Genomic DNA, 72,089 nt, shown 5'->3' on the forward strand with positions numbered 1-72,089 from the left:
GCCTGCTTCTCTCTCTCTCCCTCTGTTGCTCCCCTTGCTTGTGATCATGCTCTCTCTCTCTATCAAATAAATAAATAAATAAATCTTAAAAAAACCCCCTCACATTAGGTTTCTAGGCCTCCATACTTGAAAAATCAGTTTCAGTATTTGTGGGTGGAGTCCAAGAATCTCTCCCCTTTGTCCAAGTTCAGCCACTCCCCCACCACAAGCTCCCATCCTGTGTGCGCTGTAGTCCCTAAACATGCTTCCTCTGGACAATTACTCTCCTGCAGAGCATCACCTTAATCTAATGCCCACTCATCTCCCCGGAAACCCACAGCCCTAGCCCATGAGGGTTGTCTTATCCCCAGATTGATCCTCTTCCCACAGTATTTCCTTCCTGAGGCTCAGTTACTCAGTGTGGAAAACCAGTGCTAGAGAGAAAGGGCTGCCCAGTCAGGCGTGGGGGAGAGATGGGGGGGGTTCTTTGCTGTCCAGGTTCCATATAAGAGGCTAGGGCTTGAGTGGGTTCAGTCTCCTTTGAAATTTCCCCCTTGGTAGGAATCCTCATTAGCATGCCCCTTATTGTTCTGATAATCCAGAACATTACTGTTGGAACAAACACGTTTCCACAACATAATCCCACCTCAGTGATTGAATTGCCTAACCCCATAAGGACCTTCCTCCCATAGGAACCTCTTCCTGTTCCTATAATTTGCAAGACTGCCTCTTTTCACATTACTAGATGGAGCATCCTTCCTTTGTACTCTCTCTCTCAGATTGGTTCCACAGGCCTAACAGGAATAAGAAAATAGGTTCATTGCTGAGTCATGTTTACAGGGTTTTATAAGATAAACTGAGGCATATTAAAATTTTTTATGAGTTTATTTGAGCAAAAATTGATTCCAACAGGGAAGTGCCAAACCGGAAATGGTTAGGTGCACTCTGCCAACAAGAGCCAGAGGAAGACTTGGTGTAGAGAAGGTGTGCGAGCAGAGAAAGGACATTATTTGATTGGCTGTAGCTTCAAGCCTAGTTGGCTGTTTGTGATTGGCTGTCCTTAAGTTTTGATTTCTTAACCTTGAGGCATTTACAGGCTTAGATTTTGTTTGTTTGCAGATCCACCAGGCCTTAGAGCCACCTCTAAGGTTAGATCTCCTGTTATTTAATTAATTTAACAAAGGCTAGAATTCAGCCCATTGAATTCTAGAGCAGAGGTGTGAGGGTGATTGTTAAATGCCTTTTAAGAGACTGGACAAGTCATTTGAGTTTCTGCCTTTGGCTCAGGTCATTATCCCAGGGTCCTGGGATTGAGCCCCATGTCGGGCTCTCTGCTCCGTGGGGAGCCTGCCGCTCCCCCTGCTTGTGCTCTCTCTCTCTCATTCTCTCTGTCAAATAAATAAATTAAAAAATATATATATACTGGCCAGATGTCTGAACTTCACTTATTGCATGGATGGCCTTCCTTCTCCTCATCAATGGAACAGCAGGTGGGAATGAGAAGAGTGGTTTGCTCTTCTAGATTCACTGACCAGAAAAAAAAAGGAGTAAAAAGATCAAAATACTAAAAACAGAATGATTCCTGTTTTCTGTAAAAATTGAATAAAGTATTGTTTTTTGTTTTTAAAGATTTTATTTATTTATTTGAGAGAGAGAGAATGAGAGAGAGCACATGAGAGTGGGGAGGGTCAGAGGGAGAAGCAGACTCCCCGCTGAGCAGGGAGCCCGATGCGGGACTTGATCCAGGGACTCCAGGATCATGACCTGAGCCGAAGGCAGTTGCTTAACCAACTGAGCCACCCAGGCGCCCTGTGTTACGAATAGTCTTAGAGATGAAATCCCCTAAGTTTTTCTGCTTGGAGATGAAGTGCCTAAGTGGTCAAGGAAGCCGTGGGGAAGGTGGTATATTTGTGTTTTGGTGGCAAGTGACAGAGATGCAACTCAAACCAGCAAAAATGGAGAATGTGTTGGATCTTGAAACTGGAAATTCTAAGGGGACAAAGTGTTTCAGGGGTACATGGAGGTTCAAACAACATCATCAAGACACTGATGTTTTCCACCTCTCAACTCAGCTACCCACCACACCCTCTCTAAAAAAAAAAGTGTGGGGGGCGTGGAGCCTGGGTGGCTCAGTTGGTTAAGCATCTGCCTTTGGCTCAGGTGATGATCTCGGGGGGTCCTGGGATCGATCCCCCATCGGGCTCCTTGCTCAGCGGGGAGCCTGCTTTTCCCTCTGCCCCTCCCCTTGCTCGTGCTCTCTCTTTCTCTCTCTCTCTCTCAAATAAATAAATAAATAAAATCTTAAAAAATTTTTTTTAAGGATCTCCTTTAACCAGGAGATCCTTTCACACCCACAGTGAAAATAGTCGCCCAGTGCAACAATGACAAACACTGGGATCCAGATAGCAGGGAGCTGGAGAAAGCCCAAGGCTGTAGCTTCAAGGTTTAGGAAAATCAGGATTTTCAAATTCCAGGGTGGAAAAAAAGATGATTTATTTGAAAATGAAAACCCGATATTAGAAAATGATAAACATGAAGAAGTTAAGGTTGGTAAAAACAGGCAGCGATTGAAATGAAGAAAGGCAAATCGTGAGCACTGAAAGAAAACGTGGTCCTTCTATTATATATTGATTAGAAGTGTATTACTTTTAAGCACACAAGTTGAGAGTCATCTTCTCTTAGTTTAAGATGGTGATTTCAAATAAGAGGACGATCTGGCTTGGGGAAGAACAGAGAAGGGCATGGCTGTTCTGCACAGAACTCTTCTGCAGGTCTTCATTGCTGTTTCCCCTAAATGCCCCTGAAGGGTCTCTGGACTCCAAGAGCCACCTCAATAGTGGGATTTGAGGAAGGTGGAAAGAAGGACTGCTTCTCTCTCTCATGCCCCAGGTAGGCCACAAAGCCTTGGTGTTTGAAAGGCAAAGCTAAATGCAAGTGTAATGACTCATAGATCAATATCTTTCACAGACATTAATTAGGAAGATACAGAAGGAAGTCACCAGTTTGCTAATGATTCTTAGTTTAGAAATGGCAGATGAGTCTAGCTGCCTCCCAGGGAAGGCTTTAAAGAAGATTTCCCTTGGGGCACCTGGGTGGCTCAGTCGTTAAGCATCTGCCTTTGGCTCAGGTCATGATCCTAGGTTTCTGGGATCGAGCCCGCATCGGGCTCCCTGCTTGGCCGGGAGCCTGCTTCTCCCTCTCCCACTCCCCCTGCTTGTGTTCTCTCTCTAGCTATCTCTCTCTGTCAAATAAATAAATTAAAAAAAAAAAAGATTTCCCTTAAATCAGGTCAGTTAACAATGGCAAGACTATAGTGTGTTGTCATGCTATCAGAAACAGCGAAATAACTGGAACTGCAACAGTATAGTATAACAATTCAGCATTAATGGATTTTTAATCTCCCTATGTTCATTTCCCTAATAAATTTGATCTCTTTCTATGAGCTTGGAATTGCTCATATGATAAAGATGCTTACTTTCAAATAATCTCTGTTTTGGCATCTGAGGTTTTTAAAAAAGTATTTATAAATACCAATTATAATCCTTCTTCATTTTGGATTACAAGTTTCATATATGTATATTGATAGAAAAATGCTAAAATAAACTTGGTAGCTGTATCGGTTGGATACCAGCTGCCATCATTCATTCGCCTCAGGTCCCATCTATGTACTGACTTTTTTCTGTATGTGCTCGAAAACACACACACACACACATTCCAAGATTTACTATGTGAAGTTAAGATACTACACATGTTTATCACTGGTATTCATGTTGAAGGCAGGAAGATAGGTGCCTATGTCAGTAATGAGCTCTATTCATAGCCAATAGGTAAACTGTCTTGAATGTAGGGAATATTCAGAGCCCATAGGCTGTCCTGTGGGAAGACTGCCTAGAGGTTCTTGTGAAACTGAAAACTCCTCTGTTTTTAATTAAAAGCAATAAACTGATTTTTAATTCTTAGGATTCTTCTATCCTTTATTGACTTGCTCCAATATGAGCTCTTGATAACCCTAGTTTATCCTCTTGGATGGAGATTAGATGCTTTTTCCACAGTCCAAGTGAAGCATGTCCAAATGGCCCCTCTCCAGGAGGAATAGGACTTGAGCTGACCAGCAAGGGAATAGGGAGTTCCTCAAGGTCAAGGGCTGAGAGTAGAGGTCCCTCTTGTCTCAGGCAGCAGAAGTGACTACACAGGTGAAAAGGAAGCACTGAGAATGGGACCCAAGAAACCAGGAGGGGACCACAGAAGTTGCCTCAACCAAAGAGGTGGTCGATGGGTGTAGAAGTCAGAATCTGGTTACTGGGCATGGAGACAAGGTGGGCTCAGGTGAGATGACATGCAGAAGGTGTGAGAAGTGGAGGAGGTGGTCACTGGTGAATGCGGCAGAGGTGCAATGCAGAGTTGGGTCCCCTTGACTTCAAGAGCCATGGTGAGAAGGGACAAGATCTTAGCATGTGAGTGCCACCCTAGCAATACACTTACTATGTCTCTTCCAAGTAGATCACTGGGTCACAGCAGAAGTCTAAAATCATATTGCTTATGAAATTTATAGGAACAGTGACCAGATTATGTTTACCAATCTCACTAAGTTAGGTGAGTTAGGTAATAGGATGGGTATCCAAAAAGTCTATCTGAAATATGGGATATTTAACCCCATAATGGGTTTGCTATCCCTTGATAAAAGACAAAACAAAGTTTATTAATGTGTGGGAAAACAAATTGGCAGTTTGGGGTCCTTGACCTGTGGGGTAAGAGCTATCATAGTGGGAAAGACTAGGAATGAGCCTATAAAACTGCCCCCATTCCTCAGGTCAGAATAGTAAATCAGCGCGATATTGCATCACAGAGACTTGTGCCTCTGTTAAAACCAGAGAGGATACAGGCTAGTGGTCCCTCCTATCACATCTTCATTTGAATAGCCAGTCTGGCACCTGCAGAAAACAGATGGTAGAATACCACAAGCTAAGCCAAGCTGCAGTTCCTTTGCAGTTGCCGGACAGAGCAGTATTGTTGCTAAAGCACATTAATAAGGCTTCAGGTCGTATTATGTGGCCGGTGATTTGGCAAATATGTTCTTTTCCATTCTGAAAAAAAAACCAATTTGTATTCACGTGGCACAGACAACAATGTTTGTTTACTGTTTTGCTCCAGGGTATTTTGAAATTTTCCATCCTTTGTCATCACATAGTATGAAGAAATAGGAACTGTCTGGACATCCTCTATAACAGTGATCTGTTACTTGATGACACCATGTGATGGAGCAGGCCTTGGCAAGATAGTGTAAATTCAGGGACTTGCCATTCAGGAAAGTTTTCAGGGGTCCAGTGATCAGATGTGTGCTGAGATACCTTCTCCAAATTAAAAGATGAATTCTTGCTTTTGTATCCCCTACCACAAGGAAAGAAACACAGTGCCTGGTATGTCTCTTTGGTTTCTGGTATAGATAGATATAGATATATAGATAGGGTATAGAAATATAGATAGGGTATAGAAATATCTAAATATCTATATCTATCTATCTATATATATATGAATGATTATTCACTGAAACCTTAGTTGCTTATTGCAAAATATTTATTCAGGACTATTCAGAGTACTATTCAGCTGTAAAAAAAGAGTGAGGAAGCACTCTATGAACCGATATGGAGTAATTTCCAGGATATATTAAGTGAAAAAAAGCAAAGTACAAAAAAGAATATAATATTTAACCCTTCAGGTAAAAATGAGGGTGATCTAAGAAAGTACACATGTATCTGTTCATTATGCCAAGGAAGGAAAAAGAATGTTTTTGACTCTAAGAACCATATCAATGATTCACATACCCCTAACATAAATAAATAAAGCAAAGAGGAGGGGCAAAATGGAATACAAACAGTAAAAAATGAATTTGATTGTATCTGAGTGAATAATATAACCATAGTGAAGGGAGTGGGAAAGGAACACACTTAGGTAAGTAACCTTGTGAATCAGTATTTTGACTGTATACTGTAAAGTAAGAGACAAAAGGAACTGTACACAAATATTCCACTCTAGTCAGTAAATCTGTTTTTCACAGAGGTATGGGTTAGCAATTCTGAGATTACTCTATATGCATTGTAGGATTGAGCAAATAAGTAAATTTATTGTGGGTAATGAGAGTAAGGTTGCCTACTGTCCTATGAGAAAGAAGTTACAAATAAGGGGGAAGAAGGCTAGAATGAACTCTGTGATGTTAGATTGGGATGGCAGGTATCAGTATGAACTCATTGTTTTTAAGATAGATAGATAGATAGATGATAGATAGATAGATAGATGATAGAAAAATGATAGAAACTAAATACACATGCCCTATATTTAAGTATATGGATTTCATAGCTTTGTTCATGAAAGGGCCTGGAGACAATGACACTCCAAGTAGCATGAGCACCTCTAGGGGCCAATCTTGGTTTCTAACTACCGTCATCCAATAAAGGAGATCAGGATTCTCAGGGACTTAGCAAAGGAAGTGTAGGATGATCCTGAAACATCTTGGAGTACTATAAAGTAAAGAAGTGCTCAGAAAATGATGATGGCATGTTGAAAGACACAGGAGCCAATGTGAAGGAGCTCCCAATGGCCAAATGTGGGAGAAGGTGAGAAACAACATAAATAATGGTAATAGTGGGTTACAATAAAATAAATTTCTATGAGCCCATTCTTACATAAATAGATGAAGAAATAAAGGAATGATGGAGAAAGGACAGCTGTTCCTTGAAGTAGATTCCAATGAATAAATGTAGAAGGAATCGGGGCGCCTGGGTGGCTCAGTCGTTAAGCGCCTGCCTTCGGCTCAGGTCATGATCCCAGGGTCCTGGGATCGAGCCCTGCATCGGGCTCCCTGCTTGGCGGGAAGCCTGCTTCTCTCTCTCCTGCTCCCCCTGCTGGTGTTCCCTCTCTCGCTGTGTCTCTCTCTCTGTGTCAAATAAATAAATAAAATCTTTAAAAAAAAATGTAGAAGGAATGATGGAAACAGATAATCAATTGTTCCAGGCAAGAATCATTGATGTATACTAAAATGAGTGAGTGAAAGTTTGATTAGAAACAGGGCATCTGCAGCGTCTCAAAGCACCTCGTTACAAGATAGTAACTTTACCTAGCAGACACCACCTTAATCACGTGAGCAAAGCTACCCAAACCAGAAATAAATTGGCATTGTGTACATCTGATAGAATGCATTGAGAAGAACCAGACATCACTACTGTGGTATCCTTCCTAAAAATGCAGAACCTCAATCCAATCAGGAGAAAACATCAGACAAACACCAAATGTTGGGCATTGTAATATAACTGGCCAATACCCTTCAAAAATATCAAGGTCATGAAAGACAAAAAAGACTGAGAAACTGTTCCAGATGAGGGAGAGATCACAACTAAATCCAAGCTGGGGACCTGAGTTGTATCCTGGACAAGTCAGAGGACATTAGTGGGGAAATTGGAGAAATTCTAAGAAGGTCTATGGGCTAGTTAATATTGAATCAATATCGTTTTCCTGTTTTGGGTAATTGTTCTAGGGTTATGTAAGATACTAACTTTAGGGGAAGCTGGGGGAGGGCAAGGCGTAAATGGAACTCTCTGAACTCTTTTTGCAACTTTTCTATGGGTCTAAAATTATTTCTAAGTAAAAATTAGAAAACAATAAATGTAGACATAGTACCTTCTGGATCCCAGGCCCTCTTCCAGATGCTGGAGATACAGCAGTGAACAACCTGAGGTCCCTGATCTTAGGGGGCTTACATTGAGTGATAGACCTCATGTTAATCACTGACCATTTGTAGTAGAGATTATAAGAATACAATTCTTTAGAGATGGAATTATTCCGACTCAAGGTTTACATAATTTATAGTGACTCTCAGCTTCCATCTCAATGGTTTCATAAAAGCGAATGTACAATCAAGGACCAAGCATTGTTTACCACATTGCCAAACAGTTCTGGAATTTATATATTCCTTTCCAAAATTGCATGGTTACTAAGTCTTCTTGGTGAGCACAGCCTAATTTCAGCCTAATGTATTTCTTCTGAAATTGAATCATTCTGGTAAGATTGATGTGTGGTAAACCACACATTATCTGGATTGTACTTTCTATGTCACTATAGAAACATCAAGAACAATTCATACACAGTAAAATCCCTGGCTTGCACCTAAATTTCGACTTCATTTCCATTCTTTGGCTTTACAGTTCTTCAAAATCTGTGATTCTACTGATTTTCGACCAGATTAAAAACAGGATAAATTATATCCCAGTTGCTTTGTGCTGAATTTATTTGTCCGAGGTATGTCAAATCACCTTCCCTTGGTGAGGAGACTGGGCAAGGGACAGCCTGGTGGGTCCGTTCTAATGCTGACTCCTATCCCTGACCACAGAGTGCAATTGTGGGGATATTAAAGGAAGCCCATAAAGTGAAACTGGCCAGAAATGAGGATGGAGTCAGAGCTCTGATATTTATGTGACTTATTCTTTGCCAGTATGTGCCAGCACTGGTGGGTCAGTCATGTAAAGGGAGCCGAGAGGAGAGAAATAGAATATGAAAAAAAAATTTGGCGTTGTGTGTGTTTTTCCAAGGGTTCGAGCATTTTTATCACATCTGGAAGAAAGTAAAATCATGTGAACCGCCTTTAATTCTAAATAGAGTGCTCAATGTGAGGAAGCAGCTCAATGAATTTCTTCAACAAGTTTCCGTGGCCATGTAATTGCATCTAAATAAAATTAAATCTACATACTTGGCTTCAACTTCTTTCAAACATGTTACAAACTGACAATGGCTCCTGAGTAAACCACAAAACAAAAATAGGTGAGGTACCTAGAATATTTACAGTGTGGAACACTTCCCCTACAACGTCGTGCTCTCTGCTTGACTGACATATTTCTTGGTACTAACTGTCTAAATGAATGAATCGGTGAAGTCCAGGCACACCTCTGAACTGACTTGAATGAACTGTTTACTCCGTGCCTGCCAACCCCTCTCCACATCACACGAGCAATGGTTGTGCTCAGTGAACGCCACCTTGATACTGAACTTTTCAGATTCCTGACCGGCAACTGGTGAGGTCTCAGGTACGGTATCTATTTAATCACTGGGTCCCCATCCTCCATTCGGCCCCTAGGCTTAAACCACTGGTTTTCCTTAACCTCTGCAACCAGAAAAGTGATCCCCAAATAGATTAATATTTCTATTTTGTAATGTAATGATTAAGAACTTACTTAATATAATCCAGACTTATGTGACAGCACCAGCAGCAAGCTCAATGGGATGCCTAAAGAGAATTTTGGGGGAAGTATTTGTCAGATTGTTCCATTGAGTTTCCAGTGGGACAATTCAATTGCTTGATTTATTATTTTCTTCCCATAAGTTTATGATCCTAGTTATCCCAACCTATGTAACTTCTAAAAAAGGAGCCAAAAATGGATACTCATGCCTGTCTAGGAATGAGCAATGATGAAGTAAATGACAGTAATAGTAAAATTTATTATTTTTTTATTAAAGATTTTATTTATTTATTTGAGAGAGTGAGTGGGAGAGAGCATGAGCGGTGGGGGGAGGGGAGAGGAGTAGAGGGAGAGGGAGAAGCAGACTGCCTGCTGAGCAGGGAGCCCCATGTGGGGCTCCATCCCAGGACCCTGGGACCATGACCCAAGCCAAAGGCAGACGCTTAACTGACAGAGCCACACAGGTGCACCCAGGTGCCCCATAATGGTAAAATTTATTGAGCACTTACATGTGCCAGGTGTTGTGTTCAGGTATTTATCAGTATTATCTCATTTAGTTTTCACAACAATCTTGTGAGGCAAATGGCTTTATTATCCCCACGTAAATGACTGATACAGAAATTGAGCCCAGATTTGAGTAAGCCGGAGCTCTGATCCCTGAGCTAGTGCTTAAAATGGCCAGACAAGTAAGGTCAGAAAAGCTATTGAAATGCAAGGAGACAGCAAGAACTCAGTGATGGAATGAAATGAGCAACCATTTGTGCTAAACAAAAATGTTTTTATTCTTTTATTTTATTGTAGTAAAATATACCTCACATAAGATTTGCCAGTTGAACCATTTTTAAGTGTCTAGTTCAGGGGCATTAAGCACATTCACACGATTTTGCAGCGGTCACCACCATCCATCCACAGAACTTTCTCATCTTCCTGAACGGAAACTCTGTACCCATCAAACACGAACTCCCCATTCCCCCTCCCTCAGCCCCGGCCACCACAGTTCTATGTTTTGTCTCTGTGATTTTCACCACTTAATGAAATGGGACCTCAAAGAAGTGGAATCACACTGTATTTGTTCTTTTGTGTTTGGCTTATTTCACTTAGCAAAATGCCTTCAAGACTTATTCGTATTGTAGCATGTGTCAGAATTTCCTTTTGAAGGCTGAATAATATTCTGCTGTATGTATCTACCCCAAAACAAAAAATACCCTTCAGAAAAAATAAATATTGGGGTGCCTGGGTGGCTCAGCCGGTTAAGTGGCTGCCTTCAGCTCAGGTCATGATCCCAGGGTCCTGGGATCAAGCCTCGTGTTCTGCTTCTCCCTCTCCCTCTGCTCCCTGCCTCCCTGCTCATGCTCTCTCTCTCTCAAATAAGTAAATAAAATCTTTAAAAAAAAAGAAAAAAGAAATGTTTTAGTAGAAAATCTTAGAAAGGTGTGACTGTGTGTATGTGTGTATGTGTGTGTGTGTTTAAATGTACCTGGACATAAAAAAATGCCATGATCTTGAAATGGCCAGGTATCTGCAAAGCATTTCCGGACTCTCTAGCACTTAATCACTCCTGTTAAAATTCTTCCCTGATTCCTTTCAGTTCGTTCTCTGAAAGCACATCACTTGGATTATGTTTGAGTCCACTTAGACTGTCAACTTCTTCAGGACTGAAGTTGAGTAGCAGTCTTCTTTGTGTCTGCCCTAGCCTACACCACAGAACTTGGCCCCAAGCAAGCCGTCAGCCCACACCTGGAATAAAGGGAAACAAAAAATTATTTCCAGTTTAAGTTTAAAGTTTCTCCTTAAGAAGATAACATTTGGCTGTGGGTTTAAATGCCCAATAATTTACATATCTATGGTTTATAGTTCAAAGGAGATATCAAATTTTGTGAACAATCATATAACAATCAATAAATGCCCAACACTATGCTAAGCACTTTACACAGATTATACCATTTAGTACGCATAGACAATATTAAATATAGGATATATTGTTGCCATTTTATAGACAAGGCCATAGTGTTTAATTGCATAGCCGGGCAAAAAGTGATGGAGTCTGAATTCCAGTCTGTCTGATGTCCAAATCTGTGTTCTTTACCCCACATCTACTCTAGGTTTTGTTAGGGCTATGCAAAGAAGCCTGTGTGTTCAGAGACTATGAGAAGTCGGGCAAGGTGTCAAATGTGGATTTTATGTTCACAGGCATCTTTTAATTTCTACTTGTGTGGTTGCCTTTAAGGATAACTGTATTTGTGGGAGAAAACACATTAAGAACTGCTGAGAATCTGGTTGCTTACAGGTGCTCTAATCTTTGCAATCTAGAGAAGGAAAATGAAATGAGCAAGAGAAGAAAACGGTTCAGTAAGAAAGAATGGGTTCAGTGAAAATGTACAACTTTGGAGGCCCAACTATTGATCCAAACAGTCCAAAGATATTTAAATATGCCCCTTCTTCAGCTGCTGACATGGAGTGGGATCTCGTGCCTGACAACAATGAGGGAGACAGATATCCTCAATATATTCCTGATGGAGGTGTGAATTGTTACAACCCTTTGGATAAAAAGTATGCAATATAGCGGTGCTTGGCTGGCTCAGTCGGTTAAGCGTCTGCCTTTGGCTGAGGTCATAATCCCGGGTCCTGGGATCGAGCCCTGCATCGGGCTCCCTGCTCAGCGGGGAACCTGCTTCTCCTTCTGCTCGTGCTCTCCCTCTCTCTCTGACAAATAAATAAATACAATCTTTAAAAATAAATAACTAAATACCTTACAACTAACAAAAAAGTATGCAATATATATTGAAGTAAGAAATATCTTTGATCCAGTGGTCCCACTACTAGAAATCTCCCTGTGGAAATAAAAGCATTCTATGATTAAAAAAAATGCATATAAGGATGTTTATTGTAGTGCTATTGGTTGTGATAAAAGCCTAGATCAATTTACATGTTCATCAATAAGGGAACAAATGGTTCTATAGTAGAGTCATTTATTCTATGGATTAGCTGTTAAAAGACTGAGTTAGGGGGTGCCTGGGTGGCTCAGTCGTTAAGCATCTGCCTTCAGTTCAGGTCATGATCCCAGGACCCTGGGATTGAGCCCCATGTCGGGGTCCCCGCTCAGTGGGAAGCCTGCTTCTCCCTCTCCCACTCCCCCTGCTTGTGTTCTCTCTCTCGCTGTGTCGCTCTAGGTCAAATAAATTAAAAAAATCTTAAAAAGAAAAGACTGAGATCTTTGCCAATTGGGGGCCAAAGACCGGGCCAGATATTGTTAATACACTGTAAAGTGAATCAAGCAATGGTCTGGTAATATGTTAGAATTCATGTTAAAACAAACAAACAAACAAACAACAATAGCGAAAAGCCAATTAGCTCTGTTTTTATAAGTATGGATAAGGTTAGAAGGTGATACACAACTCAGGCAGTTAAACTGGTTACCCGAAGTGGAGTAGAAATTGGGAGGTGTAGGAAGAAACTTTTTGTCCATATGCTTTTTTTGGATTATGTCATTTGTTATAATGGCACAGATTGCTTTTACAGTATAAAAGATTAATTGAGAAAACACATATTCTTCAAATGATTCTTCATAAACAAAGATGATTAATTTTACAGTTTTAACTGCTTTAAATGGTTATAAAAAGAAAAATCCCCAGGATAAGTCTGTTTTTTCTAACTCTTCTTCCAGCCTTGATTTTTTCTGGTGAAGCTCCCATCTGCCTTCTGTTGGAATCTATATTTCTCACTGAAGTCTTACAAATGTGCTACAGTAAGCACCACCAACAAATTCCCATTTACATGATCTTGCATCCCCGTGATGTTGCCTGGTCTCGTACAACTTTTAGTTAGTTATCAGTCTCTGTCATGTCTCTCTGTTTTACACAGATCCCTTTGTGTGCAGTGACTCTGCTTCATTCCTGTTTGACCCCCAGCATCCTTGTTACTCGGTCAGGAGAATGGTTTGCAGTCCTTGCCTTCTAGAACAGCTCAGCAGATTTCCACCCTATCCACTTGCTTCCTGATCCACTCTTGGCTTCCCTGATGCCTCACTCTGCAGTACTCTAACATCATAAGTTGAAAGAACATAATGAAGGGAATTAGGTGCTTATAACATTGTGGGGAGGGCTGGAGGAGCAGGCTCTAGACTAGGCTCCCCAGGAATGACTCCAGGGCGGGACTGACCTGCCCCACCTAGCCAGCTGCTGCCTCTGAGGCTGCACCTCTTGCTTCTGACCCAGGGATCAGGAAGCTGGACCCAAGAAGGGACCACTGCTTCTGCTGACCCCCAACAACTGACTATCTCTTGATATCCAGGAAGCTAGTAAATGGATGCTGGAATGCTGGTGCAGAAAACTTGAAGTCTCAGGGGTTTTGCCTCAACAGAAAAACAGCCAGAAGGGGCAGAAAGCTGGCCTCGGTCTCATGTCTAACTTTTAAGTCTTGTCTGAGTGTATCTCACTACTCAAACTTATTTCAAGAACAGAATCCTAGCTGCAAAGGAGATACTTCGTTTGTCTCTCCTGCTTGAATGTAGCCCTATGGGAGCAGAGACCATGTCTATTGGTTCACCACTATACCACCAGCAGCTACCACAGTACCAGGCACACAGTAATGTATAAGGTAACAATGCTGGATCCAGGCACCACCCTAAGCTCTTTGTGTGCATTAACTCATTTAATTCTCACAACAAACCTCAGATGTAGGTATCATTATTCTCCCCAGTTTACAGATGTAGAACAGGCACAGAGAGGTGAAGTAAGTTTGCTAAGACCGTACAGTAGTAAAGAGGACTGAACCCAGCAGTTCAGACCCAAGGCCTGTACTTATTCAATATGTTTTACTGCCTCAATGTTTATTGCAAGTATGCCCATTTAAATGTTTACTGAGTTGTATTACACAGATAATTGATCCTATGCAAATTCATAATTACAGAGTACTTTTATAAAGTAAAATCTAACATGTTTAACTATGGAGATGGTTATACTTTGTTACCATTTATACTGGTAACTTTTTTTTTTAACCTTGCCAAACCTATGAGATAATCTGTCCAAAGGTGAATACCATTAGTGATTCAAGTGGGCTGAAGTAATATTCAAGTACTTCATACATCTTAGACTCATAAAAACTTCTTAGTAGCTAGAGAAATATGCTTGAGTATATATATATATATATGTATGCATATATATGTATAGATGTACTCTATATATTTGCTAATACTTTAAGAGAACTTTATGTGCTGCATTAATCAACATAAGAAGAGCAAACAATGACCATTAGGCTCCATGTTTGTCCATTCCTAATTTAAATGTTAAACAATACATAAGTCAATTATAATTTAAATTGTCTTAATCACTTTCAGTTGTCATTTCATTGTGGCTTTGGGAAAAGCAAAAATGCACAGGATGGAAGATTGGGCAACTTTTCCCCAAAGTTTAGCTCTGTTACTGCCATGAGATGCTCTTATTCCCATATTTAACAACAAAAGTAAAACTTGCTGTTATTTGGTAGTTCTGAGAAGGGTGTGATGATGTTTATAAAGATCTTTGAACTGCTAGAAGAAAGGTAGTAATACCAAGCATAAGCCTCTTAAATAGTGCACTATTTAATGAGGGATAGATGATTCAGGAGGACTCTGAGTCATTATTAAGGCGATGCTCTAAAATAGTAATAGAGGAATTATTCCAAAGATGTTTCATGTATTCTTAGACTACCAGAGATTTAAATTCTCATATAGTTCTAAGACTATATATTTGAAGCAATACTGAGAAGACAAAAACAGTCGATTTCAAAGGTAATGACTTAAAATGGGCAGAGGTTTCTTCATTATATAGATTGGAAAACTGGGATACAGCCAGTTCATACTTCCCATTGAATTCATGGTGAATGGGTAGCCATTGTCCCATATGGGAGTGACAGGGAACTTCCTCAGCATGCTGTACTTGCTAATTGCTGTTTGCACACTGGAGATTCCCAAATGCTTTCTGGTAAGAGAAATGTCCATCTAGCTGTGGAGGAGCCAGTTCAGCCAAGGCTAATTTGCCCATGGATAACAGTTCTTAGGCAAGCAAAAAAATTGCAGTTTTTGACAGCTTTAGGGCTGTCAGTTCACAGCTAAAGATGTGTGAGACACCATCCCGTGGAGTGTTTGTCAACCTCAACTTTTTTTTTTTTAACCTTAAGCCATCTCTTGACAAACACAGTTTTTATATTCTCCTTTAAGGATGACTGAAATTTCAAAATAAATTTCGTGAATAAAAATTAATCAAAGGAAAGGTAAATTTAGAATATACTTTTCCAACTATTTAAGCACTCCCATCCTCCTAGGTTTTTCACGGCTTAAGATACATGCTTCTTGTGTGGTACAATCTTCTGCGGATGCTAGGTTAGCTATTCTGGAGAGCTATCCCCAGATGGGCCCCGATACGTGCATGGATTGCGCTTGAGAACTTGGACTTTGTGCCTACGCTTAGATTACTGTTCATTTGCTCATTTATTTTCAGGACAAACTGCACTGCTCCTTCATGGCAGCAGCCTCAGTATGTCCTTTCTTTTGTGGTGCTCCCTAGGGACTTAAATTCACGTAGTACCGTACAGGCTTACTTACAGCACCTTCATTTGTTTCATTTGATATTCCTGTCCCCGATTACCCTGGCAATCAGTTAAAGATTTGTCAGCACCTTTGCTCACAGGATTTTCCTCATTTGGTTCGGTTTACTACACGCTAACCATAAATGATGCAGATGGAATTCATTTCCAACACCGGAACGTGACAACTGTCTATCCTTAATAAAACCGAAGAACAGACGCCCGCAACTGAACGCTGTAGATTTTGACTTCTATTTCTAGCTTGGTAAGTGTGCCTTGTCAGATTTCCCCAACGGCGGGTTTGCTTCCTAAAGGAGGGGTGTTTCCTCATCTGCTTTTGCATCACTGGATTGAATTCAGGAAGCAGTAGACGTTGGATTGGAATACGACAGAGAATGTTGCCCTACCAATAGAGAGATGGGTAGATTTAGAGAACAAATTGACAAATCCCGTCCTGTTTTCCACAGGGTATATTTTATATTTCTAGGCGGGCGACCTCAGATCAGATTTTCAAAAGTTTTTTTTTTTTTTTCTTTTCAGCGCAGACGAGACGCTCTCTGAGAGCCAAAAATGAGTGTCAGCGTGCCCCACCCCATTCGCCTCCAACGGACCTCATTATCCTTCCCGCCCACAAACAGCCACTACTACAATTCCCAGCAAATATCGCGCAGCGCCGCAGAGGACCAGGCCCCACTGGCAGGCTGGGAGTTGTAGTGAGTGAGCCTGACTCCTCTTTCCTTCTATTAGGCATTCCCACTTGGAAGACGGTGATGCGCTGCTACAGCAGGCTCTCCAGTTTCGCAGTCGGAGCCAAACGTGACCGAAGATTGCGCCCTTCTGCCTTGCAGTGCGCACCGCATCGGTGCCACGGAGTTTCGCTCCGCCCTCTGTCCACGCCCGTTCCCTTGACAGCTTGAGTTCCGAGCGGCCGCGAGGCCCGGAACGCGCAGGCGCAGCAGCCGGCGCAGCGCAGGGCAGGACTCGAGGGCGGGACGAGCGCTAGGGGCTCCCGGCCGCCGGGGCGCGCACGTAGGCACGCAGAGGCCGTCACGTGGGGTGCCGAGGATCGCAGTGCGCGTGGCCGCGGCGGCTGGTGTGGGGTTGAGTCAGTTGTGAGTCCCAGAGCTGCTGACCCAGCGAGCGGCCCAGTGGCCCGGCCACAGAGCGGCAGGCGTCGGGGGTTCGGGAGCCGTGAGCTGGCCCCATCATAGAGCTCGGCCGAGCCGGCGCCGCCGTCGTCCCCCGTCCCCAGCCAGCAAACCGCCGCCGCGGGCGCGCCCCCGCTCTGCGCTGTCTCTCCGATGGCGTCCGCCTCCGGGGCCATGGCGAAGCACGAGCAGATCCTGGTCCTCGACCCGCCCACAGACCTCAAATTCAAAGGTAGGCAGGCAGAGGGCAGCTGCCGGGGGGGGGGGGGCGGACGGGGTGTTTTGGGGGGGGGGGGGGGGTCGAGGGAAGGTCGGCGGCGGGCCGCGAGTGAGCGTCCCCTCCCCCACGCCCCGGCACTTTCCATTCTCCGGCGGCGCCCCGCTCCGGCCCTCGGCCTGCCTGTCCCGCGCCCGGCCCGCTCCCTCCCTCCCTCGCCCGCTCGCGGCTCGATGCGCGCGCCGGCCGGGGCGAGGCGGAGGGGCCCGGCCCTGGCGCCGCCGCCGCGGCCGCCATCTTGCGGTCCCGCGGGGGCGCCTCCCGGGTGCTGCCCGCGCTGCTGCCCGCGCCTGGCAGTCGTCCTTGGCCCCCGAGGGCCGTCGGGCGTTGTCTGGGAGGGTGTGGGTGGGCGGTGACCTTACAGAGTGCGCTCGGGTCTGCGGCGGGAAGGGGGGTCTGGGGGTGGCGCAAGTGCGTCGGTCGCCGGAGTCGGCTGTCAGCGGCGGTGGGAGGCAAGGCGAGGCGGTTGTGCGGAGGCCCTGGACTCGGGTCCGAGAGAGAACCACCCCTCGGCCTTGAGCAGGGGCTGGGTGGAGCCGGCCCTCGCAGAGGGGGTTGCTGTCTACCTTTTTACCTTGTTTAGAATTTGGCTGTCAGGTCTGAGGAGCGCTAGGGAGGCGGAGAAGCCCATGAAGTCCTCTGGTTATGACTTACCCGGTTGTGTTGGCAGAGACCCAAGCGCGTGCGGGCAGGAAAGCTATGCGTCAGCCCGGGAATTGATAGTAGTAGGTTAATAGTCGACGTCTTCCTGGTCCTCCAGTATGACATTTCAGCTCACCTTTCGCGTAGGGCGGACCTGGCGTTTGCTCTTGTTTCGTCTTTGGCTTAGCTCTTTGGCTGCGGAATCTTCAGCGTTGGGGACTTTTTGCCTTTACGTTTGCGGGTTATGAGAAGGCTGACGAGGTGTCACTCCGCTCTGGAGCGCCCTTGGTATACTTACACTTCGTAGCAATGCTTGTGATAAATTATTAGTCCGATTTGGTGATTCCTCAGGAATACTGAAGGGCTCTTTGGCTCATTTGGTTGTCATTATGTAGGGTACTTTAGGGAAGAGAGTTAAACTGGCTTTTTAGGAATACCGAAAACGTGTGGAGATCCAAAATGGAAAGCAGATTCCTTCCTGTCTTCATTTAAAGTGTAAAGTGAATCGCCTTTTGGAAGGTTCATTATCTTGTATTTCAATTTCAGCAGTTATGATGAGAGCAGTTTTTGTGAAATGTGTAACTATTTCAGTGCTTAAAACAAATTAAATCCTTTATTGTTGTACAAGATCGAGTCCAAAGGAAAAAACAATTGTTTTCCATAGGCAACGTTTTAAATAGTTTTAGGAATTTTAAAATATTGTTTTCTGGTATTGTGAGAGTAATACTGTATAGCTCCTTTGTTTTGCAAGCTTTTTAGTACATTTGCAAATTTCTTTGGAGTGAGCTGCTTGTTCAGTAAGGATTTGGTTTTAAGACAACTCAAATATTTTGAGGGGCACTAAGTGTATTTTATTGTAACAAGTTTATGTGTGTGGCATTTCACATAGTTTTACCTGAAAGAAAACAAAAACACCTTTGGGGAATCATGAAATTGCCTTAGATAGCCATTATCTTTGGTCGGAGGAATTTAATGTAACCCCTATAATGGGGTGTGTTCTCTTGAGAAGTTAAAAGAACTTTTGCTTTTACTTTTTGACAGGTTGAGTTTACAGAGGAAATTTCCTCTACTGGATAACCGTATTGCCGTTAGGGACTTAGAAGCCTTTAAAACCAGTTTTAGGCCAGGATATGTCCGCAGAATTTGAAGCTTTCTCCCTAGAAAAGTTGTAACGTTGCCATAGTAAGAGACTAATAATAGTGGAGAACCAAGCTAAAAAAACAACTCAACCCTACACAGTAACATTCCTATGTTTCACTTATTTTAGGTATTGAAGAGTTATTAGTCATGATTATAGAACAGGTTTTTCTTGTGTTATACATGAAAGTAATTCACAAGGACCATTTTTAAAAGTTTGGATATCAATAACCACTTTTTAAAATTGACTTCAAAAAAAAGTATTTCATTGAAAAATTTATAGAGACATATTCAGTTCACTTATTTAGTGAACACTTATTGAAAGCTTTGTGCCATCCCTATATTTAATTAAGATTATTCAGCTGAGTAATTTAGCAGTAATCAATTTATATTTGGGGATTCAGTGCTAAACAAGGTGGAGGAAAAGATTTACAGTTTGTAGTTTCATGGGGAAAGCACCCAGTAAAACAGTGAAACATGTTAGGTTTTATCTTTGCCCTCAAGGAACTCAAAGACTAGTGAGGGAGACCTAAAAGGCATGTAGGTGCTATAATAGAGGCAGAACGGGTATGAAGAAAGAACCCCCACGCCCAAGTTTCTTGGAAGAGGCTAATTTTCATTTGGGGGGTGAGGGAAAAGGATTGGGCAAGGGAATGGTGGTTTACTCAACCACTGATGTAAAAGAACATGTGGCTTATAACTTAATGGTTTGCTGTGTGCTTCTGTTCTAGGGTGGGATAATAGGGAGGATTGGGAAACAGGAGGGGTAGGATGAATTAGGAGAGGTGACCTTTGGTGTCATTTGATTCCTTCCTTAATGTTATTTTTCTAGTCAAAGGTAAATAATTTGCTTTGATGGAAACCTCTCTGTATTCCAACGCACAGTTCACCACTAAGTGAGGAGACTCATTTCAAATCCACAATCTCCTTATGCTTAGTTTGATGATGATGATAATGATATAAAGTCATTTCATTCTGACTTGCCCTAAATCACCTGTAATTTTTAGTTTAAATCTGTTAAAGGATAGTTTTCAAAATTCTCTTATCTTTCAGTAGGCTTATTTAAATTCTTTTGAACTCAACATTTGACTAAGATGGTTTCTCCAAGAGTGACTCATTTAATCATTCTGAGAATAGGTAGTGAATTTTTCTGTCATATGCATAACAATCATCTTGATAGAATTATCAGCACTTTGCATAATTATGGAGAAACATACCAGTTTAATACATTTTTATAAATACCTGTTTTACTAAAAATTTTTGTTTTATATAATTGTCAACATACGAAGATTCTTTTATAATGGTGTAATGAATTCTAAGGTAGTTCTTCTGTTGCTTTAGTAAAGAAAAAGAGGTAGATCTTTTCAAATTCTGTTTAAGCCATGGCAGTAATTTGACCTAGAATTCAGATTTGGAATTTGATATTATATCTGAGAGATGATTTTTTTGTCCTATTATATTTTATTATTATTAATTTTTTCCAATTGTATTATACAATTTATTTGTATTATACAATTTGTTTTTCCTTCCTATTAGTAGTTTTGGAGAATAGTTGGAAGAAATTTAGAAAATGCTTAAATTGTGAACGTATTCTTCCTCCTAATAATCAGAGAAAGGAGAGTAGACTAAAACCATTGTGTTGAAGGTGGCCCATAACAGTATCAAGCCAATAAAGAAAATTAAGCTCTCTGAGGAACCAAGAAACTGTGATGTGTCCGCCAGAGCATCTTTGAATAGCAGCATGTTACTAAGAAGTACAAGTGAGGATGTGGAGTTCTTCTACTCTTGGCACATTTTTAGGTCTTTCAGATCAGCTCCTGTTTCACAGTGGCTTCATCAGATTCCTGGGGCGGTTCCCCCCCCCCCCCCCGCCTTTCCTGGGCCACAGACATCTTATTCATTCCTTAAAAGCTTTGGAGTAGCTCTTGATTGTCCCCTGGATAAAAGTCCGATTTTATTTATTTATATATTTTTTAGTATGGCATTTAAGCCCTTCCATGATGTGCTGTCTCCTCTTGTAACACCTCTTTATCTGCACACATGCATACTTTCCCCCTGCGAAAGAAAAACCTTTCTCATATCCAAGCTTGTTCTGTTTTGTTGTTTAAGGTAAAATCCCTGACTCATACTTAGACCATGTTGCCTCAGGTATTTTCCCTTTCATGTTTTCAACCACTGGCTTCTTCCTTTAAACATATAAATACACATAAGTCTTTCATTTTAAAAACAAATAAGCAAACAGAATACTCTTTGACTCCCAACTCCTTCTGGTATATGTCCCTCTCTGTCCCTCATTTCCTTTGCAGTTAGACTTCTTAGAAAAATTGTCCCTGTTCACTGTCCAGTTTCTCACTGCTTATTGATTGCTGATTGAATCGGTCATTTCCAATTCTTATCTCTTTGGCACTTGACATTATTAACAATTTCTCTTTTTAAAAATTCAGTTCTTTTGATTTCTGTGTTATTGTCTTCTAATTCTCTTCTTTGCTCTCTTTATTGTCTCATTTGTGGGCTTTTTGTTAATTGCTAATGTTTCTGAGATTCTGATTTGGTTTTATCTCAATTTTCCTTGTTCAGTCTCATTGTTTTGATGATTTTCTCTTTGCTCTCTCTTTGCACATGTTGGTTCACATCCAGATTTGTATTTTAATTGAGACTTTAGTCAGTTCTAGAATTGCTTATTGATTGTCTGGATTTGAATTTTAACTTAGGCTTTTTGGGGACGAGGGCAGAGGGAGAGAGAGAATCTTAAGCAGGCTAGGAGCCCTACACAGTGCTTGATTTCACAACCCTGAGATGATGACCTGAGCCAAAATCAGGAGTCGGACGCTTAACTGTTTGAGCCACCCAGGCACTCCTTATCTCAGAGTTAGGAATGGTGGTGCTGTCAGACTCAGTATATCCCACATGGTTTTTTACAACCCAAGCCTACTTGTCTTCCCATATTTTTAATTTTCTGGTGGCATCGTGATTACTTATACCAGAAATATTCTGTATATCTACTAATTAAAATCTGTTTTTCTACATCCCAGAGATAACTCTTGAATCTCTTTTAAAACAACTGTACTTTTAAATTTATTCATTTTAATTCATTTAATTATACAATAAAGATTTGAGTTTCTGCTATATGTAACAAGTGTTGAATAAATGTTAGAACTACAGTTTTGAATAAAACAGAATCTTTTATTCATGAGGCAATTCTAATGGGAGAGATAGACACCAATCAGGTAATCAGAAGAAGGAACTGTAGCTATGAAAAGGTGTGTAGTGCTATGAAAATGTAAAATAGGAGACTTTGATCCGGACAGGGAAGACACAATTGGACTAAGATTTTCTAAGAATGAGAAGTTTTCCTGGGTGAAGAAAGGAAAATGCAGTAGGAGCTGCATGTATTTGTAAAGATCCTGTGGCAGAAGGAAACATGAAACATTTAAATGTTGCTAAACATGTTAAAGTAACATCTCCTGAGTGTGGTGCTGGTTTGTAGGTTGGGTAAGGAGTTTTGTTTTTATTCTAACCCATTGAGGGATTTAAAGTGGGGGGAATGGTAGAGGAAGAGGGAATGGAGTGATAATCACATATGTATTTAAAAAAAAAACATAATTCTGGTAACAACATGAGGTAATATAGGGGGTAGATAGAGATGAATTAGGCAGTTGTTTTGGTCCAGGCAAGAAGTGACAACTTGGTCTGAGGTATTGGAGATGTATGTAGAGGGTCAAGCCAGTGAGACTTGGTGGTCTATTAGATATGCTTATGCAGAGTAGAGGTATCTTGGATGTCTCTAACATTTCTGGCTTACATAACTGGAGGAATGGTGGTGCTGTGCGCTGAGCTAAAAAAAAGAAACACTGGGTATTTGAATGAGGACCACATGTGTTTTACTTGGGGTGTGTGGGAGTGGTAGGAGGAGGATCCTGATCTCACTAGGTATGTTACATGTGTTTAGGTCCTTTCAAGATAATGAATGAAAAGGTAACTAGTAGGTTTTGGTTTTATGGATGTGTTACTGAGGGAGGGGTCTGGACTTTGGATAATTACTTTATTTCGGGTGATTATCTCTTGTCTTTTTTCTACTAGTCTATAGACAGGCCTGCGTTTCACTAGTGCCCCTCTCTCTCAAGCCTGTCTTCCAAACTGCTGCTAGAACTTCCCTTTGTAAAATGCAAACCTGATATTATTTAAAGAACCTGGCACGTTTTCCCATTATGTAGATGAAAAAGTCCAAAATCCAATGCCTACCTCTTCATTTCTCTTCATAGCTCTGGTTACATGAAACCATTTTCCCAAACACTTTAAGCTGTTGCAAGACTTTGCACAGGCTCTGTCCAGAATAATGTTCTCCCTCATATCTGTCAAGCAGTCTCCAGTTCAAGAATCCCTTCATTTGTGAATCTTTGACTTTTGCAGTCCACGTTGGTCACCACCTTCCTTCTTAAGGCCATTATTGAAGCTTGTGCTTATCTGTAATATCATATCAGCACTTAACCACATTACATAGTATTTATGCTTATATATTTTTTCTCTCCCAAACTGTAGGGTTAGCTACTTGAGGATATACTTGTTTATTTTTACGTCCATGGTAACAAGATCTGGCATGGATGATTGCCCAATAAACGTTGATTGCGTTGATAGGACTCCGATGATTTCTCCTATAATTCCATGGTTTTCATCTTGGATCTCTTTTCAGTGGGGTTTTTCATCTTTCTTTGCAGGTAGTTGTGTTTTCAAATTTTTTTTTTAGTTCCAAAAAAGGGATAGTAGGGTATTTTGTTAAAAGCTGCCTAACCATAGATAAATTTTTTTCATCTTTGTGCTTCACCTTTTTTCCTTTGTGAAGTGTGAAGCAGGACTAGGTGATTTCCTGGATGTTGTTCTGGCCCTAAAGGTTTTGAATATGTGTGACAGCTGAGAACAAAAAGAAAACAGGATATTTCTGTAAGTGGGCAAATATATATAAAGAATTGGGAAAACTGGGTTTGTTCTTGGAGTTTGGTATTTTGTGATTGTTAGTATTGGTAATTTTTTTTGTTGGTTTCTTGTATTAGTTACCTTTTAGTTTCCTTTATGTAAGACCTTCCTTCATCATGCAGAGGTGTTCTGTGAGGAGAGTCTGTTAGCAAGCACCCTTTTATTTTTTCAGAGGCACTTCCTGCCCTCTCTTTTTCTTGTGCTTTTGGATCTTAATCTTAGCGGACTGCCTGTCAGAGGAGAAGGTGGTTAATGTTAATATAGGATGAATCTTACTTTTTTCTTCAACCTTAAAAAGTTGTTTTCAAAGAAGATTAAATGTAAGAGGAGCGCTATTATTTGCAAAAGCTTGTTTTTTTTTTAACTGAAATGTGACTCATTACTAGATAAAAGGTTTAAAACTTCTTATGAAAGATTTCAAATATTCATAAAAGTATTGTAATGAACCTTTGTACTTAAATCTAATAACTTCATATACTTAAATTTAATAATTATAGCATTTTATCATGTTTGTTTATATTTTCTATGTTTGCTGCTGTTTTAAAATAGATTCTGGATATCAAACATTTCAAACCTAAATCCTTGAGCTTGCTTTTCTAATAAACAAAGGGACATTTTCTTTACATAATTATAATGTCATTATCTTAAAACCAAAAATAATTATTTAATATCATCTAATACTTAATCTATTGAAATTTTCCTAATTATACTTCTGTTTTTAGCTGTTCAGTCTTCTGTGTATTGCATTTGGTTGTCATGTATCCAAGTCTTAATTTTAAACACTGCCTCTCCCACCTCTTTTTTTTTTTCTTTTTACCATACTATTTACTTGTTAGGAAGATCAGATTGTTGTTCTAATATTCTAGATATTCTGAAATGTGTTTCCTGTAAATTTGGATTTAGATTTGAAGGCTTGATTAGATTTAGGTTTCAGTATTTATTGGTAAAAATACTTCATGGATGGAATTCTGTCACATCAGGTATAGACTGTCTGGTTATCCCAGTTTTAGTGATGCTGATTTGTGGTAACAGCCTTCATCGAAAAGTTGCATAGATATGAGCCTGTTTCTGGTAATATGTGCAAGAAAAAAGGTTGGAAAGAAAATGTTAACAGTTAGCTCTGCTTTAGGGTTTGGGTGTCTTTTGTTTTTATATTTTTACTTTTCTGTGTTTTCCAGGACTCCACATTGAACATGCGTTGCTTTTTATAAGAGAGGAAAACTTACTTTGTTATTAGTCTTGATACCTTTGGAAGATTAGATCCCAAAGTCTTCATTTGTTCTTCCTGTATTACTTCCTTTTATTTATTTATTTATTTTTTTTTAAAGATTTTATTTATTTATTTGAGACAGAGAGAATGAGAGAGACAGCACATGAGAGGGGGGAGGGTCAGAGGGAGAAGCAGGCTCCCTGCCGAGCAGGGAGCCCGATGCGGGACTCGATCCAGGGACTCCAGGATCATGACCTGAGCCGAAGGCAGTCGCTTAACCAACTGAGCCACCCAGGCGCCCACTTCCTTTTATTTTTAATTAGTAATTTAAGTCTTTTGCAGTCTGAGGTCTTATTTTTTTAAATAATTGGTCAAGTTATAGGACGGTGAATAGAAAACAGGTCTAATGTTTGCAACCTTCCAGTAACAGTTCACAAATCAAGTTACATAAAGACAAACAGAAGACCATGTGCATGTGAAAGTAAATCTAATTTATAGCCTCCCACAATAATTTACAAATTGTAACTGTATAAATGTGTGGTTTCTTTGAGCTCTTACTATGGGCATCAGTTGATGTTCTCTTGTGAGAAGTGTGAGAAGTGAGACTGCTAACATTTTATTTCTCTGAGAATGGCTCCTGCAGATAAATTTTTAGGATCCCTCTTCCCCCAGTGTTGATTGGTTCAGTGGTGAGCACCTAACCCAAGGCCAGCCAATATATATATATGCTGATGACTGACCAGCCAGAATTTGGATGCCACCCCTTTAAAAAGCACATTTATAGGTAGATGATAGGTTAGATCTTTAAAGTAGGCTGATTTTTGCCATGTGTAAGCAGAAGCAACTAGTTGTGAGAGAAGAGGGGGAGAAAAGCTGGCTAGAGATCTTGTAGTCCCAGGAATTACTTTCTCTTGAATGAAGCCTCTTTTTTTTTTTTAAAGATTTATTTTATTTATTTATTTATTTTTAAGATTTCATTTATTTGACAGAGAATGAGAGAGAGAGAGAGAGAAGCGCGTGTGCACAAGTAGGCAGAGCGGCAGGCAGAGGGAGAGGGAGAAGCAGGCTCCCCGCTGAGCAGGGAGCCCAATGCAAGGGATCGATTCCAGGCCCCTGGGATCATGACCTGAGCTGAAGGCAGCCGCTTCACTGACTGAGCCACCCAGGCGCCCCTTATTTATTTTAGAGAGCGAGCGAGAGAGCATGTGTGTGAGTTGGGGGAGGGTCAGAGGGAGAGAATCTCAAGCAGACTCCCTGCTGAGTGGGGCATCAACGCTGCCAGGCTTGATCCCTCCATCCATGAGATATGACCTAAGCCGAAACCAAGAGTCGGACAGCTCAACCTAACCACCCAGGCGCCCTGCAGCCTCTTGTTTTAAGGCCAGCTATACCTCATTTCCTGTGTCATTGAGACTCCTTATATCTTTATAATAAATTCTTAAGTATGGTTTTGCTCTTCATAATAAATTCGTTGCTTAAACAAGATTGGACTTCATAATTTGTGAAAATATATTCAACTTTGTCACAAATTTCACCTTATGAAAGTAATCTAGATTAATGTCTTAAATTTTTATGGAAAAAAATCCACATAGATATTTTTGATCACTTACTCGTCATTAATATACCATAGTTTGCTTAGCTGCTTTTTGCTGGCATTTGGAATGTTCTCTATAACTAGAGTAATCATGAACATTTTGTACTATTTTCAAAATCCAGATTTAAATGAATGAGTTTAGTTAATGTGTATTTTAGCTTTTTAAGGATTCAGTTACTATTTTAAAAAATAGAGATGTTAATTAAAAAAAATTAACATGAGAGGACTTTAAAATACTTAGCTTGCAGTATAATTTGATAGGTTTCTTATGGGCCTACATTTTGACAGCTTTTATTTTGTAGCTGTGTACTTCCATATGTATCCATCCACACACATATATCCATTTATACGTATTTACTTTAGTACTTCGATAATCTGATGTGAATTGGAGTGACTGCCATACCTTTAAAGGTATAGGGTATCTTTGTTCCTGTTTAGTTTTTTTCTCTCTAAAACCAAATTTACTTTTATAACATTGGGGAAGATGAATCACTTGATCTTGTTTTCTGAGTACTGTTCCCACTGCCAAAAACTTCACTGACAATAAAATCCTCAGAAGATGTGTTTTTCTGAATTTCTTTAGTTCCCCCCCCCAGCATTTTGCAAATAAAAGGCTTTATGAACAAATTAAGCTAATAGGTATACATGTTTAAAAGTCTTTCTGATCATAAAATTCTCGACACTTAAGCATGGAATGCTTAATGTAGTGAATTTAAAAAAGGTGGAAAAGTGTAAAGCAAATAAAATTACTCAATGTTACCATCTAGAAATAGCGACTGCTAACATTTGATGTATTTTTATGTTTTCTGTGTATAATTCTACACACTTATTTCCTGTATTTTTGTTAATATTATTGTGATCATTTTCTCATGTTATGAATATTTTGCTTCTGATCTAACAAGTTTTAGATCTGTAAATGGTGCTAAAAACTTTTATTTCCATTTCTCCCCAAATATCCATTTTCCGTTTATTTCCTACCATCCTACTTACTTAGATTTTAAAAAGTTATCTAAACTCTTAAGATTTGGAGCACCTCTATTTTAATAAAGATGTTAAGTATCAGGCATCCTTCATGTTTAGCCTTGAATGGAAATGTTCTCTTTCAAATAGTTTTTTAAGTGTGTGTACGTCTTATTTTTCTTTAGTAGAAGGTTACACAATGGAATGATGTAATTTATATAAAGTTACAAATCAAAATGTTCTATTTCTCTGAAAAGACAATTTATTGTTCATTCTCTCCCTCATGTTTTCAACACTGTCACTGGGATTGTTTAGGTCAGAGTGAGCAGCCTGTGCATCAAAAGGTCTGAAAAAGCACTTTTAAAATGTTTACAATAACTTTATACAAAATGTTAATAAAGCTGTGGAAATTTAGGATTGAATTATCTGCCATCTTGTCATAGAATAGAAGATATTCTTTAATTAAAGCCATAAGCAAGTGAAGTTGATCATAATGTCACCTAATTTTAGAGCCCAAAGGAGCTTTGGAGGTCATTCTGTCTATTGCCCCTAAAATGCATGGGGTTAGACTGCCCCGGAGAAGTCAAGTGATTTGCTCAGGGTCACTCACCTAGCTAATGGTTTTAGATTTGAAGCCTCTAATTCAGCAAACTACTTTATAGTTTTTACAAAAGTCGTAGGACACCATCAGTAACAGAAACTAGCTCCCCCCTCCACCCCGCCCCAGGCTTCCAAAGGAATGAAGAAAATAGATGTTTTGACTTTTGACTTAGGTGCTTTTCCAGGTGAAGGTAATGGATGAGTATTTATATGATCAAACCACTACATTATTTGAAAGCGGTACGGAAGAAATAAGACAGGGTTCCTGCCTATCGGTAACTTTTAACTATGACTTTAAGCCCCATTCTAGATGGGAAAAACTGTGTTTGGTTTTTTTTGAATGACTACACACTACTGTATTAAGGGGATTTTGGTGATTTTTCTTCTACATTTTCATCTACATTCATCATATTTTCATAATTAATGTTAGTGAAATTTTATAACAAGATATGTTTAGTATTTTTAAAACCTTGAATAGAATTGACTATTTTTCAGAAAGTAGTACTCTATTTGTACAGATATATTTACACAATATAGTAGTTATTCACTACCTGCTTTGCCAGGGATTTTTATAGTTGCTGGGGTACAGTAGAAAACAGAACAAAGACCCAGTCTTCATGGACCTTACATTCAAGTCTGAGATTTCAGTGTATTTGGAAAAAATAAAAATAAAAAACACAAATAAATAAAGTGACTTCATTTTTAAAAATTCTAATGAAAATGTTTTAGGGCTTTTTTGGATGTAAAACATTTTCTACTGTTTATGATACTTATTTCAGGAAATACTCAGTTGGCCTGTGTATGGGACCAAGGGAAATACAATATCCATTTAAAAGTCTTTTTCATATATTAATGATTTATTGCACTTTCATGGCTTATTGCTGTAGAAATCTACCTGGAATGCTTATGAATTAGGAAACAACTGTAGCTAGGTAGTTTGCATAAAATACATACAGAATTTATGAGAATTCAAGCTCTGGAGTCACACTCATTTGACTTCCCCACTTTCCACTACATGGTAGTTTATGACCTAGGACAAGTGTTTTAACTTCTGAGTCTGAGTTGACTTATCTGTAAAAAGGGATAATAAAGTGTCTACCTCATAGGCTTGTTATGAGGGACATAATTCATGCAAAGTTCTTGATACACAGTGCCCAGTAAAAGCTAGCTGTTAAGAAAACTTGTTTTAGCACTATTTTTACTATTACTATTACTGCCTTGCTACTATTATTGTGGAGAATCTTAGTAGATATTCTGTATACTATATTGTGTATACTCCACGTGCTTAATTGTTTTAACATGACTTGTATTCAGCAGTGTAATCTTCATGTAACTGGAGAACTGTATAATCAGTGATAAAGCTGTTAATTTGCTAAAACTTGTGGAAACATTGAAGTGTAGTCATCACCTGCTTTGCTACAGCTGCATTATTTATGTATTTGAGCTGAGCATCCAGTCTTCCTCTTTAGGATTTTTACTGTTCTGTTTCAATAAAGGTAGGATGAAGGAGTAAAAATGTAATCACCTAAATGACTTAAGACCCTAGAGTTATAGTATTTGAAACAAAGCATGCATATTTCTGATATTTTTTATTTTGTTACATGTTAATTAAAAAGAATCCACGTGACTCTTCAATCATACTTCCAGTGCTGTTTAGCCAGCAAATAGTATTAAGCAGCTACTGTGACTTACAGTCTGTGTTAATTACTCCAGTTCATTCAGGAGTGAATTGGCTGCTGCTTCTTAGGGAGCTTATAGTTTAGTTGGATGAGACAAGACATGTACATAATAAAGTAAGTGAGAAGTGCAATGAGAGAGATATAGATTATGTGCTTTGTGAATTGTGTGGCCAGCTATGTTTCTCCTCCAGTGCTTTGGTTCATTGCGCTGTCTGCTTTTAATTAAATTACTCAGAGGTCACTAACTGAGTCTGTTCCTCATAGCCAAGAACTCAGAAAGACGTTGTTAAGAACTGAAGGGCCTGAAAATTGAGCATACTACAATTTTATGAATATTGGTAGAAGATATGAGATTCCTGGGTATAGAGACAAAGAACTTTATTATTCATGACAGTGCGTGTAACATGAGCTTCATATTTGTATTGACTTCCTTTGCCCCCTCAAAAGGCAACATACAGGGTTTCAGTTCGGGCAGATGCTACTCACATAGTGGGTTTGCATCATAGCTGAGAAGCCCTTGAGTGTAGGGAATCTGAGTCTTTGCTAATGTGCTGCTTGGAAACTTATCTGACGTTTTTTTCCTAGAGGAAGACCTTATCTTTATTATACAGGACAGTAAAAAGCCTGCTCTCTCTCAGGAGGGAGGCATTGTTTTCCAAGACTGTTCACTCTTTAAATACATCCTTGACAAGATAATCTGGATGAAAGCCCCAGTGCCTCCACACTGAAAACATGCAGAAATGCTAGAGACCTGTAGAGAACTATCTCCCAATTGGCCTGGGAGTAGCTAGCCTAAATGGATGTCTCAGAGTTCATGAATTAATGTTCATGTACATTGCCTGTTTACTCTTAAGCTGCATCTCAGAGGCCTTTTTTATTTCTTAAATGCTCTATGCTATATACTACTGCTTATCCTGAATTAAAATTTGATTCTCTTTAGAGTAAGCAAATATTGAACTCAAATTGAGGTGTTTAGGAGTGGGTGTACTGATGTCTTCAACTTACTTTGCATCAAAAATAAGATGGATGGACAGAGAGATGGATAAATAGGTTGATAGTCTCAAATACAACAAAATGTTAATTGTCAAATCTAGGTGATGGATAGATGATTGTTTACAATGATTTCAATTTCTTTGTATGAAAATTTGCAATAAAATGTTGGGGGAAAAGCCAAGCCAATTGCTCTCTTCTGTTCTCTCCCCCAACTCAGTTTTCTTTGCAACTAAACTCACCTTGGCATTTTCAAGAAAACTTCATTGGCAATTCTTATCAAAATGTAGATGGTTGACAACATTTAAAAAATTTGTTTAGTCAGAGTGTCTATTTTGGCCGTTTTAAGCATAATGGGCTTCTTTTTAAAATTGGGGATTTGGAGAATAAGGGTCCCACTTGTAAAAGGAAATCATTGTTCTGCATGCTAGCATTTTAGGTATACAGCCTGAGTATAAAGGGCATTTCATGCAGGAAAAATATTTTTAGGTAAAGGAGGCAGACCAGTTCCACTTGACACATCCTTCTTGGTGAGCTGCCCTAAACTTTTACTACCTTTTTGACATTTTAGGTTGCAGGTCTTTTCAAATTTAATGTCCAGACTTTTTTTTTTTACAAGGCCATATTTGTGTCTGTTACATTTCTGATTTTTAGAATTTGGGGCAGGGCATAGGATTTTGGCTTACTGGCAATAGCAATGGTAGTTGGAATTAGGACACAATACTTAATGACAGGAAATGTTATGGCTGCTTAAAAGTGAGACTAAAGGAGGAAACAACCCATGTAATTATAAAAGGTAGGGTTATTTTGGTAACAGGTTTTTTTTTTTTCCAGTTGATGACTACAAGTAAGTGTAACCTGTATCATATGGAATTTTGTTTTATATGGAATACTATTATATATAAACAGTGAAATTTCATCTCTAACCTAGGAAGTATGTATGAAATGGTAGCTGTGATTGGTGACTAGTATACTATTAGGTAATCTTAAAATGGATATTTTCAGTGATTGTTTCTAAATGTTAAACCAAGCATTTACATTAGACAACTGACAGGATTTTCCTCAACTAGAGGGATTAAGTTTTAGAAGTCCTCAGAAAGTACATTTTTTATGTGAATTGCTTCAGATGTTTACTTTCTCCTCAAAATTGCTTTTCACTTTTTTTTTTCAGGTTTTTTTTTAAGCATATATCAGGAATCAGCTTTTCTAAAAAAATTGTTTTGTATAAATGAAAAATATGTACGGTTTATAGAATTACCAAAAAGTTAAATACCCATGTAATCACTGCCTAGGACAAGAACTAGAACTTGGCTAATCATTCTGAAAACCTTCTTTGTACCCTCCCAGTTACTATCTTTCCTCACATAGTTGATCCCTATACTGTATGGTAATCTTTCACTTGTTTTTCTTAATGGTTTAACAACCAGGGCTTTGCAAAGGGTAAGTTTTCAGTTAGTCAAGCAGGAGATTACAGATATAATGCAGTGGTTTTTAACTGTATTGTACAGGATACCCCATTTTTATATTTTGTATTCTTTAATGCCCACTTTATCATATCAAAATAAAATTCATGTATAATATTGCCTACCAGCATACAAATTTAAAATTTTAATATACTGTCCTAATTATAACATAAAGGAGAAGAAAAAAGGAAATTTATAATGAAATAAGCATTTCAGTGTAAATATTTGGGCATGACTGTGACAAGAGGGAATGAAGTAGCCAGATATTTGTAACCTTCCTAATGACAAGTAAGTTTGGATTTAGGAGAACACAAGTTATCTGAATAGGGCTGACTGGTTTTCTTTAACATTTTGAAATAAGAGCAAAATAAGAAAATTTATGCGTATGGGTAGAATTGTGTGTGTCACCTACAAATGTCTGCTGGTAACAAGTGTGTTGGGTGATTCAAGTATCATGAGTGGCATTGCTGTTGATAATTGTAATGATAAACTTAACCTTTTCAAGTTTTGGAGGAAAGAAAACAGATTTTTCCTTTTTACACACTAGATATATTTCTGGAAAAGAGATTTTCACCAGTATGAATTTCTGGGAGGGGTATTTGAAAATTCCATAGGATGAGGGCATGATACTTCTTTGTATGGGACTGCCCAGGCATTGCAGAATGTCTTAACACCTTGTTCATTCTTCTTCTCTCCCCCCCCCCATCCCCCCCAATAGCATCACTCACTCAATCCTAATGTCAGGCAGAAATACCTGTGAGGGGTTACACCCTTGGATTTAGGATTTGGTTGTGGTGCTTTTCAATAAATTATATAACTTTTCCTCTATTTTTGAGGGTCTGTAAAGGTAGATTTCACTGGGTCTTTTTAACCTGGAGGATTCAGAGATCTATGATACGGTAGCCTTTTTTGTTGTTGTTGTTAGAATTTATTATTACTTATTCTTATTAAGCGCTAGCTTAATACTGCAGAAAATTTCAAATCACCTTTGACAACCCATTCTTCCCTTTCCCACCCAGATTCTTGATAAAGAGCTCTTAAAGTGAAGACACATTCTTTTCTCTCTTCTGTATATAACTTCGTCAAATAGAGGCAAAGAACTATGTACATCTTGCTGTAAAATGCTGCCCATGGCTATGGAAACAGTGTTTGCCCAGGTTCCTTTTATTGTCCAGGTCCTGAAAGACTCTTGTTTATGAATTTTCTCTTCACAAAGCCTGCACCCCCCCCCACCTGCCCTAACCTCTCTATCTCACCCTTACCCCCCCCCAAATTCCATGTAAATTTTTTGTGAATATTTGTGTGTTATTTTGCGGTATGGTATATAGCTTTCATCAGATTCTCAAGGGGTTCTCTGACCGCAAAAGTGGATCAGATGTTTCTCTCCCTGATTTCTTATAACAATTAAATCTGGTTATTCTTATTTTTTTTTTTTTAATCTGGTTATTCTTATGCTAGCGTTCATCATTACGTGCTGAGTTTCCATTTTAACCTGGAAAATGGGCTCAGACTCTGAGCTGTCTGCTGGGAGAGGAACCCTTGCTGAGATGCTCAGGTAGAGGGACACAGTGGAGCAGAAAATTTCAAATTCAAATGTTAGTCGGGCTTATTTATTTGTTAGGTGGGTAATTTCACATTTTACTGATAAGGTTAATATATTCAGTTAACAACTTTGCTTTAAATTGTTGGGCTTTTTTCTTTAGACCTATTACCTTCATCTTTAGATAGTTTGCATTTTTGTGTCACAACCACAATCTATTATTAAAGATATATAAGCTCTCTCAGGCAATATACATTTTAAGTACTGTTTTAGAATTCATATGTTGATGGAATTTGACACATGATCGTTTTCTAAATCACTTAAAAGTCTGTTATTTTACCTTATCTTGGAAAATTAGTATTTTCCTCTAAAATTGAGGTGATTTAAAAAATTGAATTTAAAAAATCTTACATAAGTATGTTATAAAAAGGATTGTTCAAAATTAAAGTTTTGTGAAAAGTTTCTTTTGTCATGTTACTAAGAAATTTTTTTTTTTTTAAAGATTTTATTTATTTATTTGATAGAGCGAGAGGGAACAGTAGAGAGAGAGGGAGAAGCAGGTTCCCTGCCAAGCAGGGAGCCCGATGCGGGGCTTGATCCCAGGACCCTGGGATCATGACCTGAGCCGAAGGCAGACGCTTAACACACTCAGGCGCCCCACTAAGAAATTGTTTTTATCCATGCTTGCTGCTAATGTTAGAGTCCTAGTTGAAATAGTCCTATAAAAATTTACACATTCTCAGATATCTGTAGTAATTTATGAATTTTGAGAATGTTAAGAAATGGAATCTTTTAAGACTCCCAGTTTCATCAGTAGTTTAAAATATGTCTGTAGCCAATGATATTGTGGGTTCAAGTGCAAAATGGACAGATTGCAATATTCCTCTTTACCTTATGGTGGAGTTGTTAATTAGCTGCTTGTTGAAAAATGGAAGCATTTGGTATTTGAAGTAGAGGGGGTAAAATAATACACAAATTGAGTGAGTAATATTACCATATAATTAAAGCAATCTGTTCAGAAGATTATACTTTGTATATATACTTAAAAAAAACCACATGCATACCTGTTGATTTAAATAGCTATTTTTCATTAATTTTTTTGTAGCTGTTTCACTGTCTTTGTTTTCTACTGATGTTTTCTCATTTCTGTCTTCTCCCTCTTAAGAGTTCCAAATTTTGTTAGAAAATATTTTACAACTTAAATTTTAAGTGTAAGGTAAGATCATTTCATTCCTTAGGACTTGAAATAATGACCTCTTAATGGCCTTAACTTTGAAGTCTGTTTTCCTCTGGTTGCATTAGGCAGATCTGTTTGTTTTCATCTCCTGCACTCTTCCTAATGCCTCTCTTCATTTGGCTGTATTTGTTGTTCCCCTTCAAATCTTTGTCTTAGATGATTTTCCAATATTCAACTAAATGGGAAACTATCTGGTAGAGTTGAATTTTCTCAGTCTGGGCTCTATACTATAAGGTTTGCTTATAGACATGCTTATTTTTATTTATTTAAATAGTCTCTATAGTGGTTGTCTTTGATTTCACCCTTTTTGCTTTTTAAAAAATACAACTTTTCGACTGATTGCTTTGAAAGCCATCTAAAACTGCTTTTGGGTTAGTTAGGAGTGTGTAGTTAATGCTTCCTCTTGGGACATACTTTTTATCTTTTGTGCCCAAAGTAAAAGGTATTCATTTTATTGTCTAAATTAATTTACATAATGTCTTACAGGCTTCTCTTCAGCCAAGATAAAAAATGGCTATAATCTTTCTTTTATCCTCTTTTTAAAAAAATGAGGTTATACTAGTTTAGGACTAACTTAATTCAGGTAGGAGTAGATTACCTTTCTGGATTCTTTGTTCTGTAATCTCACCTTTGGGTGTATCACCAAAGTTTAGAAACTTTGTATCTAGAGCATTTGAGGTAGTGCTCTTAATAAACACTTAACAAATATGTGAGTGAATGAACGAATGAGTGAATGAATCAAACCTAATTGAGGTGTGAAGCAGGAACACTATTGTGTAGTATCTTTAGATGTAGAGATTTTTGCAGTTTGGTTGGTAAAATGGATTTGAAGACTGGCACTGGTTTGCAGACCACTGGACAAAATCTAATCTTTTCAATAATGTGGTAAGAGTACACTATAAGAATATAATTGTGGGCTTATTTCATAAATCAGAACTTTCAAAATACTTTTTATTTGATAGAAATAATACATGTTCATATAGAAATTTTGTAAAATAGAGTAAGGAATGAAGAAGAAAATAAATTTGTAAGTCTACCACCTGGAAAAAAGTACTGTTAGTTTTTTGATACAGTTAGGTGCACAGACTTCAATATAGACTTTAAATAAAAGGGTATATACATTCAGTTTTGAATTTTGCTTTATATGTGTGAATCCAATTAACATTTTTTTCTGTTTTTGTTTTTTAAACCTTACAGGCCCCTTCACAGATGTAGTCACTACAAATCTTAAGTTGCGAAATCCATCTGATAGGAAAGTGTGTTTCAAAGTGAAGACTACAGCACCTCGTCGGTACTGTGTGAGGCCCAACAGTGGAATTATTGACCCGGGGTTGACTGTGACTGTTTCAGGTAGCAAATCATGTTCTGAATTGGAACAGTATTGAATTCTGACCTTTTTATGGTTATGTTGAATTTGGTTTTAATTAACAGGGTTTCATTTGGAGGGAGGGAAATAGTTTTTAAGTTATTCTGGCTTGCCTTTAGTCATGTCCTTCTGTTATCTTTTACTATATGCAGCTGTTGCAGAACATTTCTTACCCTTATCTTGTGGTTGAGGGTGTCTGTGGTCAATTTATAAACGATAATTGTCATTTTAAAATTTTTATATCCTTTATTTCTACCGCTCAGTACCACATTCTCTGCCCTTATTTATCTTTGAAATATTACATCATTTTTGTGATTGATCATTCTTTTCAGATCTCTAGCTATTGTTACATATTACGTTACATATTGTATAGCATAAAGCTATACAAGTATTATTCTAAGTCTTGCTTAAAAATGTGCAATGCCTCTTTTTTGTTGATTTTATCAAATTAGATGAGTGTTTCTGCCTTTCATTATAAATGCCAAAGTTTAGTTTTTTGGCTCCCTTTTGTGTTTACTTGTAGTCCAAGGAGTATCCTTGGTTCCCTCCATATATGGATTGCTTACTCCTGCTGTGGAGTCTGTGCCGTTGCCATAGTTAATGCCCTCTGTAAACTTCCTTTCTTCTGTCAGACTTCCCAAGTCAGTACTCCTTAACAATATTATCTGACATAGCTAAGAAATAGGAAGTAAGTATGAGAACATATCTTAATTGTGGGAGAACTTCTTAGGCTTTGCACAGAGACCATTTACTCTTACTTTGTAGCAGTAGTTCTCACCTCCCACTCACTCTGTGTCCTAATAACAGGTGGGGCAGGAACACGCATGGACCTCTCTCAGCTCAGAATCTCTAGGGGCATGGCCTAGCCATGTATGTGTTTTAAAAAACAAAACATGCTTGGGTGATCCTGATAAGTATTCCTAAGATATTAATTCTGTATCAGTTTCCTGGTTTTTAAATCTACAGCAGATTTAAAACACCAAATTATACAAAGGGTGAAAGCCTACAGCAAGCCCATGGAGAGTACTTAGAAGTAGAACTTGACTGCAAAGGTAGCGAAGGACTTATTGTAGAGTTCTGCGACACTGAATCCTCCTTCAGTAGGTATAGCCAAAAACTCAGAGCTAGTAGGCCCTAGAAGAGATGTTTTTGGTGAGACTTGTGATATGGTGGCCTGGGAGGAATGTGTTTGTGTTTGTCCAAGTTCATGGAAAAGATGGATGGGAAAGAAGATAAAGCAATGAGTACACGCATTCTGGAAGTTGCTCTCTAAATCTTTAAGCCTTTTAGCTCAGTTGGAAGAAAATAGAATTATTTCTATCCGTGTGGTTAAAAATAGTTTCTTGGTGCATCTAGTTTTATCCTTAGGAATCTGTATAACTATTCAGAATAACTTTTTCTTGGAGGATTCTAAATTGCTGAAGTTTTATTGTATTATTATTTCTTAAGAAAAGTTTGAATTGCACAGGTTCACTTACATGTGGGTTTTTTCCGATATAAAGACAGTATAGTACTGTAAGTGTATTTTCTCTTATGATTTTTTCAATTTTCATTTATTTTTTAAAGATTTTATTTATTAGAGACAGAGTGTGCACATGAGCGGGGGTGGGAGAGGGGTAGAGGGAGAGGGAAAAGCAGACTCCCCACTGAGCAGGGAACTCGACCGGGATCATGACCTGAGCTGAAAGCAGACACTTAACTGGATTGAGCCACTCAGGCGCCTCTCTCTCTCTCTCACTTTTTAAAAGATTTATTTATTGGAGAGAGAGTGCCTGAGCAGGGGAAGGAGAGAATCTCAAGCAGACTCCCTGCTGAATGCAGAGCCTGATGCAGGGCTTGATCTCAAGACCCTGAGATCATGACCTGAGCTGAAACCAAGATGCTCAACCAACTGAGCCACCCTCTTACGATTTTTTTTTTTTTTTTAAAGATTTATTTGAGAGGGTGTGCGTGTGAGTGGGGAGAGGGGCAGAGGGAGAGGGAGAGAAGCAGACTCCCTGCTGAGCCTGGAGCCCAACACGGGGCTCGATCTCATGACCCTCAGATCACACTTGAGCCAAAATCAAAAGAGTTGGACAGCCAACCGAGTGAGTCACCCAGATGCCCCTCTTAATGATTTTCTTAATAACATTTTCTTTTCCCTAGCTTACTTTATTGTAAGAATACAGTACATAATACATACAGTATAGGAAATATGTGTTAATCCATGGTTTATGTTATCGGTAAGGCTTCTGGTCAGCAATAGGCTATTAGTACTTAAGTTTTGGGGAAGCCAAAAGTTATAGTGGATTTTCAACTGCATGGGGGCTTGGCATCCCAAGTCCCTATGTCATTCAGGGGTCAACCCGTACTTATCAAAACACTTTGTCTTCCATAAATCCCTTTTGTTGAGCATCTGACGTATTAAAAACTTCAGATACACTACTGTTTATATAGCATGCCCTCAGATTCTTCTCCAATTAGAATTTAGCTCTTCAATTTTTAGTGTATTGCCTTTCCTTATAAGGAGCCACTCAAACTGTACTTCCTTCTTCTAGCAACTTTTCCTTGATTGACTCTGTATTACATACTCATTTCTTTTTTCCTTTCTCTCTTTAGCACTTAGTTTTGTGGGTTCCTTCAATTTGACATTTATATATATATTTAAGATTGTTTAAGTCTTATATGGTCTGCAATAACTTAGAATATAATTGTCATAAAGTCACAATCATGTTTTAAGTTTTCTTTTTATTCAATTCCTACTGATGAGCCTACAGTGATTGCTCAGTGAAGGGCATTAATGGACATTTACTGTGCTTTATGTGGATTCTGAGGCATTTATCCTGTGCATTTTTTTCTGCTATGTATTTGCCCCTTTAAAAATTTTTTTAGCCATGATGGGAATTATGGACATCTCAGATACACCTAGAATATGATTTTTTTTATGTAGTTGTTATATTTCGCATTTGCTTAATTGCATTTGTCTTTTTGAAAGTGTTGATGTACATGTACAGAAGATATATCTTAGAAGTAATTTACACATTAGCAGGGGAATAATTTGTACAATACCATATATATATTTTGTGTAACTGTAGATTTGTTCTTATTGTTTTTGTAATATAAATTGAATAAAAGTTTCGCATCACCTCTAGTCATGAGGAATCCCTAAAAATCCTCTTAAAGGCTACTGAAAATCTTGAGTGCTTAGAAAAATTTGAATATATTATTAGGATGCTAGAAAATTTCTGGAAATGATGTGAGTATGCCTTTTCCTTGTTACTTTGTTTTCTTAGAATCAGATTTAAGCAGATTGATAAACTTCTTGAATGGGTGTTTATTTGAAATCTGTTTTTGAAAAATTAGTTTTATTAGAACACTAAAATATGGTAGTGAGTTTTGAAGTTAACTTTTAAATTCTCCTTTATGTATCCCAGCTGTCTAATTCTGAAAGATAATATCACTAAATACCAAATGAAGCCTTATATTTATAACTGGTTTTAATAGACAGTTTACTAGATTTTAATCTGAGTTTACAGGTATTATAATAGTTAATGTTGGCAACATTTTGAAAATTTTCCCAAACTTGAATTTAGAGGGGACAATCATAGATTTATATTTATTTTTTAAGTAGCTGTTTATTTTGTGGGCTGTTAAAATAGTTGGAAACCATAAAGTTGATTCTGGATCCTTAATATAAGTAATCCAGGATTAGGTTTCTTGAACCCGTCCTGGTTTTCTTTAAATTTGCGTATTAATAAAACAATAGGGATGATAAGCAGATGCAGAAGACACCAAGTCATATGTCCTTTCTTTTTCTTTAGTAATGCTGCAGCCTTTTGACTATGATCCCAATGAGAAGAGTAAACACAAGTTTATGGTACAGACAATTTTTGCTCCACCAAACACTTCAGATATGGAAGCTGTGGTAAGTATAGAAGTGGAACAGAATTTATTTTGGGGGATGTTGTTTAAAGCTTGGGTTTTGTATAGTTCTTATTTGAGAAAGCTAATTTTTAATTTAAAAATATGTAAATCTGTTAATTACAGATAAACCTGACTTAATTTCAAGAATGAAAGAATTTTGAAATAGTATTTCTTAGAAACCATTTAGAAATGCTACTAGTAGGAAGAAAGTCCTTCAATCTCTAGAGATGTTAGTGTGATTTTTAACAGATGGTGATAGTATGTTTCTTGAGGTGGTATTGCCAGATAACTGTGGCAGGGTGATCAGTATGGAGTGCTGCACTGTGTCCTGTCTGAGCCACAGACCACCCGTGCTCCAAACAGCTACAGTGTCCACTGAGGTGAAACCTGTTAGTTGTCCCTTGAGGTGCGAAACCTATTTGTCACAATCATACTTTCTCTATCTCATGTTGTTTTTGTTTGTTTTTAGTGGAAAGAGGCAAAACCTGATGAATTAATGGATTCTAAATTGAGATGTGTATTTGAAATGCCCAATGAAAATGATAAATTGGTAAGTAGGAAAATATGAGAAGATTGGAAGCTGTTAAGTTCTCATTTACTTTGAGATTAATTTTGCTTCTGTTTTTGGCCTTTTTGGGTTGTGTGATGATGCTATTCCACATTTTAAGACTTAGTGGTTATTTAGGTTGAAAAAAATTTTGATAACGCTTTTTTCATTTTAGAACATTTGTACACTCAAGAAGAAAAATACTTTAAATACAGTCTTCATGATGGAGAAGAACCATTTAATTCTCCCAAATTTTTGTCACTTTTAAATCAGTTCAAGTTCTTTAGAATGAGACACACATATGCATAAATATAATTAAATAATAGACCTAAATCACTTTTTGACAATTGTGTACCAGCAGCCTGGGGATAAAAGATTTAATTTACATGGACAAGCAGTTTATTCCAAGTTTGGCTATTCCCAGGTATTTTGTTCACTGTTGATTTTGGTCAAAATCCATCCGATTTTATTTCTTAGTAAATAATTTTTATGTTGCTTTTTGATTAGTGTGAGGCAAATACAGTTTGGAGAGACTAAGGAATATATGGGTGTAGTTTAGAAAGCCGTCTTTGAATGTATAGAATGAGTTGTGGTCACTTTCCCTATTCCCCTTTTGAAATGCAGATTTTAATCTTTTTCTATGGTTTGTTGGAGGGACTTGAAAAAGCTGGGATTTTTCTTTTGGTGACTTAATATATAAAATTATACGTGTAAATAGAAATGGTGAGTACAGTTAGGTTGTATTCTGACATGACACTGCCTTGATCTGGAAGCCATTTGCCCTATTGAAAAGGAAATTCGCAGATTAGATAAATACATGGGCTCAACTCTTGTCTTACTCTTTTAGGATAAGCTGAAATGAAAGAGTCCCTGAGTGGTAATTATTTATTGTGCCTTTTAATCCCCTTTTAAAGGGATGTTGAGATATTTGCCAAAAATAAAAAATGTGATTGCATATATTCTTACTAGAAATAGAAAGTGATCGTTCACTGGCATGTTGATGCTTCCCATTTGGAGTTTACTTCTCTTTTGCCTGTGCTGCCAGAAAGCTAATAGCTTGCATAGCCGCCCCCCCCCCCCTTTTTTTTTTGGCATAGCTCTTGTTGGAACTGAGAAAATGTAATTGCATGTTGTCTTGGTTGACTAATTTTTATTTTCCAGTTTTATTGAGATATAGTTGACATACAGCACTATGTAAGTTCAGGGTGTACAACGTAATGGTTTAACATACATATTGTAAAATGATTACCATAAGTTTAGTTAACAACCATTATGCCATTTAGATACAAAATAGGAAAAAATGTTTTTTTTCCTTGTGTTGAGCACTTCTAGGATTTACTGTCTTAACTTTCAAATATACCATACCACACCACCTGTGTTAGGTATTAGTCATCATGTTGTACATATATCCCCAGGACTTGATTTGTGTCATAATTGAAAGTATTATACCTTTTGACCACCTTCAGCCAGTTTCCCCATGTTCTTTCCCTCTGTCTCTGATAACCACAGATCTGGATCTTTTTCCATAGGTTTGTTTTTATTTTTTATTTTTAGATTCTGCATATAAGTGAGATCATACAGTATTTGTCTTTCTCTGATTTACTTAGTGTAGTGCCCTTGGGGTCCATCCATACTGTCACAGATGACAGGATTTCCTTCCTTTTTGTGGCTGAATAATAACTCCATTTTCTTTATATATACACACACCACAACTTCTGTTGTTTCTGTGTCTTGGTTATTGTAAACAGTGCTGCAGTGAACATGGGGATGCAGATATCTCTTTGATGTAGTGTTTTCATTTTCTTTGGATATAGTCCCTGAAGTAAAATTGAGTAGAAACACATCTGGATATTTTCTCACTTAGAGTTATGTCATCTTTTACAGTTCTTTAATAAACATAGTTAGAGCTGACTGTCTTTCATCTGGACTTCTATTATACTCTGTATAGCAGACAGTTTGAGATTATAGTCTGAAAAGGTTCACCCAAGTATTTGATATTGTTGATTATAAGAGTACAAAACCAAACCAGAAGTTGATGGAAATGATATGGCTATGATAGTTGCGCCTAGCCATGTTAAGCACCCCATAGAGGAGAGTAGCAGGTATACCTACATACAGGTATGCAACATAGTAATCCAGGAAAGCGGTTTGGGGTCTGCTAAAGGGCTTGAATAAATACTGAATGGAGTTTCTGGAGTCCTATACCATGGAGCATGAGCAGAAATAGTTTGGCCCTGGAACCTTTTCAGAGCAGGTATTATAGGTAACCCAAAGTCTCTTCAGTATGATTTCAGAGTACTCCAGTGACTGATTTCTGAGCCTAGATGAACTAGCTACAGAATGTATTTCCGTTAATTGAACTACTTGGGCTTATGGTCTAGTTACTACCTTATTAAATGGTAAGGAATAAGTGTTAAAGATAATGATTTTTTAAAACATTTTATTTGGAAGAACTTTAAACGCTTAGAAAAGTACAGTGAACCCCTGTGAACCCATGACCAATTTTAACAATGACCAGTTTATGGTTAATCTTAATTCATCTAACCACCCCCCCCCTTTTCATCTCACATATTGTTTTAAGGCAAATCCAGATGTAATATAATTTTATCTGGAATTGTTTGGGTATATATTACTCAAAGATAAGAACTTCGAAAAAAGGAAAAGAATTAATGACAGTACTCTCATTAAGCCTTTTATTTTTAATTTAATTTACACTCAATTAATTAACATATAGTGTATCATTAGTTTCAGAGGTTAGAGTTCAGTGATTCATCCGTTGTATATAACACCCAGTGCTCATTCATGTCCCTTCATGCCCATTACCCAGTTACCCCATCCCTCCACCCTCCTTCCCTCCAGCAACCCTCAGTTTGTTTCCTATGGTTAAGAGTCTGTTTTGGTTTGTCTCCCTCTCTGATTTGGTCTTGTTTTATTTTTCCCTCCCTTTCCTCTATGCTCCTCTGTTTTGTTTCTTAAATCCCACGTATGGGTCAACTCATATGTTAATTATCTTTCTCTGATTGACTTTTTTCGCTTAGCATAATACTCTCTACTTCCATCATGTTGTTGCAAATGGCAAGATTTCATTTTTTTTTTTTTTAAAAGATTTTATTTATTTATTTGACAGAGACACGGCGAGAGAGGGAACACAAGCAGGGGGAGTGGGAGGGGGAGAAGCAGGCTTCCCGCCGAGCAGGGAGCCCGATGCTGGGCTCGATCCCAGGACCCTGGGATCATGACCTGAGCTGAAGGCAGACGCTTAACCATCTGAGCCACCCGGGTGCCCCAATTTTTTTTTTTTTTTTTTTGGATGGCTGAGTAATAGTCCATTGTGTGTGTGTGTGTGTGTGTATGTATATATAAATATATATACCACATCTTTATCCATTCATCTATTAGTAGACATTTGGGCTCTTTCGATAGTTTGGCTATTGTAGACGTTGCTGCTATAAACATTGGGGTGCAGGTGCCCCTTCGGATCACTACATTTGTATCTTTGGGTAAATACCTAGCAGTGCAACTGCTGGATCATAGGGTAGTTCTATTTTTAACTTTTTGAGGAACCTCCATTCTGTTTTCCAGAGTGGCTGTACCAGCTTGCATTCCACCAGCAGTGTAAGAGGGTTCCCCTTTCTCTGCATCCATGCCAACAAGCCTTTAAAAGCTTATAATATCATTAATATCAAACTATTCAGGTAGATTCAAATTTGTCTCACAAATGTCATTTAAAAATTTTTTTGCAGTTTGTTTGAATTGCGATCAGAATAAAGTCCACATACTGCTTATTGGATGATACGTTTCGTGAATCTCTTAATCTGTAGATTCCCTTTCTGTTTTTCTCTTGCAAATTTTTATTAAACAAACTGGCTTTGTCCTGTAGACTTCCCCTGTAGAATAGATTTTGCTGCTTACATCCTTGTGGTGTCGTTGAACCTTTCTTGTTTTGGTGTATTCTAAAGTTGGATCTAGAGGTTTGATTAGATTTTGATTTATTTTCACTGGAGGCGGGGGAGAGACACTGCTTTGTAGGTGGTGATACATTCTCTCAATATATGAAGTCGGGTTTTTTTTTTTTTGTGAAGTTAGTGATCATTGGTGTGCAATTTGTGAATGAGTGGTTCTCAACCAGGGGTAATTTTGCCCTTGAAGGGTACATTTGTCAATGTCTGGGGACACTTTTGGTTGTGACAACTAGGAGGGAGGGGTTCTAAAGGCATTTGGTTAGTAGAGGCCAGGGATACTGCTTTGCATCGGCAGTGCATAAGACAATCCTCACAACAAAGAATTATCTGGCCCAAACATCAATAGGGTCAAAATTGAGAAACTATAGTATAGATTCATTAATTTATTTAGGGTTTCATAATGTTACTTTGTCATTCCTACTTCCACTTTATTAATTATAGTATTTGTGTAGAGAGAAATCGGGCTTATGTTAACCACCCCCATCCCACTCTCTAACTCCTGCTCCCAGGTCCTCACCCGTCTTGCCCCAAAAAGAAGTAGATAGGCATTTAATTTAATTACATTAGGTGAGTGTATCTTACCTATTTGAGGATCTGGATCTTTTTAGGTAATGCTGTTAGTGTTTAGGCATTTACATGTTCTTAAGAACAGTGGAAAAGAGTATGTTACTATTTTGTTGATTTCTTTAAGTTTTCAGGACCTTGATACTGAATATATAAACAAATGATTGAAGTTTTGTGGTTGTCAGGGTAAAAAAGATACCAGGTCTAGAAGTATAGTGATTGAGTTCTTGTTTTTAAAATCTTTATAATGTAAAGAAATCTTTTTTTTTTTTTTTTGGCAAAACTATTCTAGCTTATTTTGAACCATCATTAGAGTTTTGGGAAATAATTCTTTGATTTGCATCATAGATGGAGTGACCTAGGATTCCAGGAACCCTTTTTTTTTTTTTTTAAATAAATGGAGGTACTATTAATAATTATTCCAGGATAGCAAGCATTAACTAATACTGTTCTGAAGCATACTAAAATTTGTGGTCACCCTAGTCCTAGGGAAACAGCCTGTCTTCAGATATATTTCAGTAAATTAATGGCCCATAGAGTCTTCAGTTGAGTTGTGTTCAGCACTAGTAACAAGTGCCATTCAGCATGTTCCCTGGGTTGTTGATAGCTGGAGGCAGATGATAACTAAAGTGTTGACTGCTTTATTTTTGCAAAGTTGGGTTCTTGGAATTAATAGCTCTTTTTAGTTATTATCAACTGTATTATGAGATCTAATGTCTATTTAGTGGTGTAGTGTTTGTTTTCAGGATTGAATGTGGTTTTAATTGTTATTTTATGGTGTTTTATCACCTATTCTTTGTGTTCAATTAAAAAATTTTTTTGGTTTATTTTGAGGCCTCCAGTTCTACTTGAAAATTTCCAGATTTCTTAAATGTATTGCATTTCATTTATGCCCTCCATCCTAATGTGTGTTAATGACATTTTCTAGGAAAAAAATACCAGTTTATCTTAAGACTGATGGGTTGTCAAGAGCAAGGAATTTCAGTGGTTTTATGTATACAAAGAACTTTTATGATTAAGTATACATTGTTTTGTATTTGTTGAGACAAGGAACAGATTGGGGACAGTGCATTATTGAGATGGAGTTCTCATAGTTGTATACATTGACCTGAGTATCACTAAGTATTATTTCAAAGTATGTATCAACATTTTGGTATCCTCTTATTTTCACCTATATTAAAGGAATTTGAGAAGATAGGAAGAGAATTATGGAGATACTGATATACTAGAATGTTATATGCATCTTTAAGTTTGTTTATTGGTCCTGGGAGAGAGAGGTGTGTGTGTGTGTGTGTGTGTGTGTGTTTGGGGGTGGGTGTTGTCGAGTACAGGAGAGGTTTATAAAATACTCTTTTTTTGAACCTCAAAAGGAAAAAATTCATTTAACTTAAAATTGTTAAGGTTGAGTATTACCAAAGGTAAGAAAATATGAAGTGCTTGTTTTTCAGATATTGACAAGCATTGATTAGCAACAGAAATTAAGAGCTGCAAAATTAGAAGGTGTTCATTTTAGGACAACATGAGGCGAGCATTAATTTAATAAGATTTATACCTTTAATTAGCATAATACAAATTGATCATAGCTGATTTTGTTTGGGAAATATAAAAAGCTACAGAAACTTTTGTACTTTTTGCTTTAACGTAGTTCTTATTAGTGTTATATCTTATATATAGTACATTTTTATAGAGTAAAATGCGAATGTCTTAGAGCCTAATGATTTCTGTGTTAGTCATTCCCAGTACCATGCAGGAGAAATCAGTTTGATGCGAATCTGAGAATATGTTTCCCATGCCACCTCAGGGTATAACTCCACCAGGGACTGCTCCGGCTGTCACTTCAATGAGCAGCATCAACAACACAGTTCCAACAACTGGCAGTTATAATACGAAGAATGACCCCAGGGGACTCAATGTGTTCAAACAGGAGAAGCAGAAGGTTTGTTTTAGGGAGCTAGCAGCTATAGGAGTTTACTAGTGTTACTGGTTACGTTAATGTAGTTACCTAGCACATACATGGTATTATGAGTATATTATATGAAGTAGATAGAATTGAAATTTTCAGCTATGTTTAAAAATACAGTAGAACCACAAATCACTTAAAAATCATGCACAGAAACAGTTCTCTGTTCTAAAAAAGCAAATTGAGCACTTAATCTCAGTAGTGAGCAGGACAAATCTAAGTGTGAACATTGTTATGAAGTTGGTATAATTTTTTCTGTCATTGAGACTTCCTAAAAAAGGAGTTAGGAGCTTACTTGAATAAACTAGCAGGTATAGCAGTAAAGGTAGGGGCTGGCAAACATTGATCTCCAGGCAAGTATTTGTTCATATATATTAAAAAAAAAAGGATAAATGAAATTATTATTTAATGTTTTGTTATCAAACACAAATAGTAACCCCTCTTTAACTGTCATTATTATTTACAGTGCCCCAGGGTAGGAGAATATGTGGGTAAACCCTAAAGATCTTAGGTCATAGTTGAACTTGTTTGTGTGTGTGTGTGTGTGTATGTGTACACGTGTGTACTTAACGTTCACTTAAATAAGATGACAGCATGTCAATAAGATAACGGTGACTTCTGGGTGGTGTAATGGTTGCTGTATGATTCCCTTTACCATTTTTTGCTTACTAGAAACTTCAGGAACCCCACAGTGTGAACAGGTTGCTTATACTTTGATTTGGCTTTGCAGAGAAAAAAATTTGATCCTTTATCTAAATTTGTCTGATACTTTTTTTGATTTTGTAATTTTAGTTACTTATTTCTGGGAATCATGATTCTGCAGAAACAGTAAATTGGTTTTTTAGAGTGAAAATAAGTCTCCAGTAACCTTGTTTTTCAAATACTGTCTCTTCCCAGGTCAAGGCCTTAATTATGCCCATAATAATTTTATGCCACAGCCCTTAGTTTTAGTCTTAATTTACTTTATAGACATTAAAAGAAATTTTTTGGAAGATTTTATTTTTAAGTAATCCCCTAACGTGGGGCTTGAACTCAAAACCCTAAGATCAAAAGTAGTATGCTCCACCGACTGAGCCAGCCAGGTGCCTCCCCCCTTTATATTCATTTACTTACCTCTACTCATTATAGTCACAGGAATTTGGCCTCATACTTACGTTCTTTAGCTCAGGGCTTGTCTTTCTCAAGGCTTTATTGCAAAAACCTATTTTGCCTTGCGCCTTCTGTTTCCAATCCCTTGCTCTGTTTTTCTAATTACCCCCAGTAGGGATAATTTATAATATTGGAATTGAAATTCTGAAGGTTGTTAAAAAGAAATACAGAAGTAAGTTTAGTTTAAGTCATGATGGAAAGGGATTTTTGCAGATAGGCTAAAAAATATAAAATAGTGGAAAATGTACAAGTTGTGGCATATTTTTTTGTCTTGATCATGGCCCTGACCTTCCCATTTATTCTAGCTGCAGTGTTAAATATGATGTTAATATAATGTTACTATTTATCAGTTTCCTAAGAGTCACAGCATGTTGAATCCGTTTAGTTTGCTTGTTTCATGGTTCTCAGAACAACCAGTCTTCTCTTTCTGGACCAGTCTGAAGCAACTGTCAAGGAATGAGCTGTTTTCCTGGAGCCAAACCTCAGTAATGGAGCTCCTGAATGGAAGTATATAAAGTCATAGCAGCCTTAGTGTTCCCATCAGGCTCTTGTAGATGGGTACTACATGAATGACTCAGCCCCCTGCCAGTTCTCCCTTTTTAACCTCCAGTAAAGTTAGGTTATATATGTTTACACTTTAAATATACACAAATAAATTAGATTTCATTGCATCTGCTATGTATGTTGACTGGTTTGTAGGGGGCCTAAATAGTACTTGACAAGCAGTATATTCCAAGTAACTTGTTTTCATATCTTAACTTGACTCACTGTTGAAATGTGTATTTAAGCTTCATTATACCATTTGCATTCTAGTCTTTGTGTTTATGCTTCACAAATTGGTTATGACATTTCTTTCCCTTTTTGTTATAAAGAATATAACATTAAGAAAAATTTCAGTGAAAAAGAAAAATCTAAGTCTGCCAACCATAAGAAGATACTCGTTGACATGTTACTTAAAATCCCAGAGTGGGAAGCTACCCATCAAATGTCTAAAAAGAGTGAGATGTTTAAGTAATTTTATTTAGGCACAGAATAGAATAATGACATGTAGTGTCATTTAAAATGATAATTAAAAGATGTATATATAAATGGATAAAGATAAAAATGTTACAATGTATGCTGATTTTATAAAATGTGCATATGAGAAAATATTGAAAGATAATACATAAGTAATGGTTGGGTTGGGTTGATGAGATTGGTAGTTTCCTCTCCCTCTGATAATTCTGAATTTCTGGAATTTCAAGAATTTATTTAAAACTAACTGTGAGGAGTTTAATGATTCCTCATTTTATTTTTTTCTCTTCACTTGTTGGCCTCATGTATCTCCTCTTGATTTTTTAGTCAGCTTTCTGGTTTTGAGTATATGTTTTTTTCCCTTAATCAGAACCCGAGGATTCTTTAGTTGCCATATTGTTGATTGTTGCTTTCATCAATGAACTGCCCTCTTTTTCCGAATCTGGATTTGTTCTAGGTTGAAATTGGAGCACACTTGAAAAATCATTTTGATATGAATTCTAATTACTGTTAAGGGAAGGATTAAGAAAGAATATTGATGGAGAGCAAACTATATTTGAAACATATTTTTACTAATAGAGATGGAATTGGTCAGGATGGGAAGATAGGGTGAAGAACAAGAAAGCAAGAGGACAACTCAGAGAAGGAAATTGGAAGTAGGCTTCTTTTTTTTTTTTTAAAGATTTTATTTATTTATTTGACAGATAGATAGAGGGCACAAGTAGGCAGAGTGGCAGGCAGAGGGAGAGGGAGAAGCAGGCTCTCCGCTGAGCAGGGAGCTGGATGCGGGGCTCGATCCCAGGACCCCAGGATCATGACCTGAGCCGAAGGCAGCCGCTTAACTGACTGAGCCACCCAGGTGCCCCGGAAGTAGGCTTCTTAAAAACCCTTCACAGCTGAGAAGCTTCTGAAGAAAAATGAAAAAATCTGAATGTTGACAGTCAAATAATGTAGTGTTATACATTAGAACCTCATTATAACATTACTAATTTTTGTAGGCATAGTGATCAAATCACATTCCCTTCATAAGAAATACTAGTTTTGCCCCTTGAACTAACAATTATTTATACTTAATATAAATTTGGGACCTGGGATGGTGTGGTAGATGTGTAACTTATAATTAAATCTTATTGAGTACTGTGGAATGCCATAAAGTTGATTTTGGAAATGTTTTTGTTAGAAGTTTATATCTGAATAAAGCAGTTTAAAAAAATGTAACATTTAATTTCTAGCAAGTAAAATTTTAAAGAGATGACTTGCACTAATACTGTTATGGCGTAGGTGATAGTATGATTGAGGCACTTTAGACCACAGGCCCTGGGGCCCTGCCCTAGGTATTTATCTATATTGGGTGAGTGTTGGTGAGAATTACAGTTTTAGGGCTCAGCGTTTAAAAGTGTCTAAGTACTACTGTGATCCATATGGAATTTCATGAGTTAAAGCAAACAGTGTTGGTGATAATTTGAGAGAATTATTTATGTTTAAGAATGTGGAATTACCTCCTCTTTTTTTTTTAACCATATGTTGGTGTTCATTATCTCCTCTTCTATGTTTATATCCTAGTTATTTTTTCCCATTAATAGAAGTTAGGTTTTAAGTGTTTTTCTTAGATAGTCTTGTAATTTCATTGGAATTATTACTATAGTATCCCCCCATGCCCGCAGAATCTCATTTGAATTGCAAAATCAGAGCACTGAAAATGACCTTTGTATTTAGATTTTGGTTGGCGTCATTCAGCATACTTTTCTTTGAATAGCTACTCTTGGCCAAAGTGCTGGGTTTAGGGGTAAATACAAAAAAAAATGACTTGCTCTCCCAGCCTTTGAAGTATTATAGGAAAGAACGTCAAAAATACGTTATTATGATATATGATAAGTGCTGTGGTGCAGGTAAGTGTGAAGGGTTTTGGGAGTAGAGGAGGGAGTGGGCTGCTTATTTTGACTTCTCTTACTGCTGACCTTTCTTGATTTAGTCCTAAAATTGTTCACAGATGACGGTAACCTTTGGTATTTAAAAAATATTCTTATTAATGAAATCACAGCCTCAAAAATTTCCATTTAAATGATTTTTTGGAAAAGAAAGGTATGGGGTTTCAACTTGAATTTGTTTAAAATCTGTAAGGAGATTTGGTCAGTTAAAAAGTGCCACTGTCTTTGTAATACAGAATGATCTGGAACCTAGCAAAACTGTTCCACTGAATGCCTCTAAACAAGATGGACCCATGCCAAAACCACATAGTGTTTCACTCAACGATACTGAAACAAGGAAACTCATGGAAGAATGTAAAAGACTTCAGGGAGAAATGATGAAACTATCAGAAGAAAATCGACACCTGAGAGTAAGTTGTTTTTGAAAATAAGTTGATTTATATGAAGGCATAAGATATATGAATATTATTAGGCCATGTTATCCATCAGTTTTTATATTTATCCTTGGTCAGTTCTTCTTGTTTTTCCTAATTTGATTATGTCTTAGCCTTTGCTCCCCACTCTTGCCTCTCTAGTTTTACCAAGGCTTCTCATTGCCTGCAGGTTCTTTTCCTAGTAGATGCCCTAGTTATTTGTGATCTGGCCTGTGGCATTGCTGGCTTCCTCTCTTGTTTGTAGCAGCCTTTACATTCTGTGCCCTAGTCATAGAATTGCCTCAAATGGTGCTGTCCCATATATAGTAGGGACGTATGTGGCTGTTGAGCACTTGAAATGTGGTTAGTTTGAAGTGAGATGTGTTGTGAGTGTAGAACACTGATTTCTTAGACTTAGTACAAAAAAATACCTCTTTTTTGTATTATTACATAATGAAATAATATTTTGGTTGTATTGGATTGAATTTTATTATTAACAATTAATTTTACCCTTTTCTTTTTACCTTTTTAATGTGCTATTAGAAAATTTAAAAGTACGTAGGTGGCTCACAGTTGAAGCTTATATTTATATTGGACAGTGTTGGACTAGAGTATCCTGAAGAGTCCTCTCCGTTAATGATCTCTTTTTTGCTTTAGCTTACGTTCTTCCTTCTGACTGGATCACCCTGAAATCCCATCCCTACCCTTATAAGCACATTATACATGCGTGATTATCTCTTGGTCCTTGGTTCTTGTCATCTTTTCAGTATAACCTTTTCTAGGACTTCTCCTCCCAGAAGAAAAGAAATATGGTTTGGAATGCTGTCTCCTTTGTTTCCATGAAACCTCGGTCATCTTACTGCTCCTGTTTGTTGGAGGTCTTTCTCCCTCTAGTGGGCGGTAGTTCTTTGGGGGCAGGGACCTGTGCTCATTCATCTTTGCATTCATAGCACATGCATATAGTAGTCATTCATATATTTGGATGAATAAAATGGATGAACTGGTGAATGAGGACTAATTTGAATATGTGTGGGTGTATTAATTTGCCTTTGACAAGTAATTATTTCAAGACCTGAATACCTTTAAATTGCCATCAAAGTAGATGATACAAAAATGTACATATGTAAATAAGCCAAATTAAGGGACTTAATCTTTGATTCTTCCATCTGTTAAATGTATATAAGAACTATGTATACTCTGAATCAGAGGCACTGTATCTTAATCTGTGCTGAAATAATTGTTTATCTCTTCCTATTTCACAGTACCCCTCAGAGGCCCCCAGCACCTCTTGGGATAGTGGAAAGATTATATTCATTTCACACCTATATCCACACACCATAGATTTTTAAGAATGCTGTTTTTGTTACCTTTACTTTATCTGCTGTGACTTCAATGGCACAGTTCTGTTCTTTGATGAAAGATGGGCTCCTTAGCATGCTCATTACATTTGTTCAAAAAGCCACTGTTTGTCTCTTGGCAGGAGGGGAGAAGTGGAAATGGTAGGAATGATATAAGTAGGGCAAGGGTGGAAAATAGGAAGAGTGGACAGGGAGAGAGGTGAGATTTGGGTGCTGGTCTCTCCTTTTTATTTATTGGCTGATGTTTTGTAGGAGATGTTATTTGAAAACATGTTCTGCTGTTTAAAAGATAAGACAAAAGAACCTTGGAGACCACTGGCTTGTAGAATCAATTTCAGGCCCTTTTTTTGAACATTTCATACATAAGACCCATCATAATTTGTCACTGTTCCTTTTTATTCCTCTAGTCGGTTCTTAATCCAGGCTGTGCATCTGAATCTCCTAGTGAACTTTTTAAAAATACAGGTCCTCCCCAGGCCTGGTAAATCAGAATCACTAGGAGGATTGTTTGAAGTTCTTGATGGGATTGAGAATAATTTTTTCTCACACAGGACTAATGAACATAAGACTAAAAAACCCCACCAACCCTCAGAAATTCCAGTAATTGCAGATAGTATGATCTGAGGTGGACTCTTTCTTCATTTGGCATTAGTAAGCATACTAGAGGAATCAGTGTGAGAAAATAAAAATGGTTGCACTAAGGAAGTAAAAATCTGCCCTGTCATTCATCTGGTTGGGATGATGGACACAGATAAAGCCAGTTGCCTAGGTATCAGTATTTTTCCCAAGGTCACTCTGTGGCTGATAAAGTGTGATAACAACCTCCTATTTTGAGTGACTGTTGCTTTCTTACTGAGAAACCTTGTCCCCTAAAATCATACTGTCAAAAACTTTGCTGTGTAAAATCATACCGGTAAGAACCAAGCAGCTCACTCTTGTCTAGAGGATCTGAGTCACTTTGACAAGAGAAGCAGCCTCCCTTTCCAGTCCAGTGGCATAGCCTCAAATGGGGGTGGGGGGGGCGGTTCTGTATACAACATTCCATAGCTGTTGTAGTTTGTTGTTCCTGAAGAAGCAGGATTCAGCGTTCCTTGGCAGTCAAGACCCAGTGCTGACCCTTCTACACATGGACCTCCTGCTTTGAGCTTATCAAAATACTTGCTACTTAAATTTTATACTGAAATTTCCCCTTCCTCCAAATCCTGTAAAATTCCTTTTCCTTCGGCCAGATACTCCCTGTGTCTCTGCTGTGTGGGTACCCTGGTTGCAGTGTGTCTGTAAACCTGTCAGACCACAGCTTTGCTCCTGGTGGTCTTTGGTAACCCGTTTTACGTAAAAATACCGAGGGCCACCACGGAAATACGTGCATGCACAGAACTCTTCCTTACTTGTATTAATAGATTTTAATGGTGTTTTTTTCCTTCTGCATAAATACAGCAGTATCTGATTTTTCACTTTTTTAGGAGTACATTTTTCAGTTCTAGTTTTTAAAATCGGCATTATTGAGGCGTAATTTATATTCCACTAAGGCACCCATTGTGAGTGTACAATTCAGTCATTGTTAGTAGATGTGTAGACTTGTGCAGCCATTACTAGACTCCAGTATTAGAATGTTTCCATCACCCTAGAGTCTTTTTTTTTTTTTTTTTAAAGATTTTATTTATTTATTTGACAGACGCAGTGAGAGAAGAAACACAAGCAAGGGGAGTGGGAGAGGTAAAGCAGGCTTCCCGCTGAACAGGGAGCCCGGTGTGGGACTCAATCCCAGGACTCCAGGATCATGACCCGAGCCGAAGGCAGACGCTTAAAATGACTGAGCCACCCAGGCACCCCTAGAAAGTCGTCTTAATGCTGGGTAGCAGTTAGTCCCTACTCCCATTGTAGCCACATGCACACTGATCTGCTTTCTGGCCATAGATCTGTAACTTGGCAGTTGTACTGGATGCATATTTGTTTTTAAAACCTCTTTGTGCATATATTTTTTTCAGGATGAAGGCTTAAGGCTCAGAAAGGTAGCACATTCGGATAAACCTGGATCAACCTCAGCTGCATCCTTCAGAGATAATGTCGCCAGTCCTCTGCCTTCCCTTCTTGTCGTAATTGCAGCCATTTTCATCGGGTTCTTTCTAGGGAAGTTCATCTTGTAGAGTGAAGCATGCAGAGTGCTATTTCTTTTTTTTTCTCTTGACCAGAAAAAGATTTGTTTACCTACCATTTCATTGGTAGTATGGCCCACAGTGACCATTTTTTTTGTGTGTACAGCGTCATATAGGCTTTGCCTTTAATGATCTCTTACGGTTAGAAAACACAATAAAACAAACTGTTCGGCTCCTGGACAAATTGTATATTACCAGATCATCACTAGCAGATGTCAGTTGCACATTCAGTCCTTTATGAAATTCATAAATAAAGAATTGTTCTTTCTTTGTGGTTTTAATAAGAGTTCAAGAATTGTTCAGAGTCTTGTAAATGTTATTTTAATAATCCCTTTAAATTTTATCTGTTGCTGTTACCTCTTGAAATATGATTTATTTAGATTGCTAATCCCACTCATTCAGGAAATGCCAAGAGGTATTCTGTGGGGAAATGGTGCCTCTTACAGTGTAAATTTTCTCCTTTACCTTTGCTAATATCATGGCAGAATTTTTCTTATCCCTTGTGAGGCAGTTGTTGACTGAGTTTTTCATCCTTACAATCCTGTCCCATGGTATTTAACATAAAAAAAAAAATAAAACTGTTAACAGATTCTTGCTCGATAGCTTGTTTGTGTGTCGTGTCATTAGGCGGGGATACCAGGGAGTCCATTGTATGGTAATTGGAAATTTATGATGCTTAATTTTATCTTGCATTGAAACTCTTTCAGATATTACAATATTTGTAGTTAAGAGTCCTCATTCTATTAAGGAAAGGGATTGATAAAATTTTAAGCTACTTTTGGTATTTTGGAAGATCACAATCCCTTTGTCTTCAAGATAATATAAAATAAGGAAAAGACTAAAGACTATAATATTTCCGTTTATATGTATGCCTTGTGGCTCTGTTGCGTTTGAGTTCCCCATTCTTAACAAGTTCTTCTAGTATCTTCACAAGGAAGACTAATTTTCCTTGGTTCTAGTCCAGTGCTTTTTAACCAGCCTAAGAACTCCTTTTATTTTAGAACATTTCATAATAGTAGTTTAAAAGTAGGTGTTTTTCCTGTCCAATCTGACATTCAAAGTAAATTTCTGTTATGGAAATTTGGAATTACTAAGTAAGTCTTGGAAATTTTCTTTGGAAAATGACTTTATCCTTTGCAAATCTACCTATTAATGTGAAACACATTTTCAGTATAAATACGCATTTTAGGGTCTAATTCTTGGCAGTTAGTCTTATGTCTTCATTTATTTCACTTGTATTAGCATAGAAAAGTTTGGAACCAGAGACAATATATTGTTTTTCTACTAAGTGCAGTCCAATATAAGTGACTCTTGATTCCTGAAAATAGGTGTTAATTTTGTAAAAGATGCACTTCTTTTTGAAAGGGAAACTAGACTTTGGGACTTGATGTGGTGCAGTGAAGTGTGTTAAGCCCAGGTCTCTGTATACATTTTATAAACGAGTGAAATGTTCCCCTAAAGTATTTTGGTTGCCTTCTCATTTCAAGTATGTTTTGAATTTGTCAGGCCACATGTAGTGTGTTATTGTGCTCTATGGTATCTTATAAAACCTTTTGCCTTGTGTGCAAAAGTTACTAAAAGCAAGCAAGTAATGCCTATCCATTACTAGCATGCTGTTACAGGTAATGTTTTCACTGTTGTTCCAATGCTTTACAGTCATTGTAAAATTTCCCTCCCTTTCTGATAACTGGAAAAGCATGTGGAAAAAACATCTTGCATTTTGTCCCATAAATGCAGAATCATTAATTCCTTGGCTTAAAGCTCTCTATATAAATCAGCATTATTGGTGATAAGTATCAAGCTTGATATTTCATGGCTATATTTTTTTGAAAATTTGAGTTCTCAAGAGTTTAGCAAAATCCCGTTTTATGGGAATGCTCCTTAGAACTCATTTATTTCAGCCCCTTTGTTTTATAGTTGAGGAATCTGAGGCCTTTCTGAGTATTTAAGGGAACTTGTCCTGCGTCTCACAGGTTGGTAGAGGCAGAGCTGGAACTAGAAAATCTGCTCTCCTGACTCTAGCTTAGTGTCTTTTCTGGTAACTTCATAGAAAAAAAATTTGTCCTAATTTGACATGACTGAAATTATGAACAGAAGATGCTATTTAATAAATGTATGTGAAATTTCGTATCCTAAGATTGTATTACAGGCTACTGTTGAATAGTCTCATGTATGTTTGGCTTTAGTGTTTAGGTTAGAAATCTCCCTCCCCCCCCATATTGGTAATAAATACTATGAAATACAATGTATTTTTAGATAGGCATTTTACAAAATGCATTATGCAAAGGTTAGTTTGGGGGTAGGTTGTAGTCTGGGCAGTATCTGCAAAATAATGGGCTTTTTAACTGCTTTACACATTGGGAGATGCTCTGATTGTATAGGAGACCTAATTTCTATTCTTTTAATTGCTGTATCAAATGTGGTCAGATTATTTTACTACCAGCGGTTACTTTGAAAGAGTCCAACTGTATTAATTGACTGATAATATATAGATTAAATTGTTTGTCTTCATTCCTTACATGTTTAGAAATTTTTGCTTTGTCTGCCTGCTTACTTGTGTATGTAAGCATGAGGGAAATATACTGTTGCTAATACTGAAATCACAATCAAGTAACTAAGGCCTTAAGTTCATATGTGACGCTAAATGCACTACTTTATTTCATTCTATAACTAATGTACCTTAACTTTGCCCATTCTTGTGCTTACAAGAAACAAATTTAAGAATTGTATTCTGAGTGTGTGGTTTGTTACCTTTAAAAAAAAGAAGTGACACTTGGAAAAAAGTATGTATCAAATTCAAAAGTTCTGGTCAAAGAAAATATTTTTACTTTCTCCAAGTGTCTTAGTTCAGAAGTTCTCCTAAAATTGAGATTATCTGCTGTGGGGATTATTTTTGGATTTTAATCTTTCAAAATACACCACTTTGAAAACAAGTTTTATCAATAAGATTTAAAAAAGAGTTCTTAATAGGGTATATCCCCAAATTGTGATCTTCTGCCACTTTAAAAACATTTAAGTGAGTTTTTCCTAGAGCTTTGCACATTCCTATTCAGTGATTTTGGTGTGTGCATAGATTTTTTAAAAAATTCACCTTTATGAAGTTAGGGAAAGATCAATGTTTACCGTATGGAAAAACAACAAAATAAGGTAAATAAATGATCTTTATTTTCTAGCTTTCAGAGGAAATCAAACTATTGCGCGAATAAATAAACTGTTTAAAAATGTGAAGTGTCATTTTCCTTTCCAAGAAGCAAAAAAAGGAATTTGATTTCAACAGATTATGATGGTTTGTGTGTTTATGTTAAGTAGTAGTAATTGGTCACTCACTAGTACTTGAGTTCTGATGCAGATAGTCTTTTGCTTAGTGACCTAGATGTAAAGTACTTTTCTTTTTTTTTTTTTTTTAAGATTTTATTTATTTATTTGACAGAGACAGCAAGAGAGTACAAGCAGGGGGAGCGGCAGGGAGAGGGAGACACAGACTGCCCGCTGAGCAGGGAGCCCAACACGGGACTTGATCCCAGGACCCTGGGATCGACCTGAGCCGAAGGCAGACACTTAACCATCTGAGCCATCCAGGCGCCCCCTGTAAAGTACTTTTTCATGGGAAGTGGGAACAGCTGGGTTTTTCAGTTCCACATTTGATAGCCCATTGTTAGAAGCCATGCTTCTGGAGGGTTCTGTGCAGGAACAGTGTGGCCTCTTGGGAATGGAATGCTCAGCCTGATGGGCATTGGTGTGAAGAAGTTTGAACATTCATCCTTAAAGGAAAGGAAAGTTTATCTTCCTCATTTCTTGAACAATAATAATATGTTCATTTTAGGGAATTTGGAAAAAAAATTATAAAAAGATAAAAAAGTAATGGCAAATCATGCCATCCAGCAGTATCAGTTTGTATGAACATTTGATTTATTTCCCTATAATATTAACGCTTTTTAAGCATAATTGTACATACAACTTTGTATCCTATATTTTTCACTTAATCATTTCTCTGTGATACATTGAAAACCAAGTAGAAGTGGTTGCCAGATTGCTTTATGTTTACAATCACTTTCTTGACCATAAGGTTATGAACGTTTTATGTATAACAGAAAGCTCGATTGGTCAGGTAGTTCCCCTTCTGGTTAAGCACATCCTCCTAATTACCTCGTTCCTTTTTAGAACTCTGTTTCTTGTTTTCCAGTTGCTCCTTTACATAACACCCATCTTTTCTTTTCACATTTTTATTTAGATTCTAGTTAATATATAGCATATTATTCGGTAGAAGAATTTAGTAATTCATCACTTAAATATACGTAGTGCCCAGTGCTCATCATAAGTGCCCTTAATGCCCGTCACCCATTTAGGCCATTCCCCACCCACCTCCATCAACCCTTTGTTTGTTATCATTGAGAGTCTGTTACGGTTTGCTTCCCTCTCCTTTGTTTTCTTTTCTCCCTTCCCATATGTTCATCTGTTGTTTCTTAAATTTCACGAGTGAAATCGTATTTGTCTTTCTCTTGACTTATTTCGCTTAGCATAATACACTAGCTCCATTAACATCATTGCAAATACAAGATTTCATTCTTTTTGATGGCTGAGTAATATTCCATTTGTGTGTGTGTGTGTGTGTGTGTGTAATGTAGTATATGTATATATATTACATACATATGTACATATATATACACGCACACATACGCCCCACATCTTTATTCGTTCATCAGTTGATGGACGTTTGGGCTCTTCCCATAGTTTGGGTTATTGATAATGGTGTAGACATCTGGGTGCACGTACCCCTTTGAATCTGTATTTTTGTATTCTTTGGGTGAATACCTAGTAGTGCAGTTGCTGGGTTGTAGGGTAGTCCTGTCTTTAAGTTTGAGGAACCTCCAGAGTGGCTGGGGCAGTTTGCATTCCCACCAACAGTGTAAGAGTTATATAACCCCCATCTTGAAAGGAGGTGCAGGGAACTATTAAGAACTACTCTGTTTTTAGCATTGGTATTCAACTACAGTAGTACATTAACTCATGTGAGGAGCTTAAAAAAATAAAGATACTGATGCTTGAACAACACCTCCAGAAATACTGGCTTAATTGGTTGGTAGTGAAGACTTGGCATGGTCATCTGTTTTAAGCTCCAGTCATTTTAATTTGCAGCCAGACAACTGTTTCATAAGCTTTTAAATGCCAAAGCCAGATACAAATTATGTTTAAGTAAGATTTAAGTCTTGCAATATAGGGCAATTGTATTTTCAGGATTCTTTGTATATTAATCTTAAGTTGCAGGGGGTCTGGGTGGCTCAGTTAAGTATCCCAACTCTTTTTCTTTTTAAATAATTTTTTTTTTTATTAGTCACCATACAGTACATCATTAGTTTTTGATGTAGTGTCCAACTCTTGATTTGGGCTCAGGTCATGATCTCAGGGTTGTGAGATTGAGCCCTGCATGGGGTTCCGTGCTGGGCGTGGAGCCTGCTTGTTCTCTCTCTCCCTCTGCCCCCCCCATCCCACTTTTTTTAAAAAAAAAAAAAAAAAAGTTGGAGGAGTCGCCTTTAGGTATTGCTTAAAGGGAGAGCTGTCTTGGTAGTACAAAGTTAGGATTGTAAAATGCCAGCAAATGTTTTGTAAATACATGTGGGCTGTCTGCAAAGATTTGAGAAATTTTATGGGATTCAGTTTTAATTACCACTTTGCTGATAACCGAAGTGATTATCTTTATTCACTAAGAAATTGATTCTGCCTGTCCTATATTTCTCAAAGTATGAGATGGTTTTCAAGGTGCTTATGAATAAGTGCCAGGTATTTTATGTCAACTCATTAAGTCCTCACTCAGATTCTATGAAGTCGGCACTGTTCTTATCTCCATTGTGTGCTGGGGCAGACAAGTTTACAGAGAGGTTTACACAGCTTTAACAGGGCAGGAGTTCGATCCCGACGGTCTGGTCTTAGAGCCCATGCTTTTAACCATTGTAATTTAGAAAGAAAGGGAAGGACTTGCACCCTGGTCCAAGTCCAATATTGTCTCCACAGAAAATTCATATGGTAATTATGTAATGCCTTTGATCCCTTTCTAAAGGCTGTACTTAACATTTCTTTGTGAAAACGTTTGATCTTAAATGTTCAAAGACTTTTTTTTCTTGCCTTTATCTCCCAAAGAAGTGCAGAGAAAACATCTGCCCATTAACAATCTCAACTTGTGAACAAAATCAATAGGAACGTTACTAAACAATTAATGCATTAAAGAAGGAGGCTACAGAATTTATAGTTTATGTAACCAAGGCTGGAGAACAGTATGACTTCACTCTTCTATATGGTCCTTTAAGATTTAAGCATTATTAAAAAAAAAAAAGATTAACCATTATATCAGTATCTGAATTTTGATAAATTGTGGTATAAATTCTTGATGCTGTTCTACAAGGAACAAAGGGTGTCAAGTAATACAGATATTTAAGACTCTTGAGGAAAATCCAAATTTTTTTGAGGGTGAGAAGTTATTGATACCTAAGTTCTAAGAAGTGTGTTGCAATTGCAAGTGACTGAAACCTATTTTACATTACCTGAGCAATAAGAATTCCTTATTTTAGTATGTTGCGTGTTTTAGGAAGTAGAGGTTTGTTAGGAGTTATATAAAGGTGTTAATACAGTTTTTTTGGGGGGGGGGCAAACTTTTTCTGTGCTATTTTAATTGAAAGTATATCCTTAAATGTGTAATATGTAGATAAATATATGACGGTGTGTATCATGCTACTTTGAATTAAATTTAGGGAAATAATTTCACTTGAGAAATTCAACTTAAACTTGTGAGAATCAAAGGAAAATTTTGTTGCAAAGTATTTGGATGCTTTTTGTTTACTATCAAGCAAGTTTCATGATATTGAAATAAAATTTAGATTTTCGTTTAGAGGTGCCTGGCTGGCTCAGTCGGAAGAGTGTTTGACTCTTGGTCCTGGAGTCATGAGTTCGAGCCCCACGTGGGGTGTAGAGATTACTAAATAAAACTTAACAATAGATTTTCTTTTAAAAGTTTACTGATCATATTTAATGTGCTCTTGCACTTTGAGACTCCCCTGGAATTTGTCAGTTGGGGGATTTCATTATATATGTTTTAAGAAATGATTTCTTAGCAAGATTTTACACTGTGATGAGGAAATGTCTTAAGAATTTTAACATTAATTGGGCAAAGTGGTTCCTTTGTAAAAGAAGTCGTGGGTGGGATGGGAATTTCAGGGAGATAAGTATATTGGAATATACACTAAGAGTGCTTAAAACTTGTGTGTTCATTATAATGTTTGCATAGCGATGTGATAAGAGGGGACGACTCCTATTACTGAGAACAAGTCTTGTAACATCTGTGCATTTAGTTGAGGTAGAAAATGGTATAAATGTTTCCAACACTTACTCAAATATGTAAGTAATCCTTTCCATCCAATACTTGATCTCTTAACTCCAGAAAGGTATATTGCAGATGCCAGTAGATAATGAGATTTTATGTTTGCCTAATTTGTCCCCATGTCATAGTAGTGTGGGGATGGGAGGGGCAGTTGTGGCTGCAGAATGGTGTTGTCTTTGCTCATTTGTTCTGATTTTATTGTTTTTATTACAAAGTTTTCCCCAGGTTTTATTTTTTATTTAGGTCTTTTGGTTTCTTTTAAGGAGCAAGTCATGAAAAATAACTGAAGTCTCCTTTATACCCTTCTCTGAGCACATTTTCCTTGGTCACACCACTAGCCTGAAGTGTGTATCATTCTTGTCCATGCGTAAGATTTTACTACACATGTAATAATCAGTTATATAGTGTAGTTTGCATGTTTTAAAATGTGACTTAAGTGTTTTTTACTCAGAATACTACTTCTCTGCCCTCACCTAAAATTTCTTATTTGGAAGTGCCCACACTTTGAAGTAGTATATCCTTTGTGTATATGTGTTCAGTGAACGAACACACCATTTCCTCTGCTCTATCAGCTTGGATCTGTTGTAGCGATGTTCTCTGTTCCTGCTGATGCTACAATTGAAATTATGACCCAAAAACCCACCCAAGGCCTTGCCACAGCTCTGAAGCCGTTTCTTTCACGGTGGTGGTTCTGGGACTGCGGTATGAAGGCTGGCCAGAGCACAGCCCTAACAGCCACCTGCTGTGTGTGACTGTGTGTATGTCCATTTGCACACATAGGTTTAGTAGTAAGGAAGACAAGTCTGAGGGAAGATAGGAGGTGCTCAAGTACCCATGTGGGATCATGTGACTGCATCTTTGCTGTTCATGCGTTCCCACGTGTGCTTGCAGACTGCATACGTGCACATGAGTGTTGGTATGGAGGTGGTTTCTTGTGCACATTCTTCAAACAGAAAAATGTCCCATAAAAATCTGCAATACCTACTTTTCAAAAATCAAAGATTTGGAGCCCAGGACTTGAGTTACCCAGTAATTTGCTGGAACCAAGTAGTTTTATCTCCAGTTCCCATCATTACTTGTTTCATACTGTTTCACTTACTAGTGACCTGCACAATCTGTATTCATCTGAATATGGGACTCTTGGTTTAGATACCACATAATACTGAGTACTTCCCCTGTCCTGCACGCTGGTGGGAGTTGTGGTGGGATGTACAGTGGGATCTGCAGGGGTGGGGTGGGAATCCTATTGTCAGGGGACAAAAGAAGACTTAGACACTTGTACCTAGTCAACAGGTGATTGGGCCCAGAATGCCCTAAATATGGTCAATTGAAACATAGGCATAAAGTTTGAGGAACAGTAAAAACTGTTTATATGGAGTACCTAATGTATGTTAGGTACTTTACCCCATCTCTTCTTTGGAATAATCTTTTATTTATTTATTTATTTTATTTATTTAATAATCTCCAAGAGAAGAACTTGGAGAAATGAACTTGTCCATTTTGTGGTAAAGCCAAGTCTATTTCCGAGCTTGGGCCCCTCACCATGCCATACTGCCTTTGAAAAAGGGGAATGATACTGTGAAACTGCCTTCATGACATTCATTCAATTAAAAGCTTACTTTGGTCTTGGTCACTCTATTGGAAGTATAAAATCGTTTCTGCTTTTGAAAATCTTGGCAAATAAACTTACAGCTTATACACTGCACTAGTGGTTAGAGGGTAGGGTGTGGCTGCAGTAAGGTTTCAGAAATTCAGGTAATTCGGAATTCAGACTCTTTATAGCTGACCTTTCAACCAGTTAATCTAGATTGATAGCTTTGTAAATGGTATTTATAGCATTATAGTTTGAAATACTAAGCATGAATAGCTTGGGAAGGAAGCCTATCAAAGTGGTTAGGAGCATGGGGTCTGGAGTGATGCTGCAAAGGTTATAATTTTGATTTGGTCACTTTCCTAGTTACGACCTTGGGCATTTTATTTCTCTGCCTCAGCTGTCTCTAAGGATACTCACCGTGCCTACGTCACTGGGTGCGAAGGGGATTGAAGAGGGGCAGCTCCTGGAGCAGTGTGGCACAAAGCTCAGCAAATGTTAGCCATTACTGTTTCTATACACATGAGGTGGAAAATTGGGCAGTTGTCTGATTATTTGGGTTAAAAATTAAAGCGAGATACCCAGTGGGTATTTGACTTGGAATTTTATTTTTGAAGTTATTAACCAGTTCTGCAGTTGAAAGCATAGCTGGCCGTATACATGCCTTTTATCGAGTACCTGTAGAGAGGAGCAGGAGAAACTGGGTTTCCGAGGATAGACAAACTTGGATTTGGATCTCTGCTCTGCCCTTGACAGGATGTGTGCTTTTGAAGAAAATGATGGAACCTCTCCAAAGTGCAGCCTTGTTGCCAGTGATGTCCGATTTTCACATTCCTCTTGTAACCTTGTAGGGTTGTGGGGAGGACTGTAAGACATTTTAAAGAACGTAGTGTAATTTCTGGTACATAATAAACATTGAAAATGCATTTTTACTCTGTCCTTTAATCCTATATTGAAAAGATATGTCAAGAATTTGTTAAGTTTTAATAGCTGCTTGATTGGTAATGGATGATCTTGAGTTAGAAAATGTAAAACCACTTCAAAATGTAAAGAAGGAAGCTATTCTTGCAGGTAAGCAGCCTGTGGGCATTAAGTGTGATGTGCATTTGTTTTTTGGGTTTCTTTTCTCTGAATATGAAGGTAACATTGATTAAGGAAGCTTGGAAATTCTAGAAAAATATATGGTAGAAAAAAAATCAGGATCCCACTCCCCAGAGACAACTTATGAATAGCTTTTCAAATGTCTCAGTGAGTATTAAATATATACAATGTTATATTTAGTGTAAATATATATTAATAGTATCAAGACATATATGCTTTTGTAAACCAATTAGCAATTAATTGAATTCACTTCTTATCTGGAAACAATTTTTGAAATTGTCACATAGTACGAAAACCCCCCAATACACCCTTCAGGCAGATTCATCAATTGTTGGCATTTTGCCCCATTTCCTTCAATATTTGCGCTCTCCCCACACATGAGTACATACACATTTTATATGTGCACACGCTATGCATTCCCGATGTATGGCATACATGTATACACATATATGTGCATTCACAAATGTGCCTATATACCCATGATTTACTTTCTCTTGAAACCAAGCCTAAGTTGCAGGTGGCATATGGCATGCATATATTACCCCTAACCCTTTCAGTGTGTATTCCCTAAGAGTAAGGCTCTTCTCTTGCATAGTCATAGGACAGTTGTCAACTTGAGTACATCGAACACTGATAGAATACTTTTTTCCCAAATCCATTGTCCACATCCATCCAGTGTCATTTATAGCCTTCCCCCTCTGGGACTAAATCCAGGCTGGGGTCACATGTTGCATTTACTTGTCATATCTCTGGGATCTAATCTGAAACCGTTCTTAGCCTTGGTCTTTTATTACACTGATGTTTCTGAAGAATACAGTCATCCCTTGCCTCCACCTTTTAAAATAGAGTATTTGTCATTGGGTTTTCTTTGACATTTTTTCCCGATTAGGTTCAGGTTATGGATTCTTTATTTTTTTTAAGATTTTATTTATTTGAGAGAGAATGAGAGCGAGAGAGCATGAGAGGGGGGAGGGTCAGAGGGAAAAGCAGACTCCCTGCTGAGCAGGGAGCCCAACGAAGGACTCCAGGATCATGACCTGAGCTGAAGGCAGTCGCTTAACCAACTGAGCCACCCAGGCGCCCCCAGATTATGGATTCTTAGCTGGATCAGTATGGAAGTGGTTTTATGTTCTCAGGGCATCATGCCCAGAGGCCCATGAGGTTCTGCCCCTCCTTGTGAAAAAGGTACATCCAGAAGGCACAGGAAGAGGACGTACAGCCTCTGGGCTCAGGGCTCTGGAATCAAACTGCCTGGGTTTGAATGCTAGCTTTGCCCTGTCATCGTGGGCAGCTTTCAACATGGTTGTGTCTCAGTTTCCTCATCTGTAAAACGGGGATTTTTTTTTTTTTTTAAGATTTTATTTATTTTTTGACAGAGAGGGAACACAAGCAGGGAGAGTGGGAGAGGGAGAAGCAGTATTCCTGCGGAGCAGGGAGCAGCAACCACATGGTGCTGACCTCTGCTTCCACACCACACCTCCGCCTCTTGCTACGACCCTCTTGCCTCCCTCTTACAGACCCTGTGATGACAGTGCCCACCTGGATAACCCAGGATAATCTCTTCATCTCAAGACTTTTTACTCAGTCATATCTGCAAAGTCCCTTTCTGTGAGGTAACATGTCCACGTGTTCCAGGGGTTAGGATGCTGGCATCTTTGGGGCCATTATTCTACTGACCACAGGGACCATCATTTCCTCACTCTCTTTGGGTTGGACCCCACCTCCAGCAGAGGGGAAGTAGAAGATCTTGATCTAAGCCAATTGGCATTTCCCACTGGTTCAGAGAGAAGTGTGACACAGCCAATGGAATAAAACAAAACTGCACCCCTTAAATGGATCTCAGTTTCTTCTGGTTCAATCAATCCCTTTCAGATTAGTTCAGTCTTTCTCGTATTCAACTCAAGGTTCCAGTCATTTCCAACACTATTGTCATCTCAAAGACTTGGGTTTGGATTTAGACCGGTGCTGCTGGTGGTCTCAGCAACATTCTGCCCCTTTCTGTTTCATTCTGACCTTACAGTGTCCTAAGACTCTGTGGTCTCCCCCACCCCCACTTGCCTCTCTAGACTCACTTCCTGCTCCTTCCTTCAATCTGTCATGCTGGTCTTTGGGTATTTGTAGAACACTCCAGCATATTCCAGGCGTAGAGACCGACCTTGTTGCCTCTGCATGAATGCATCTCCCTCTGTGTCTCGTGGCTTACCCTCACTTCTCTCAGGCTTTCACTCCTGAGACCTCCTCAGGCTTCTCCAGCTAAAACTCTACTACCCTGCTCCTTCCATGCTCTGTTTGCTTGTGTCCCTCACTCCCATTGAATATGCCACATACTTGATCTGTTTATTGTCTGTTCCTCCACCAGAATGAAAATTCAATAAGAGCAGGGATTTTATGTGTTTCGTTCACTGCTGTGTCCCAGTGCCTAGAACTGACTGGCATATAGTAGGTGCTCTGTAAATCTTTGTTGGTGGGAGGGTGCCATCATGCATGTACACAGTTTAACGATGTAAAATGCATTCTTACTATGGGATTTAGTTAAAAGAAAACCCCACCCTGCCTCAGTCTGACCCCATCCCTCACCCTCCTAATCTGCAAAGAGCTTCAGAATTCACCGTGTGTAATCAACAAACTTCCTCTACGGATGGCTGTTGGCCACCAGACTCTTACAGAAGCCTCGATAGGGAATGCAGAAGAAACTTCAGAGCCAGGAGGGGGGTGGTTTCCTTCCTCAATTTTCACACTTGTTCTAAATTTTTTTCTTTTTTAAAAATTTTTTATTGTTAAACACCATACATTACATCATTAGTTTTTGATGTAGTGTTCCATGATTCATTGTTTGTGCATAACACCCAGTGCTCCATGCAGAATGTGCCCTCTTTAATACTCATCACCAGGCTAACCCATCTTCCCACGCCCCTCCCCTCTAGAACCCTCAGTTTGTTTTTCAGAGTCCATCGTCTCTCATGGTTCATCTCCCCCTCCGATTCCCCCCCTTCATTCTTCCCCTCCTGCTATCTTCTTCTTTTTTTTTTGTTAACATATATTGCATTATTTGTTTCAGAGGTACAGATCTGAGATTCAACAGTCTTGCACAATTCACAGCACTCACCATAGCACATACCCTCCCCAATGTCTATCACCCAACCACTCTATCCCTCCCACCCCACCCCCACTCCAGCAACCCTCAGTTTCTTTCCTGAGATTAAGAATTCCTCATATCAGTGAAGTCATATGATACATGTCTTTCTCTGATTGACTTATTTCGCTCAGCATAATACCCTCCAGTTCCATCCACGTCGTTGCAAATGGCAAGATCTCATTCCTTTTGATGGCTGCATAATATTCCATTGTATATATATGCCACTTCTTCTTTATCCATTCATCTGTCAATGGACATCTTGGCTCTTTCCACAGTTTGGCTATTGTGGACATTGCTGCTATAAACATCGGGGTGCACATACCCCTTCGGCTCCCTACATTTGTATCTTTGGGGTAAATACCCAGTAGTGCAGTTGCTGGATCATATGGTAGCTCTATTTTCAAATTTTGAGGAACCTCCATACTGTTTTCCAGAGTGGCTGCACCAGCTTGCATTCCCACCAACAGTGTAGGAGGTTTCCCCTTTCTCCGCATCCCCGCCAACATCTGTCGTTTCCTGACTTGTTCATTTTAGCCATTCTGACTGGTGTGAGGTGGTATCTCATTGAGGTTTTGATTTGGATTTCCCTGATGCCTAGCGATGTTGAGGACTTTTTCATGTGTCTTTTGGCCACTTGGGTGTCTTCTTTGGAAAAATATCTGTTCATGTCTTCTGCCCATTTCTTGATTGGATTCTTTGTTCTTTGGGTGTTGAGTTTGATAAGTTCTTTATACATTTTGGATACTAGCCCTTTATCTGATATGTCATTTGCAAATATCTTCTCCCATTCTGTCGGTTGTCTTTTGGTTTTGTTGACTGTTTCTTTTGCCGTGCAAAAGCTTTTTATCTTGATGAAGTCCCAATAGTTCATTTTTGCCCTTGCTTCCCTTGCCTTTGGCAATGTTTCTAGGAAGAAGTTGCTGCGGCTGAGGTCGAAGAGGTTGCTGCCTGTGTTCTCCTTTAGGATTTTGATGGACTCCTGTCTCACATTTAGGTCTTTCAACCATTTTGAGTCTATTTTTGTGTGTGGTGTAAGGAAATGGTCCAGTTTCATTCTTCTGCATATGGCTGTCCAATTTTCCCAACACCATTTGTTGAAGAGACTGTCTTTTTTCCACTGGACATTCTTTCCTGCTTTGTCAAAGATTAGTTGACCATAGAGTTGAGGGTCCATTTCTGGGCTCTCTATTCTGTTCCATTGATCTATGTGTCTGTTTTTGTGCCAGTACCATACTGTCTTGATGATGACAGCTTTGTAATAGAGCTGGAAGTCTGGAATTGTGATGCCGCCAGCTTTGCTTTTCTTTTTCAACATTCCTCTGGCTATGCGGGGTCTTTTCTGGTTCCATACAAATTTTAGGATTATTTGTTCCATTTCTTTGAAAAAAGTGGATGGTGTTTTGATGGGGATTGCATTGAATGTGTAGATTGCTCTAGGTAGCATTGACATCTTCACAATATTTGTTCTTCCAATCCATGAGCATGGAACGTTTTTCCATTTCTTTGTGTCTTCCTCAATTTCTTTCATGAGTATATTATAGTTTTCTGAGTACAAATCCTTGCCTCTTTGGTTAGATTTATTCCTAGGTATCTTATGGTTTTGGGTGCAATTGTAAATGGGATTGGCTCCTTAATTTCTCTTTCTTCTGTCTTGTTGTTGGTGTATAGGAATGCCACTGATTTCTGTGCATTGATTTTATATCCTGCCACTTGACTGAATTCCTGTATGGGTTCTAGCAGTTTTGGGGTGGGAGTCTTTTTGGTTTTCCACATAAAGTATCATATCATCTGCAAAGAGTGAGAGTTTGACTTCTTCTTTGCCGATTTGGATGCCTTTGATTTCTTTTTGTTGTCTGATTGCTGTGGCTAGGACTTCTAATACTATGTTGAATAGCAGTGGTGATAGTGGACATCCCTGCCGCATTCCTGACCTTAGGGGGAAAGCTCTCAGTTTTTCCCCATTGAGAAGGATATTTCTCAATAGATGGCTTTCTCATAGATGGCTTTTATGATATTGAGGTAGGTACCCTCTATGCCTATACTCTGAAGAGTTTTGATCAAGAAAGGATGCTGTACTTTGTCAAAAGCTTTTTCTGCATCTATTGAGAGGATCATATGATTCTTGTTCTTTCTTTTGTTAATGTATCACGTTGACTGATTTGCGGATGTTGAACCAACCTTGCAGCCCAGGGATCAATCCCACTTGGTCGTGGTGAATAATCCTTTTAATGTACTGTTGGATCCTATTGGCTAGTATTTTGGTGAGAATTTTTGCATCTATGTTCATCAAGGATATTGGTCTGTAATTCTCCTTTTTGATGGGGTCTTTGTCTGGTTTGGGGATCAAGGTAATGGTGGCCTCATAAAAGGAGTTTGGAAGTTTTCCTTCCATTTCTATTTTTTGGAACACTTTCAGAAGAATGGGTATTAATTCTTCTTTAATTGTTTGGTAGAATTCCCCTGGGAAGCCATCTGGCCCTGGGCTTTTGTTTCATGGGAGATTTTTGATGACTGCTTCAATTTCCTTAGTGGTTATAGGTCTGTTCTGGTTTTCTATCTCTTCCTGGTTCAGTTTTGGTAGTTGGTACATCTCTAGGAATGCATCCTTTTCTTCCAGATTATCTAATTTGCTGGCATAGAGTTGCTCATAATATGTTCTTATAATTGTTTGTATTTCTTTGGTGTTGGTTGTGATCTCTCCTCTTTCATTCATGATTTTGTTGATTTGGGTCATTTCTCTTTTCTTTTTGATAAGTCTGGCCAGGGATTTATCAATCTTGTTAATTCTTTCAAAGAACCAGCTCCTAGTTTCGTTGATCTGTTCTACTGTTCTTTTAGTTTCTATTTCATTGATGTCTGCTCTGATCTTTATGATTTCTCTTCTCCTGCTGGGTTTAGGCTTTATTTGCTGTTTTTTCTCTAGCTCCTTTAGGTGTAGGGTTAGGTTGTGTGCTTGAGACCTTTCTTGTTTCTTGAGAAGGGCTTATATTGCTATATACTTTCCTCTTAGCACTGCCTTTGCTGCATCCCAAAGATTTTGAATAGTTGTGTTTTCATTTTCATTTGTTTCCATGAATTTTTTTTAATTCTTCTTTAATTTCCTGGTTGACCCATTCATTCTTTAGTAGGATGCTCTTTAGCCTCCATGTATTTGAGTTCGTTCCAACTTTCCTCTTGTGATTGAGTTCTAGTTTCAAAGCATTGTGGTCTGAAAATAGTCAGGGAATGATCCCAATCTTTTGGTACCGGTTCAGACCTGATTTGTGACCTAGGATGTGATCTATTCTGGAGAATGTTCCATGGGCACTAGAGAGGAATGTGTATTCTGTTGCTTTGGGATGGAATGTTCTGAATATGTCT

The 72,089-nt window shown here is 38.2% G+C and overlaps 1 protein-coding gene across 2 annotated transcripts; it reads left to right on the plus strand.

Annotated features, from left to right (window-relative positions):
- The first annotated feature begins 16,833 nt into the window (after positions 1-16,833).
- VAPA (VAMP associated protein A) lies at positions 16,834-56,122 on the plus strand. 2 transcript variants are annotated; one of them, XM_044921075.1, is made up of 7 exons: positions 16,834-17,144; positions 36,410-36,562; positions 40,379-40,482; positions 40,951-41,031; positions 47,356-47,490; positions 51,842-52,015; positions 55,365-56,122. In XM_044921075.1, exons 1-7 carry the CDS (start codon positions 17,066-17,068, stop codon positions 55,521-55,523), a joined length of 885 nt encoding a protein of 294 aa, XP_044777010.1. In that variant the 5' UTR covers positions 16,834-17,065; the 3' UTR covers positions 55,524-56,122. The 2 variants fall into 2 exon arrangements, with proteins under 2 accessions (XP_044777010.1, XP_021545140.1); XM_021689465.2 differs by lacking the exon at positions 47,356-47,490.
- The last annotated feature ends 15,967 nt before the right edge of the window (positions 56,123-72,089 follow it).

Source organism: Neomonachus schauinslandi, chromosome 14 (assembly GCF_002201575.2).
Source record: "Neomonachus schauinslandi chromosome 14, ASM220157v2, whole genome shotgun sequence".
NCBI lineage: Eukaryota > Metazoa > Chordata > Mammalia > Carnivora > Phocidae > Neomonachus > Neomonachus schauinslandi.

What these genes read in the sequence shown, in the direction of transcription:
- VAPA (XM_044921075.1), top strand. Translation starts at nt 17,066, where the DNA reads ATGGCGTCCGCCTCCGGGGCCATGGCGAAGCACGAGCAGATCCTGGTC. An exon ending in CACAGACCTCAAATTCAAAG is followed by an intron (nt 17,145 to 36,409) that starts GTAGGCAGGCAG and finishes TAAACCTTACAG; the next exon opens with GCCCCTTCACAGATGTAGTC. An exon ending in TCAAACAGGAGAAGCAGAAG is followed by an intron (nt 47,491 to 51,841) that starts GTTTGTTTTAGG and finishes TTTGTAATACAG; the next exon opens with AATGATCTGGAACCTAGCAA.